Raw genomic sequence first — 72,089 nt, 5'->3', positions numbered from 1 at the left:
AAATCCCCATATAGCAATATATAGAACTGGTAACATTGTATCATACAAAGCTTGGTGCATCAGTAGTACCTAGCTATGCCCAGCCCCTGATATATGACAGAGAGGTATACAGCAATGCTCAGAATAAGGAAACTAATAAAACCTGTACTAAGCAAGGTCACTATATACAACACTAAATACAACACTGAGCTGCAGGGAAAATACCAATCACTGGATCACTTTTACAGTTCATGCCTGTGAAATAATACAGTCTATGTACAGCAGAGTCAGCATAATATACGAAATAACAATCAAAGTCACAATTTCTGTTGCCAATTCCTCTAAAACACAGGTGTCAAACTGTCCCCTTACAGCTGATGCACAAGCAGGTACATCGCTTTAAGATTTTTACATCAACAGACCGGCATCGATCCTTTCTTTGAACCACGACCCAGTTCCTGCGCACGGTGTTGGTCTATTCCTGGTCACCAGCCCGGCCTGAAGCACCAGAGGCACCCACTCGCTCCCTGTGTGACATTCTGCCCTCCTATCTAGGACGTGGCTCTATTAGAATCAATGGACTGCAGCACTGGCACCCCCATGTCAGCGCTGGTCTATTGATTTATCAATCTTAAAGTGATGTACCTATTGGTACATTTGCTTTAAAATTCTTATAAAGTAAAACTTCACGGTTCTCGTACTTTTATTAATTTGCATACTGTATACATGTGTTATGCAGCATCTGGTATCATCTCTGGAACAATTTGGATCATTGGTTCTAATTTGGTGATCCATAGATAATTAGCAGGATATTGCTTTCATTTGCTATTGCACTAATTGGCACATTGTGTACAATTATGCTTGTTACGATATATCTATATATTAAATCAAAGAAATGTAATCAATACATTGTTATATTGCCTTATACTGTATCTGCCACATAAGATTAAACCCCTTGCCTCTAAAGCCTATTTTGGCCTTAATGACCAGGCTCATTTTTCAAAATCTGACCTGTCTCACTTTATGCGCTCATAGCTCAGTGATGCTGTAACGTATGCTAGCGATTCTGAGATTGTTTTTTCGTCACATATGGCACTTTATATTAGTAGCAAAATTTGGTCACTACTTTGTGTATTTTTTGTGAAAAACATCAAAATATCATGAAAAATTTGAAAATTTTGCATTTTATGAAATTCTGAAATTCTCTGCTTCTAAAAAAGCAAGTCATAGCACATACATTAGTTGCTAAATCACATTACCAATATGTCCTCTTTATTCTGGCATAATTTTGGAAAAATATTTTACTTTTTTAGGGTGTTATGGGGCTTAGAAATTTATTAGCAAATTATCACATTTTGTGAAAATTTCCAAAACTGATTTTTTTTTAGGGACCAGTTCTTTTTTTAAATGGATTTAGAAGGCTTGTATACTGGAAACCCCCATAAGTGACCCCATTTTGGAAACTAGACACCTTAAAGAATTAATCTAGGGGTATAATGAGCATTTTAACCCTACAGGGGCTGGAGGAAAGTATTCACAATTAGGCCGTAAAAAAATCGAAAATTTAAATTTTCAAATAATATAAACGTTTAGATTAAAGTTTCTCATTTTCAAAAGGAACATGAGAAAAAAAGCATGCCAAAATTTGTAACGCAGGTTCTCCTGAATACAACGGTACCCCAGATGTGGGTGTAAACCACTGTATGGGCACACAGCCGGTCTCAGAAGGGAAGGAGGGCCAATTAGCTTTTTTAATGCAGATTTTGCTGAAGAAGTTTCTGAGCACCAGGTGCGTTTGCAGAGCCCCTGTAGTGTCCGCAGAATAGAATCCCCCCAAAAGTCACCCCATTTTCGAAAGTACACCCCTCAAAGAATTCATCTTTGGGTAGGATGAGCACTTTGACCCCACAGGTATTAGAGGAAAGTATTCAGAATTAGACAGTAAAAATGAAAAACACAAATTTTTCCAATAATATGTTTGTTTAGTTTGAAATTTCTCAATTTCACGAGGAACAAGAGAAAAAAAGTACCCCAAAATTTGTAACGCAGGTTCTCCTAAATACAACGGTACCCCATATGTGGGCGTAAACCACTGTATGGCCACACAGCCGGGCTCAGAAGGGAAGGAGCGCCAATTAGCTTTTTCAATGCAGATTTTTCTGAAGAAGTTTCTGAGCGCCAGGAGCGTTTGCAGCGCCCCTGTAGTGTCCGCTGACGAGAAACCCTCCAAAAGTCACCCCATTTTGGAAATTACACCCCTCAAGGAATTCATCTTTGGGTGTGGTGACCATTTTAAACCCACAGGTATTAGAGGAAAGTATTCAAAATAAGACAGTAAAATTGAAAAACTATAATTTTTCCAATAATATGTTCGTTTAGTTTGAAATTTCTCAATTTCACTAGGAACAGGGGAGAAGCTGCATGCCAAAATCTGTAACGCAGGTTCTCCTGAGTTCTCCAGTTCTCCTGGGCATAAACCACTGTATGGGCACCCAGCCGGGCTCAGAAGGGAAGGAGCGTCAATTAGCATTTTCAGTGCAGATTTTTCCGAAGAAGTTTCTGAGCGCCAGGTGCGTTTGCAGCGCCCCTGTAGTGTCAGCAGAATAGAACCCCCAAAACACCCTATTTAGGAAAGTACACCCCTTAAAGAATTCATCTTGGGGTGTGGTGACCATTTTGACCCCACAGGTATTAGAGGAAAGTATTTAAAAGTAGAGAGTAAAAAAGAAAAACTAAAATTTTTCCAAGAAATATGTTTGTTTAGTTTGAAATTTCTCAATTTCACGAGGAACAGGAGAGAAAATGTACCCAAAAATTTATAACGCAGGTTCTCGTGAGTAGAACGGTACCCCATATGTGGGCATAAACCACTCTATGGGCACACAGCCGGGCTCAGAAGGAAGGGAGCGCCAATTTGCTGGAGCAAAACCGCAGCTAGAAACAGTTATTAGAATAGCGCAGTTACTAAAATACAATAAAAAAATTAGATTACAGGTAATATGGGGTGGTTACAGGTAATCTGGAGGTGGTTACGGGTAATCTGCGGTGGTTACAGACAATCTGGGGTGGTTACAGTTAACCTGCTGTGGTTACGGCCAACGTGGGGTGGTTGCGGACAATCTGGGTTGGTTAAGGATAAACTGAAGTGCTTATATGTAATTTTGTTGGTTACGACAATCTGGAGGGGGTCTTTGGCAATTTGGGGTGGTTAGAGGCAAAGTGCGGCGGTAAGTGGCAACGTGCGGCCGTCAGTGGCAACGTGCGGCCGTCAGTAGCAACGTGCGGCCATCAGTGGCAACGTGCGGCCGTCAGTGGCAACGTGCGGTGGTTACGTGTAATCTGGCGTGATTACGGGCAACCTGGGGCGATTAGGGGCAACGTGCAGTGGTTACGGGTAATCTGGTGTGATTACAGGCAACCTGGGGCGGTTAGGGGCAATGTGCGGTGGTTACGTGCAATCTGGCGTGATTACGGGCAACGTGCGGTGGTTACGGGCAATGTGCGGTGGTTACGGGCAACGTGCGGTGGTTACGGGCAACGTGCGGTGGTTACGGGCAACGTGCGGTGGTTAAGTGTAATCTGGCATGATTACGGGCAACCTGGGGTGGTTACGGGTAATCTGTTGTGATTACATGCAACCTGGGGTGGTTAGAGGCAACGTGCGTCCGTCAGTCAGTGGCAACGTGCGGCCGTCAGTGGCAACGTGCGGCCGTCAGTGGCAACATGCGGCCGTCAGTGGCAACGTGCGGTGGTTACGTGTAATCTGGCGTGATTACGGGCAACCTGGGGCGATTAGGGGCAACGTGCAATGGTTACGGGTAATCTGGTGTGATTACAGGCAACCTGGGGCGGTTAGGGGCAACGTGCGGTGGTTACGTGCAATCTGGCGTGATTACGGGCAACGTGCGGTGGTTACGGGCAACGTGCGGTGGTTACGGGCAACGTGCGGTGATTACGGGCAACGTGCGGTGATTACGGGCAACGTGCGGTGGTTAAGTGTAATCTGGCGTGATTACGGGCAACCTGGGGTGGTTACGGGTAATCTGTTGTGATTACATGCAACCTGGAGTGGTTAGGGGCAACGTGCGGTGGTTAGGGGCAACGTGTGGTTGTTACGGGCAATCTAGCATGATTACGGGCAACGTGCGGTGGTTACGGGCAACGTGCGGTGGTTACGGGCAACGTGCGGTGGTTACGGGCAATGAGCGGTTGTTACGGGCAATGTGCGGTGGTTACGGGCAATGTGCGGTTGTTACGGGCAACGTGCGGTGGTTACGTGCAATCTGGCGTGATTTCGGCCAACCTGGGGCGGTTATGGGCAACGTGCGGTGGTTACGGGTAATCTGGGGGGGGTAGGGGTAATTTGGGAGTAAACTGCAATTATTACTATAATAAAAAGTGTGTGTTTTATTTTTTTGTCTGTTTTTCACTTTTTGTACTTTATCCATTCATTTTCACTGTAATACTATGATTACTGTGATATTTTCTATCACAGTAATCATAGTTTAGTGACAGAGACCAAATTGGTCTCTGTCACTTTAAATTTTCAGAGCTGGATGCTTCTGGCGCGCATGCGCACATCAGAAGCAGCCAGGACACCGAAGAGGAAGGAGCTCCAGGATCAGGTAACGTATAATGGGAAGGGGGGGGGTGACTGGGGGACGGGGGTGACTGGGGGGGTGGGGGGCAACTTGGGGGGCGACACTGTAACACTTTTTATCCCCTGTCACCAATGATTTATGGTGACAGGGGATAAAAAGTGCCGGCAGCACTGGGAACAGGCAATCGGCGGTATATAGTATATACCGCCGATCGCCTGCTCCGGGACCACACGGGGGGGTCCCCGATCACTGCCCCATGCTCTCCGCTACCTCCGGTGGCGGAGAGCATGGGGCTTTGATCATTCTTTCATTTCCATCCCTGCGAACAAACATCGTTGGATCTGATGGCCGCCCGGGGAGGGAGCGGGTTAGTGATCGGGGCACTAGGGGGGCTGATCTGGGGTCTGATTATTACATTTTCATCTCCCCCCACCATGGATTCACGGTGGGGGGAGATGAAAGCTGTCGGCGGCGCCGGTACCGGAGATTGCCGGTATAACGTTGACAACGGTGATCTCCGGTATTGGCGGCAGTGGAAGGGGGGCAGGGGGACACAGTGACAGTGGTGGCAGGAGGAGGCAACGTCCTGCAGCCTCCTCCCGCCGCCCGATTGGCGGCAAACACCACATCTCCCCCATAGACGCTGCGGTCGCATCGACCGCAGCGTTTATGGGGTTAACTGCCCGGGGGAGCGCGGCACCCCTCCGGGCAGAGGCAGCGGGAGGATGTGGTGTGATACTGCCTCCTCCCGCTGCCCGATCTCACGGGCTGCGGGGGGAGGCAGGAACAACATGACGTTTGGGGAACGTCATGTTGCATTAACTACCAACTTTACATGACGTTCCCCAAACGTCATTTTGCGGCAAGGGGTTAATACAGAGGAATGTTTTTTTTCCCCACTGAATATAAAACAAATTAGAGATAAAAAAAAAATGACAAAGCAACCTTTACAACCTTTTACCTTTTTTCCTGGAATACCCCCTTAAGTTATTGTAGTCCATATTCATTGATTAAATGTATTCCCTTTTTAATAGTTACATACTAGGAAATTGATGCTGGAAATTAAATACATTTTATGGTATAAATCAGAAATTTATCTTTTGCTGCTTATATCTAGATTTCCTCTTTAATCCTACAGATTTCACTGCTCTGCTTTGAACTTAAAACACAGATTGGAAAAGAAAAGAATCTAACCTGCTGTTATTTTTCCTTAAGCCCGGGGATGGTGAGAATGAAGGTTGTTTTCTTACCTTAATCCTCTGCACTGTTTTAATAAAGCCTTCATTTTTTTAATATGGTATTTAGGCAGTTTGGTGCACTGGGGGCAATATTACAGCCATTGGTACACCGTTGCATTGTCTGCCCTCTTCATAAATATCCAGAGAGCACTGTGCAGTAATGTCACTGTGCGGACGGATCAGTAAACCAAGGGCTGTAGAATCGCCACCAGTGTATCAAACCACCTAATGAACAGATTAATGAAACAGGATTTTATGAAAACAGTCCCGAAGATAAAGATAAGAAAACTGTCTTCATTCTCAGCATCCCCTGCTCTAAGGAAACAACATCAGGTTAAATTCTTCGGACCAGCTCTTAGATTCCCTTTAACTTCAAGTACACATAACTGCACAGATATGGCTTTCTAGCAGGTATATAAACTCAAGGAACAGTGATACTGTCTCTTCAGACAAACTGAGGCAGTAAAGTGACTTTAACAGAGCAATGGCTTTTAGTGTGCAGTCAAGGATACCAACTTTCACAAACAGCATTTTCAGTTATTTATTTTTTGGAAGCACAGTCTTGTGTAATAGAAATATCTACGAGTAGCAGCAACTGTGAAGGGTTAGGCTAGACACTCACTGCAGTCCCAGGGTACATTCACACTATATATATTTCAGTCAGTATATGTATATTTCAGTCAGTATATTTCAGTCAGTATTGCAACCAAAACCAGGAGTGGATTAAAAACACAGAAAGGATCTGTTCACAAATGGCCGCCATTTAATGGCAAATATTTGCTGTTATTTTAGAACAACGGCCGTTATATTGAAATAATGGCAGTTATTTACTGTTATATGGCGGCCATCCACTCAATTTCAACATTGTGTGAACAGATCCTTTCTGTGTTTTTAATCCACTCCTGGTTTTGGTTGCAATACTGACTAAAATATACGTAGTGTGAACACAGCCCAAAGCTGCAAAACGTCAGCGGAAAAAACGTTTCATTGTGAAGTTAATAGGGTTGCAAACAGCTGCATACAGATATAGCCAGTGCTAAAGATGCAGCTTGCCTGCAGTGACATTGCACTGGCTACAGTACATCCAGATCAGCCTATTCCTCTAGTGTTGATGCAGAAAATGGCAAAAAAACAAAACAACATAAGGTAGATTTTTTTGCCTTCATTTTAGAGAAAAAATGTCTGACTGAGGCCGGGTTCACACTACGTAAGACACCAGCGTTCTGTGACCCGGCCATGTCACCGAACGGCTGGTGTCAGTGAAGACATCCCGGCCGGTACTGCAGTATCAGCCGAATGAACTTCATTTATGTTGAATTGGGATGCGCCCACATCCCAATTCACCATTGCACACAATGGAAAGTGCACCCAGAGCTGTACTTTCCATTGTCTGAACTGACAGGTCTGTGCAGCTGCTATTTAATGTCCAAATTCTTCAGCTGTAAAGATGATCCGGCCGGTACTGCAGTATTGTGGCCGGTCTCTTACAACGTGTGAACATGGCCTAACCATCCACTACTATCATTCTTGTACACTTTTGCCCAAAACTGCACAATATTCTATGTGATGTCTAACTAATGATTTGTACAGTGGTAGAACTATTTCTTTGTTATGTGCATCGATGCCCCCTTTGATGCACTTCGTGATTATTTGCTTTGGCAGCAGCTGTCTGAAACAGTTACACTTACTGTCAACAATCTTTCCTCCCCATGTGCTAAACTTTACATTTATCACTGTTGAACTTCTTCTGCCACTTCTCAGCTCAACAATCCCACTCCTTTTGTAAAAGTGAATTGTCCTCTGTTTTATTAACCGCTTTACAGTTAAGTATTATCTGCAAAAAATTAGCACGTAATTGCAATCCCGCTACAAGGTCGTTATTAATTATATGAAAGAGATTAAGGCTCAAAATTGAGCCTTGAAGTACCCACTAGTAACAGTGTCCTACTAGGAGTATGTTATATTGGTAACCACCCTTTTCCTATTACTGAGCCTGTTACCCACTTACACATTCTAATAAATTAAACCAGTAAAGACCAGTACAGAACCTCTAAAATGCTATAATGTTTGGAAGAGGATGCCTATTAAAAGTCTTTTCGATGGGACTTACTCTTGCAAATAGTATGTTTGGGGAGCAGTTTCATAGATGATGATTTTTAAATTAGGTATATCAATGAGCGTAGAGTGGAAGCAATATGCTATTGTGATCGCAGTGAAACATACAGGAAATAATGGAAATCATCTTAAATTCTCTGCGTTTCCAACATTAAAACATATTGTCTGATATACAAATGTGGTGTGCCGAGAGCCAATAACATCAAGGTCTTAAAAAAAAAAACACAAAATCATTAATCATTTGAAAGCCTGAAGGTTTCTAAGCTTCAAAGATTGTGACATGCTGCAAAGTGTGGACAGGACCCCCACTCTATTTACTAGTAGTACCGCCAGGTGAGTATGTGTTTCTTTTGCTTTAGTTCTTTCAGTTACTGAGGTGGGAATGCTTATATGGGGGTGTGTGGGGTGTATGGTAAACAGGAGGGTGCCTACTTCATTGGAAATACTACCTATTGGTGGAGAGATAACTACCGATCTAGCAAAGGGGGATAACAAACGGGGAGGGTATTACCTACAGGGGAATACTGGTGGAGGGGGTATTACTACCAGGGGGATTACCTACAGGGAGATAACTACATGTGTAATTTTACATGCAGGGGTGGGCGCTAAATACCAGGAAAATTACTATGAAACTACTATGAAATTTGCATCTAAGGAAGGTGGTTAACAAACTACCCTTTTGAATCTAGAGAGTTGGGTATTGATTCTCATCCCTTCTTAACTCAATTTCTGAGTATATACCCCTCTTTTCATCACCCTATTGAGAAACCTATTTGGGCCCTTATAACCAGGATCACTTTATGTCATCTTTATCTAAAGGCTATTAGTTAAACAGAGCTGGTCGAAGCAAACAGGTTGTGGGGTAGTGATGAAGAGGACATGGAGTAGAAGTACCTGGACCCTTGTTGTGCTGAGAAATGCTTAATCCTGAGCACCTGAGAATCATTTGTAAGTTAACAAAAGGTCTATTGCTGCGTTTACACAGAACGATTATCGTGCGAATTTGCACTATAACGATTTAATTCGAACGATAATCGTAGGTGTAAATGCAGCGAACGATCAAGCGACGAGCGAGAAATTGTTCATTTTGATCTTACAACATGTTCTCAAATCGTAATTGGTCGTTGGCAAAAAATTTGCAGATTGTTCTGTGTAAACAGTGGTTCACTAATAGGCGAGATAGGCTTAAGCGATCGCAAAACGATCACAAAACGATTTTTCCGTACGATATATAGTTCCCTCTAAACGCTGATCGTTCTAAAAAAAAATTGTTGCTTTGAAATCGTTCATCGTACGATCGGGCGAAATAACGCTTCGTGTAATCCCAGCAAAGGTTTCGCCAATAGAGGGAACAATTGAAACAAAAGGTATGCCCAGTCATGATGACTAGCCATGGCTTATTTACAATCATGTTTACAATCACGCTAAACCCCATAAAGAATGGGGGTTGGAAAATGTAATTAACAGCAACCCTACTTTGGCCCCACGCTATAGCCTGCAGTTTAATTGCATTAAAAGCATTATTTTGAAATATTTGCCTGCACTTATAGATGATCTGGAGTTTAAACAAATTTTATCCAATGTTGTAAATATAGTGCCACGTAGGGCATACATGTTAGGCAATAAGCTTTCCCATCCTTACCACACATACAACATACTCTTGGAGTCATCTGGCTTAGTACCATAGGATTCCATAAATGGCCTCCTCACTTTATAGGTAGAAATGAGAAAACCTTTCAAAAGTTCGTTCCGGGGGTAGTGTATTTGGTTGAATTTAGGGCTCTAAATGTCAGTAACATCATTATCTTTTCGATATCTCAAAGTTTTTTTTAGAGTTTTATTCTACACACATGCACAAGGTATATTTGTGTCTTAGGATAACATGTATGTCATATACACTCTCACAAGGAGCCAACTATTGTACTTGGAATACCTGTAGAGACCTTTTTTTTAGAGTTTTATTCTCCAGAAATGCAGGAGGTATATTTGTGCCTCAGGATAACACCTATGTCATATACACTCTCACAAGGGAGATAGTATAGTACTTGTATATCTGTAGAGCACGTTTTTCTTCTGTGCACCCTTTTCTCTCATATGCCTAATCTATCTATCTTTCACCCTCTCTGTTTCTCTCTTTCAAACAGTATATGTTTTTCCTCTCCGCTTTCCTAATAATCTTGTGATCTTTGCTTTTGTAAACATCTTCTCAGTAGTCAGTACATCAGAGTACAGCAGCAGCAGCGTTTTTCCACTGACGAGCCGTGTGCAGTAACAGACTCCTTCTTTTCTCTCTCTCTCTCTGTGCAGACTGCGTTGTGCAGTCATTTGACCGCTCCTCTTAAAGCAATACCACGTCACACAGGGGGTGGGCTAGTGCAAAATCCCTGCTGATTGGATGTGTTCCGGGCATCATGGGAAAACACTTCCTGCTTTCTAAAATGGCGGCTGCCATTTTAGAAAGAAAGAAGGAAAAAAATCGGAGCGTACTTCCAAAAATCCGAATCCGACCGGATTCGGACTTTTGGAAAAATCCGAACCGGATCCCATACCGGCCGAACCAGTTCGCTCATCTCTATTTATAGGGAGTGTAGGCATTAGGGATCTACAGTCAATTTACAATTTTTTGCCATTGAAAAATTAATCACACCACCTAGAGGTGTAGATTTGAACCACAGACTACACAAAGGCATATTGTATGTTCTTATTGAACACATGCAACCCAAACAGGTTAAATCTAGGCAAGGAACTATTATATTTTTGAGGATTTGTGTTACGATTTGGTCATACTACTGTGGCATACAGTATGTATGTACCATAAGATATAACATAATTGATTTAACATATATGTATTGGGTTATGTTTATATGGAAGCTGCTGTGTTATTAACCCTTAGGGGACACAGCCAGTTTTCATTTTTGCATTTTCATTTTTCCCTCCTCTTGTATATAAGGCCTGCATTTTTCCACCTAGAGACACAAATGAGCCCTTATTTTTTGCGCAACTAATTGTACTTTGCTATGGCAGATGTAAGTTTTGCCTAAAATGTGCCGGGAAACCAGAAAAAAAATTATATGTGTGGTGAAATTGAAATAAAAAATGTTTTTTTTTTATTTGGGGGGGGGGGGGGGGGTTGTTTTTACTCCGTTCGCCCTAGGGTAAAACTGACTTGTTATATATATTCCTTAAGTTGTTACGATTACAACGATATGTAACATGTATAACTTTTATTTGATTTGATGGCTTGTAAAAAATTAAAACCTTTTAAAGAAAATATATGTTCCCTAAAATCGCTCCATTCCCAGGCTTATAGCGCTTTTATCCTTTGGTCTATGGGTCTGTGTGACATGTCATTTTTTGCGCCATGATGTGATCTTTCTATCGGTACCTTGATTGCGCATATACGACTTTTTGATCGCTTTTTATTACAATTATTCTGGATTTGATGCGACCAAAAATGCGCAATTTTGCACTTTGGGATTTTTTTGCACTGACGCAGTTTACCGTGTGGGATCAGGAATGTGATTAATTAATAGTTCTGGCGATTACGCACGCGGCGATAGCAAACACGTTTGTTTATTTATTTATTTATTTTTATTTTTAAAATGGGGAAAGGGGGGTGATTCAGACTTTTATTAGGGGAGGGGATTTTGTGTTATTAAAAATACATTTTTCTTTTACTTTACACATATACAAGAAGCCCCCCTGGGGGACTTCTAGTACATGCACTCTGATCTCTCATAGAGATCCATGCAGTATAGTTATACTGCATGAATCCATGAGATTGGTGTTCTATTGCTTTTGGCTGCTGCAGCCAAAAGCAATAGAATGCCGAGCCGGGATCAGCGCCATTACTGCGCAGACCCCGGCCCGGGATGGATGCGGAGATCGCCCCCCCGCAATCGCGCCGCGGGGGGGGGGCATCCCCCCCACTAGACCACCAGGGATAGACAGCTGCTTCTAAGTACTTAATTAGCAGGCACGGCGATCGGACCATGCCCGCTAATAGCCGCGATCCTGGGCTACATGCGGCACCCGGGATCGCGGCAGTTCAGTAACGTCCTGGTGCAGCTATGGGTTAAGGGGGACATTACCTTGTATCAATAAAGCCTTTTATATATACTTCCATATCCCCACCAATATACCAGTCCTGTTGATTATTATTATGGGTAAGCTGAAGATTTAACCTTATTTTTGCGCTCCTATCAATTTTAGATATGAAGTGCTCTTCATATAACGATTTGATTTTTGACCACAGCTACTTCTGTCAGCAAGATGTCAGCTGAGATGTGATCAAGGAAACAGTAAACCTCCACACACCCATAAACTTAGCAGGTCACAGATGCCCTTTACAGGCGGACACAAAGATTCACCACCTTTTGGAACTTTGTGAGGTCAACATACAGTATCACATCCCCCAAAAAACCAAGATTTTTGAACAGCACAAGCAATAAACTTTATCAAGAGTGACACAAGCTAGATAACTGTAAAAATAAAAAGGTATTTACGCATGATGACACACATGGCAGAAAAGGTTCTATTTATTTAGTCTACTTGATGTAATTATCATAACGTTTCACGCAGCTAACAGTAAGGAAGATATGGCACACCTAAAAAAAAAGTTACGTCATCTAAATAGTCATACAATGTCACAAAAATGTGTAAGGTGCAACTTACTTATTAATAATTGTTGGCATTTATTTGTCTGTATAAATGTTGTCTATATGAAAGTTGTAATACAGTAATTTTAGTAGAAGGGATAAAATGTGTTAAGTTCTACTTTTCTCACATTCTCAGTAGTAGCAACAACTTTTTTGTAGACTTTCCATTTTTTTTAAGAGCAAGTAAGTTTTCTTGGCAGAAGAGAGCTGTAGGGTGAGAATCAATAAAAAAAATAACAGCAATCAAAAGGAGTTCTGGAAATTGTGCTTTCATATGAAAGCTGCAGATAGCCCCTTTTTTAATCGTTTTTTTTCTAAGCTAAGGTCATATAACATTTAATTTGCTGTTGTTTTAGGGTAGTTTTGTACTTCTTTTTGTGACATGTATTCACACTCCACATTTCTTTATCATGTCTTTTAATCAAGAGCAGAAAAGGTACTTGTTGTATGGTTCTATTTTAAGATATGTTTTTACAGCGGGGAAAATAAACATTGATGCACTGAAGATTTTGTAAGTTTTCCCATCTAAAAAAATGGAGAGATCTGTATTTTTATCATAGGTACACTTTCTTTTTTTTATCGTAGGTATGTAGGTAAATTGTGAGAGTCACAACTTATAAGAAGGAAAAAAAACTGAAAATCACATTGTATAATTCTTAAATAATTAATTAGCATTTTATTGGAGTGTGCACTCACACTCACGATTTTTCTGGATTTGATGCGACCAAATACGTGCAATTTTGCACTTTGGAATTTTTTGCCCTTACACCGTTTACCGTGCAAGATCAGAAATTAGATAATTTAATAGATGAGGAGATTACACACGTGGCGATACCAAATAAGTTTGTTTATTTATTTATTTATAAAATGGGAAAAAGGGGGTGATTCAAACTTTTATTAGGGGAGGGAATTTTTTATTAATAAAAAAAAAACTTTTTTTAACATATATTAACCTGGAGGAGCGATCACCGTTAGTGCTGCCGGTCGGGGACCTCTCCAAGATGGCGCCGTCTCCGACTCGGCACTCGTTTGTTTTTGGCTGCAGCAGCCGAAAGCAAACGAGTGCCGATCTTATTGATCTTTGCTGTATAACTACACAGCAAAGATCTAAATGAGAGATCAAAGTGTATATACTAGAAGTCCCCCAGGGGGGCTTCTAGTATATGTGTAAAAAAAAAAAAAAAAGTGTTGTTTATAGTAAAAAGCCCCCTCCCCTAATAAAAGTCTGAATCAGCCCCCTTTTCCCAGGTTTTAAATAAAAGTGAATAAATAAATAAACATGTTTGCTATCGCCGCGTGCGTAATCGCCCCAATTATTAATTAATCACATTACTGATCTCGCACAGTAAATGGCGTAAGCGAAAAAAAATCCCAAAGTGCAAAATTGCGCATTTTTGGTAGCATCAAATCCAGAAAAAATGTAATAAAAAGCGATCAAAAAGTCGTATATTCGCAATCAAGGTACCGATAGAAATTTTACATCATGGCGCAAAAAATTACACCTCATACAGCCCCATAGACCAAAGGATAAAAGTGGTCTAAGCCTGGGAATAGAGCGATTTTAAGGAACATATATTTGTTAACAATGGTTTGAATTTTTTACAGGCCATGAGATAAAAGAAAAGTTTTACATGTTATATATCTTTTTAATCATATCGACTTGAGGAACATGCATAACAAGTCAGTTTTACCCCAGGGCGAATGGTGTAAAAACACAGTCCCCCCAAACAAAAGAAATGCGTTTTTGTTTTTTTTTGTTCAATTTCACCACACTTTGAATTTTTTTCTGGTTTTGCAGTATACTTTATGCTAAAATTCAGCATGTCATTGAAAAGTACAATTAGTGACGCAAAAAATAAGGGCTCATGTGGGTTTCTAGGTGGAAAAATGCAAGTGCTATGGCCTTTTAAACGCAAGGAGGAAAAACCGAAAACGCAAAAATGAAAATTGGCCCCGTCCTTAAAGGGTTAATTAGAAGTCCCCCGGGGGGACTTCTAATATAATTACACTGATCCCTGATAGGGATCAGTGTAGTATGCATTATACAACACTGATCAATGATGTCAGTACTCTATTGGTCTGGTCTGCTGCAGACCAGATTAATAGAATACCGAGCCAGGATCACCGTCATTCCAACACTGAGTCCTGGGCCAATGAGATAAACGGATCCCCCCTCTGCAATCGCATTGCGGGGGGGTGAGGGATCTAGCCACTAGACCCTAGGGAAAGGCCTAAAGAGGACTTTCAAATGCAGCTGTCATGTTTGACAGCTGCATTTAACTATCCTTATTAGCGGGCGCTGTGATCGCTAATAGCCGCGGCCGCCCTCAGAACCCCCCTAGCAGCGCCATTTGTTGTTAAGGGTTAAATGTTTGCTTATAGAAAGGCTGCAGTTTTATGCACATCTTTAGTTCTTATGTAATTTCTGCAGAAATAAAAATAACTAACTGAGGTAACACAATATTAAGTATAAGCAAAAAAATCACTACCAACTTCCTGGGGGACATTTACCCTTCACAAGTATATTTCAGCAGCATTGCTGCATTGACTTTTTGGTTTACATATTTATTGTGCATAAGTCATTACACACTGAAACTGCAAAGCCCCTATGGATTTGCTGTTCACAGTGTATCATACAAATGAAATAACAACTAATTCCGGTTTGACGTTATTAACATACTGAATGTGTAGTCAACTTTATTGATCTTTCTAAAATAGGTTTTGACGATTAATTAACTCATTTTTCATTACATATAATAGATTTTGCAGCTCACTTGAAATCTGCTGAAGATAAAACGTATCAGGATATCCATTATCCATTATAACTATGCTCTTGTGTACTGTCACATGGTAATTAAATTATTTTCAAAATGGAACAATTGCTATGTAAATGATTGAATTAAAAATCAAATGTAATGTTAGATTAGTGAAGTGTCTTCTCAGGAGGCCAAAATCAATTGTGTTAATAATGTTACTGTTTTCTGTATACTAAAAAAAAAGTGGACTGGAATATAAACATTTTATATACTTCACTGAATTGTAAATTGAGCTATCCATAAATACATGTTTGTATATCCCATTTGCCTTTGAAGGGAAGAATCCCAATAAAAGGTGCTATAGTTTGGAAAGAATTGCTTTATATGCACCAAAGGGGTTTGCTAACATGTTTCTATACCTAAGGGGATGATATGTGTTAATATTAGGGATGAGCAATCTTGAACCGCCTAGTTTGAGTTCATGCATGTACCTACATGTTTGAACACACAAACCGATACACGAACAGTAATGTGTCATTTAGAGTTTCATTTATTTGTTCCGTAATAAAGTTTGTTGAAAGGCTGCTGAGCTGATCATCAAACTTGTATGTGTCACTGTTGCAATCCTGTTGGGGCATGGCTGTGATTGGTAAGACAGGACATATGATCCTAGGGTATAATTATGCCGATCACATGTCCCATTGGCATTCTGCTGCTGGTTAGTGTAGGGAAAGGTTGGCGCTACAGGCAGGTAGTTAGGAAAACTTTACTAACTACCTTTTTTCAGGGCACAACAGTGGGGTTGTCTGTACTGAGGAGCTGGTGGCTTAGAACATCAGTAGGACACGAGGGGGGGGGAGACGACATCCGTGCATTTAGATGTCTGTTTTCACTAGGTAAAAGTTGTTTATTGCAGGCAGGGATAGAAAGGCCAGAAAAGTGTGTTAAAACAATGGGATTGTCTGTGCTAAAGAGTTGGCGGCTGTTAGAATGTCAGAAGAGAGGCCAAAATAATTTCCAAGTGTATTTAAAAAATAAAAAATAAAAAGTCTAAGCTGCATTAGAATAAAAACAACTAGGCTAATTATTAAAAAAAAAAAAAAAAACCTTCTTTAATTTGAACCACATCTGTGCTCATTGTTAATAGTCAGAACTTAATGGAGAAGTCCGGCATAAATTTTTATTAAAGTATTGTATTGCCCCCCAAAAGTTATACTAATCACCAATATACACTTATTACAGGAAATTCTTATAAAGTGTTTTTTTTCCCTGCAGTTATTACTGCATCAACGCTTCACTTCCTAGATAAAATGGTGATGTCACGACCCGACTCACACAGCTGTGCGGGCTGTGGCTGCTGGAGAGGATGATGGCAGAGGGATGCTCAGTGTCCCTCCAGTGCCCTGTGTCCCTCAGTGTCCCCCTACCATCATCCTCTCCAGCAACCACAGCCCACACAGCTCTGGGAGTCGGGTCATGACATTACCCTGTTATCCAGGAAGTGAAGCCTTGATGCAGTAGTAAGTGCAGGGAAAAAAGCACTTTATGTGCATTTCCCGTAATAAGTGTATATTGGTAAATTGTATAACTTTTGGGGGGCAATACAATACTTTAATAAAAATAGAGAAAAAGAAACAGTCTTTCTTTAATAACAGAAAGTGGAGCAGGCCTATGTGATCTAAGTTTGTGTTTACGAGTCTTTACTGAATAAAGAGTATGTTTAAAGTGGCCACTGACTACAAATTTTTATCAGTCATTATTTTTAACCATTTTTTCTGAGGGTCACAGCTAATAGCAAACAGTTTGTAGTGACAGACTCAATCTTAGCTTATTTCATTTAAAAAAAAAAAAAGTTTCCTGTATTGAGGGGTTAACAGTGTGGCTAATTGCTGCAGTTAGCCCTCTTACTATACTGTACATGAAATTTTGACCTACATAGCCCTTCACTGTGTGATCAGTATAGTCAAATCTTGAGCAAGATAGACCTTCACAGCGTTGCTGCCCCACCACCACCAGTCACCGATTGGCTGAGTGAGCAGTCCATCAGCGGGGTACAGATGGAGGAGCTGCAGGACACTGACAGCTGGCAGGAATCAGTAAGCCAGCACTGTGGGGTTGGGTAAGTATTAGAGATGTGACGAAGCAACTGAAAACTCGTTTTGCAAGGTTTTCAAATATTTGGTCAGAATTGATAACATTTGTGAATCTCATTAAAACAGCCAAACTATAGTAGCCACAATAGTGGGACTATTAAATAGTGGTGATTTGATTTTTTTCGACAGATGTTGCTGTTACAGTGTTAAAAAAAGGACAATGACAATTTAAAAAAAAAATGTCAATTAGCCAGTCAATCATTCAATTTCCACCATGTATAACAGTGGACCTTGGTGGATCAGCAACGTTATATTTATTTGCTCCCAGGATTGCTGTGGACATTGGTGTATCAGCAGCAGAAAATTAAAAAAAAAACTTTCTAATTAAACATTTCACATGTTCCTATCCCCTTTCAAGTACCCTTTCACCTCCCCTTGTGTGGTAAACTTTGTTAGTTTAAGTGCCATCAACATAAGTGTCAATTTTATTTTACTTTAAATAATTTCAATTTAATATATTTAGATTTTAATTCAATTATAATTTTTTTTTATTCAATTTGAATTTGATTTAAGTTGTTGTTTTTTTTTTGTTTTTTATTTTTATTTTCAACACCCACAGCATTGGTAAAGGAACAACATAAAATTACACTTTCTCCCAGGACAGCAGTGGACATTGGTGGATCAGTGGCATAATATTAATATTTTACCAGGACAGTAGTGGATATTGGTAAATCAGCGGTGTAAAATTACACTTTCTCCCAGGACAGCAGTGGACAAAGGCATCAAATCAGAGACTCTGGGGGAAGTGCTAGGCTCACCATGAGCTCTCTTTCTGACAGCCCTGGCAAGTGAAATTAAGTCTAAGACACCACAGGAGACAGGCTAAAGGAAACATCCTGATCTTGCCATGGAATGGTGGTGGCACTACTCCAGGATGACCCATCAATTAACTGTTGTGTCAAGGATTGGCTACTGCCTGCCATGAAGCTTATACAGCCCCCCGGTGGAGCCCCATATACTTACCCCTTCCATGAAGTCCAGCTCCTGGACCCTATACCGCCACCGAGAAATCGCCATCATAAGCCCTGCACGTGCATTATGTTTATTATCAGAGATGAGTCCGATGTCCATAGAAAATGACTGCTCAAGTTACTTGGTAAACTGGATACTGGCATGACAGCTCCCACAGAAAATCACCCACAATCTACCCACAATCAACCCTCAATCCACCCTCTTATGCTATTGTATCCTCTCCTCTTAGTCCCTATCTCTATGTTAGTTTCTCCCTACTCTGCTCTACCAGCCTGCTGCGATCTTGCTCTCCACTATACACACAGCCAACTGCCCACCTCTAGGAAGCAAATCACCCTATAAAGGGGGGAGGGGGTTGCTGACATCACAGCAAGGGATTATGGAAAATACCTTGCTCTCGTCTAAAGACAGTACTGTAAGCTAACGTGCGGACAGCATGTTTAACAAATTTGGTTAATGAATCGTTGTGAATTCGCTTTGCAGAACTTCACTCATCTCTACTAGAAATGCTTTTTTTATTATGTTCCCACACACCCCTGCCTGCCTGAGGTTTTTAACTTTAGTGGGACTTCTCCTTTAACTGTGTCCAAGAATTTTAAAGGAAAATTTTTTAAAGGCATGATCATGACTGGCTGCAATAAACAGCTGGAGTGTCTATGCTACATCTTAAAGTGGCTTGAAGTGATGACTGAAGTTTTTCACCACCTACAGCTTTTTTTCCTCAGCCACGTCATTATTAAGGGTACAAACCCACACACCATATACGCAGAAGATACGCAACAAATACGCAGCAGATTTGATGGTTTAGATTTGATGCTGTGTTCAGTTATTTAGATCTAATCTGCTGCATATTTGCTGCGTATTTGCTGCGTATCGCAGCAGTAAATACGCTGTGTATACGGTGTGTGGGTTTATATCCTTAAAGTTCATTAATTTATTTTATCACTTGTAGCGTAGCAAAACATCATCAAACAGGTAGAGACAGAGGCTGTGGGTAGATGAGGGCGCAAACCTTTTCACCCTTATGTGACAGTAAATTTGTATCTTGTTTTTTTTTAATCAGGCAGTGGTAAGGACCTGTTGGATTTCTGCTTGTTTATTTTTTATGGACATCAGCTTGTCGATGTTAGCTGTGGAAAAGCAGTTATGCTTACCAGTTATGAATATCTTTGACAACATATAGCAGGCCATCACCTTTCTAAGGCTAGGTTCACACTATGTATATTTGAGGCTGTATTTGTGAGGCTGTATAGCAACCAAAACCAGGAGTGGATTGAAAACACAGAAAGGCTCTGTTCACATAATGTTGTAATTGAGTGGATGGCCATCATTTAATGGCAAATATTTGCTGTTATTTTAAAACAACGGCTGTGGTATTGAAATAATGGCCGTTATTTACTGTTATATGGCGGCCATCCACTCAATTTCAACATTGTGTGAACAGATCCTTTCTGTGTTTTCAATCCACTCCTGGTTTTGGTTGCTATGAGGACCTGACATGAGGACCAAATACAGCCTCAAATATACATAGTGTGAACCCAGCCCCCGGGTACAAACACACACACCGTATACGCAGCAGATACGCAGCAAATACGCAGCAGATCTGCAGGTGCAGATTTGATGCTGTGTTCAGTTACTTAGATCTAATCTGCTGCGTATTTGTTGCGTATTTGCTGCGTATCGCAGCAGTAAATACGCTGCATATACGGTGTGTGTGTTTATACCCTAAGGGTACAAACCCACACACCGTATACACAGCAGATACGCAACAAATACGCAGCAAATACGCAGCAGATTTGTTGGTACAGATTTGATGCTGTGTTCAGTTATTTAGTTCTAATCTGCTGCGTATTTGCTGCGTGTTTGCTGCGTATCGCAGCAGTAAATACGCTGCGTATACGGTGTGTGGGTTTATACCATTAATGTATAAAGGGCAAAATGTTTTCAAATTTAGCTACCAAGAAGTTGAATGGGGAACACCCATTGCTCTTAACCTAGAGAGCTGTGTACAAATACTTGTCATGGGGCTGAAACTCATTTGTCTGCTGTTTCTCACACACTTGCGGCAGCAAGTCACATATGGTGGGTGGGAATGTCAAAGTTAGGCTGCAGTGCAGACAATCAAACAACAGCAGGGTTAAAATTTGTAGAATATGCTCACACAGCAGGCTCACTATGCAGCAACCATGTCAACTCTGTACCACAGATTCTGCAAATGTGCCAGGCTTGGCCCACTGTTGGTCTGAAGTTTCACACACCTTATTTTTTCCCCAACCTGTTGATGCCAGGCAGGGATGGCAGCTGGGAATCAACGAAAATAGTTAAGTCCTGTGGAACACATAGGCAATGCATGAGTAAAAATTATTAGTAGTATTACTAAGGGTCAGCCCCCAGTTTTTTTTTATTGTTTCAAAGAATTTTTATTGAACGTTTTCAAGATTTTTAGGTACAGAAAATAATACAGAGATCACACATAACAAGAATGCAACAAAGTTCGCAAAGTAACATATGCGGGTATTACAAGAAATTATACTACAACTTAGGTAAAGAGACAATGCTTGAATTACGAGTAGGAGAGCAAGTTCACAGAAATTATAATTTTGTGGATATAACCCTGAGCAGGAAACAGCAACGGATAGTAATGCTATAAGAAGGGAAATCCTCTAGGTAGCATAGGAGGATGTCAGGGGCAGCCTTGTAGTGTTAAGAGCACTAACGCATTGAAGGGCAAGCAGTAGAAGCAAATATGACAATGCAGGATCCAATTCAGGCAGATTAACATCATCGCTAATATTAACTCTCTTGGAGTGTATCGGTAAGAACAGAGACGTAGAATGTAATAGGTACGCTATAAAGACATGGCTGCCTCCAAGTCTGTAAGCAACTGCAACGGGAACTGTCACTCCACAGCAAAAATAGCAGTGGGAGTAGCGGAGCCACAAGCACCACTTAGAATGACATACACAACAGAAAAGACACAACAACACTAAAACCAGGACACAGACGCCATGGCTGCGCATCACAGACAAACACAGGGACCGAGGATGGTCAGGGCTGTTGAGCTCCAACATGCATCAACGGTCAAGAGATAGGGGGCACAGAGTTCAGTTTAACTGAAGAGGGCACATAACGTGTGAAGGGCAATTGTCCAGCAAGCAACAGTCCAATGGACACAGATGAACGGCAGAGTCCGCAAAGGAGAACGGAAGCTGCAGACCATTTCAAATCACGGAGGAGTGGGTAAAGTCCCTGCAAGATCTTGTGAAGGATGCAGAATATTCCAGGTCTGTAGTAACTGCAGACCAGTGTCGACATCTCTAATTGTCCCTTTAGTGATGATGAGGGATGAAGAATTGCCCCACTTATATGGGATACTTTTATCCCTTAGAGTGGCCATGACCGGAGCCAAGGACCTGCAAAACTACAACGGACAAGTCCGGAAAAACTGAGACTGATGTGTATGTCGCAGACGATGGCTGGTGTCATCTGGTGGCAGCTAGAAACGCAAATTTAATATGCAAATGTATGATTCGCACCAGAGCATCTCTAGGGGTATCCAGTGGCAAGTGTGCAGGGCGAGGCAGACGGCGTGCCCGGTCAATAATGATTTCATTGTGATCGCAAGCTGGTAGCAATTCCTTCATTAAACCTCGAGTGTAGGCGGAAAGGTCAGAAACAGGGAACGATTCAGGAACCCCTCTAAGCTTCAGATTATGCCTCGAGACTGGTCATCCACAGTAGCTAAAGTCTCTTTTAAATGGGTCATCTCTGCCTCTAGTCGCCAATGAAAAAACACAAAGGCGCCTAGTGCAGTAATTAAGGTCAGCTTAAAATAAGCAGAAGAGTTGAACAGAGTGTATGCTCACCTGTACAGGTTGTGCATATGTAGTCACAACACTATTAGTAGCTCAATATAACACCACAGTCGGCTACAGGTGCCTCACGGATAAACTGAGAGGTGAAGACAGTAGCAGTAGAGCGAATTCCCAGCAGCAACCAACTGGGACAGGAAAGAACCTTCCAAACGAGCCTGGCGCAGGTGTAGGGAAATTCACGTTTCGGCTCACAATTAAGATAGAGCCTTCCTCAGGCATGTGTATACAACAACACTGACACACTTAAATACTGAACCACCTTTAAGAAAACCGCGGGTCACGCTGAGCATAAACAAAGTCCTTCACAGTGTAATCTGGGTATCCTGCCCATCTCTCTATGGAATGTCCAGCAGTTCCAAACACAAGGGAAATAAAACAGAAGTCTCTGGTAAGTCCATCTAGTAAGTCCATTTTGCAGATCTTCAGAATGCCGGTATCCTTCCCAGAGGCCCCAATCATTTTTTTTATTTTTTTTTAATGTATATATATGTTTTTTTATGTTTGGGTACACTGGATTTTTTAGCAATTTTTTGTAGCAGGTGTATATATTTAAGATTATGGTAATAATTTATTGTATTAATATACGGCTTATAACTTATTGTATGTACTAATATGCTGGGTCTATGCATTTATGTACGGCTTACAATTTATTGTATGTGTCAATATGCCGGGTCTATGTATTTATGTATTATATATGGTAATCATGGGAACAGCTTTAGGGAATGATATTATTAATATACTGATATCCCAGTGTATAATAGATGTAGGATTGCTGGCTCTCTAACTACTACAATGAACTAAGAAGCACTGTGTCACTTTACGCCAGGATTAGAGATGAGCGAACCGGGTTCGGGTTTGAGTCGATCTGAACCCGAACGTTCGGTATTTGATTAGCTGGGGCTGCTGAACTTGGATAAAGCTCTAAGGTTGTCTGGAAAACATGGATACAGCCAATGACTAATGGCTTTATCCAAGTTCAGCAGCCACCACTAATCAAATGCCGAAAGTTCGGGTTCGGATGGACTCGAGCATGCTTCAGGTTCGCTCATCTCTAGTCAGGATGTTTCCTAACTCCCTTTGTGAATATGACTAGTGCAGACTTGAGGAGGGGGCGGGAATTAGTCCCTCCTGTTTGAGAACTTTCGAAGTAGTCACATGACCGGCACCTCTCATGTGATGCGTCATGTGATTGGAGCCAAGTGATCAGAGCCATGTGATACATCATGTGATCGGAGCCATGTGATCGGAACCATGTGATGCGTCACATGATTGGAGCCTCTGGGAAAGACACCGGCATTCTGAAGATCTGCAAAATGGACTTATAAGGTACCAGAGACTTCTGTTTTATTTCCCTTGTGTTTGGAACTGCAGGACATTCCAAACAGGGATGAGCAGGATGCCCAGATTACACTGTGAAGGACTTTGTTTATGCTCAGCGTGACCCGGAAGTGGGTTGCGGTTTTCTTAATGGTGGTTAAGTATTTAAGTGTGTCAGTGTTGTTGAATACACATGCCTGAGGAAGGCTCTATCTTATTTGTGAGCCGAAACGCGTTGCGTCTGTCAATAAATACCGTTTGTTATGATATTATACCTCTTGGAGGTTCTCCTTGGTGGTGTATGATATACTAAATTTCCCTACACCTGCGCCAGGCTCGTTTGGAAGGTTCTTTCCTGTCCCAGTTGGTTGCTGCTGAGAATTCGCTCTACTGCTCTAGTCGCCAATGTGAATCTAGTAAAACATTGTATTTGTGTATGATTTTGGAGATTTTCTCCTCTGCATCCTGCACTCTTAGTTCCACAGCAGAAATCTAATCTTTAATTACTGCAAGGGCATTGTCCAAGCAGAGCTGGATTGAGTCCCTGAGCGCCAACATCATCTTCTTAAGGAGCACAGTAGTAAGCTGGGTGTCCGAAATGGAAAGAGCATCAAACGGGTCAGTGTAAGCTTGTGAGGCAGAAACAGTGTCAGCTTGAACAGAGGCACAGATGGGATGCTGAGCAGGCAGACCGGAGTGTGCAGTCTCTGCATGGCATGGTGAGCAGAGCCGCTGATGTGCTGTGCTTGGCCGCTCGGAGAGAGGAGGGGCCAGAGGGGGATGAGGAGGAGAGGAGACTGCAGTCCTGTGCCAGAGCCTGCCCGGAGACCGGGGAAGCCGGCTGTGACATTCTTTCTCCTCCTGCTACTCCTCCTTGTAGGTTGCTTGGATGTGTGGGCTACAGCCGAGTGTGTGGCTGAGCCGGACCGCTGCTCTGCTGATGTGTTAAGAGCCGGAGTGGTCTGCCACACCACTCTGACGCTTACAGGGGAGGAGTCCAGGGAGAGAAGAGCAGGGAGGCCGGCGCCATCTTGCTTCGCAGTGGCAGTGGGGAGGGAGGCTTCAATTTTCCTCCGGAGCGCAGCTGTTGCTCTGTGGGATGTCAATTTCACACTGGGAGAGTGAAGAGATGTAATGGCAAGCCCGGGGTGTAGAACAAAGCTGTAGATCTGCTGTGGAGATGCTGGTTTCGGTCGCTGGTGCGGGAGCTTCTCAAACACATGTCCGCTCGCTTCAGTGGCAAACCACGTCTCCACCAGCTTGAATGGGAGCTTTTAAAAGGCCAGCAATTTTTAAATGCTCTCGTTCAGAACCAGAGCTCATGGGTGTGAATGGGGGTTCTGGGCTTGAGTCTGTCTGCAACTTGGTTATCACTGTTTTGGCACGTTTAACGTGCAAGATCAGGAATAAGATAATTTAATAGTTCGGGCTATTACACACGCGGCGATATCAAATATGTTGATTTATTTATTATTTATTTTTATTTATAAAATGGAAAAAGGATGGTGATTCAAACCTTTTATTAGGGGAAGGGATTTCTTATTAAAGGGAAATCCAGGCCAAATAATTTTAAGATATGTTATTGCCTAACAAAATTTATGAAAACTACTAATAGACACTTATCATGGAAAACACACCAACAGTATAGTGCATTTTTTTCCTGCACTTACTACAGCATGGACTGTTTCTTTCTCTGTATAGTTGGTGATGTCATGTCACATAAACTGCCGACTCCTGCAGCAGAGGTGGAACTGATTAAAGTAGCAGGAGTTGGCAGTTTATGTACCGTGATGTCGCCAACTTTAACAGAGATCACATGTGGTGGTGGGGGGGGGGGGAGATCCTATCATGTATCTTACATTTACACAAACATTTGCAAACTTTTTTTTCCATATTCTATATGTATAACTAGAAAATGTACCCGGCGCTGCCCGGGTTTAAAGTGTAAGTGTGTAAATTAGATTTGTTCTAAGGTGCCCAGGAGGCCAATCTATGTCTGTTTTTTTGTTTGTTTAAGGGGAATACGCCAGTAGCCCTTCATACCTGACAGTTCTGCACTGTTTATGTAAATTGTAGCTTATGCACATTAGAAATAAACTAAAAACTTTAAACATCCTGAATACCTAATAGCCAAACTGAGATGTCATGTGATCAGACTGTATACAGAGCTTGGTTTTATACAACATTGGCAGTGTTATATACAGAGCCTGGTTATATACAACATTGTCAGTGTTATTTACAGCCTGGTTATATACAACATTGTCAGTGTTATTTACAGCCTGGTTATACACAACTGTCACGATCCCCGTGACTTAGGTTCTGAATGATAGCCTACAGGGTCATGCTAGACCCCCCTCCGTCAGCTGCCAGCCAGAACCTCCTCAAATCTTGTCGCTGCCACCACACATCATATAAGGCTGATGTGACACCTCACCTTAAACACACCTAACACAATTACAACAGACTATACACTATAGCCTTAACAGATTAACAACTCACCCTCGGTAACGCTCTTCTTAGGGTCATAAGATTGTTAGAACACAAGAAGACTCTTATTAAAGGGAAATTTAATATCATTAAAAAAAGACAGTGCATACAACAAAGGGTTATTTAAGAAAAATACATGATAAAATACACAGACATTTACATATACAGTGAAATACAGTTCTTAAAATAAAAGGGAGAAAAAACAGAACTTAATACGTTACACAACGTTTTAGTCCAGTTGCCTGGGGAAGCAGAATATAGGCCAGTCCATCCAACAAGGGATCCCCAAAGAATGACCATTTCCTATCAGCCATATCTGTCTTAAAAGGACTGTGAGAGACCCTCTCCCCACCTTCCTTTCTCTGATGTCAGAGGAGGCCAGGGGATATGGTAATGGCCTTTTACAACCCTGGGTTTATGACACCCATGGTATTGTACCACTTGCCTCAAGATGTTTATATTCCAATATTTCTGCAGGTGTTTATCCTAGCAACGTCTCAGTTATACAATTCCCTCTGTCACCACCTGCCGCATGTGTACATACCAAACATGGCAACGGTTGGTGCAATACAGTGGGAGTTACCCAAATGCTTCCTGTTCCCTTAGGACGATAAGTTCAGTTTTCACACTGTCGGTTGGTAACAGTGTCCTGGGTATGTGTGCAAAAGCGTACCTCTAGAATGTGTGAGAATTCCATATTTCTGGAGGGGTCAGATCCCAGAATGGTGTTCTATGGGTGGCCTCCAGTGTCCCTTACCTAACCTCTCTGGGTCTCTGGTTTGTGACAGACCAGGATGTGGATTGTTTCTGTAAACAAGTTTTATGGGCCCTGGTGTTTATGACCCACTTAGTTCCTTGTCTCAGGTCTGGACACTAGATAGTCATCACCTTAGGCATCAGAAATGCTAGAGGGGTGGATGAGTGACCTCTGTTCATAATGTTGAGCTCGAAGGGGATATTGATCACCACAACAACATTGGCAGTGTTATATACAGCCTGGTTATAAACAATGTTGGCAGTGTTATATACATATCCTGGTTGTATGCAACATTTTCAGTGTTATTTACAGCCTGGTTATATACAACATTGGCAGTGTTATATAAAGAGCCTAGTTATATACAACATTGGCAGTGTTATATAAAGAGGCTGGTTATATACAACATTGGCAGTGTTATACAGAGCCTGGTTATATACAACATTGGCAGTGCTATTGCCAGGTGCATAGACATAAAGATTTTTACCTGATACAACTCTGGAGCAGCAACACACAATTGTCCATGCGGAAAACATGCAGAATCCAGATTTATGCGCCACCTGCAGTGATCGGCCTTGGGCCTTGTTTATTGTCATTGCAAATGGTGCTTAACAGGAAACTGCAATCTTTTAAAAGGTATTGTTTCATCTGAGTTAATCAGTGGAATTAGTGTATACCTGTAGTGCATAGTTGGAGGGGTTCTGTATACCTAAAGTATATAGGGGTCCGTATATCTGTAGTGTTTAGTTGGGGGGTGGGGGGGCTGTATACCTATAGTGTATAGTTGGAAGGGTCCTGTATACCTGTAGTGTGTAGTTGGGGGGGGGCTGTATACCTGTAGTGTATAGTTGAGGGGGGTCCTGTATACCAGTAGTGTATAGTTGGGGGGGCTGTATACCTGTACTGTATAGTTTGGGAAGTCCTGTATACCTGCAGTGTATAGTTGGTGAAGGTCTTGTATACCTGTACTGTATAGTTCCGGGGTCCTGTATACCTGTATTATATAGTTGGTGAAGGTGCTGTATACCTTTAATGTATAGTTGGTGGAGGTCTTGTATACCTGTAGTATATAGTTCGGGGGTCCTGTATACCTGTAGTGTATAGTTTGAGGGTCCTGTATACCTGTAGTATATAGGTGGTGGAGGTCCTGTGCACCAGTAGTGTATAGTTTTGGGGTCCTGTATACCTGTAGTGTCATGTATACCTGCAGGGTCGTATTTACCATTAGGCACCCATGGTCTGGTGCCTAGGGAAGCACCTTGCAGAGGGGCAGTACCAGGGAGCAGGGGGAAGGAAACAACTTTTTTTTATATTTCTAGTCTCCCACCTCCCCTTCAGACTTGCCAGAAAATCTGGTGTCTTTTCAAGGGGGGGTATGGCGGTATTGGTCAGGTCTGGTATAGCGGTGTTATCCAATCACAGTATGGCGGTATTGGTCAGGTCTGGTATAGCGGTGTTATCCAGTCAAAGTATGGCGGTATTGGTCAGGTCTGGTATGGCGGTGTTATCCAGTCACAGTATGGCGGTATTGGTCAGGTGTGATATGACAGTGTTATCCAGTCACAGTTTGGCGGTATTGTTCAGGTCTGGTATGACAGTGTTATCCAGTCATAGTATGGCGGTATTGGTCAGGTCTGGTATGGCGGTGTTATCCAGTCACAGTATGTCGGTATTGGTCAGGTCTTGTATGGCGGTGTTATCCAGTCACAGTGTGGCGGTATTGGTCAGGTCTGGTATGGTGGTGATATCCAGTCACAGTGTGGCGGTATTGGCCAGGTCTGGTATAGCGGTGTTATTCAGTCACAATATGGCGGTACTGGTCAGGTCTGGTATGACAGTGTTATCCGGTCATAGTATGGCGGTATTGGTCAGGTCTGGTATAGCAGTGTTATCCAGTCACAGTATGGTTGTATTGGTCAGGTGTGGTATGACAGTGTTATTCAGTCACAGTGTGTTGGTCAGGTCTGGTGTGGTGGTGTTATCCAGTCACAGTAAGGCGGTATTGGTCAGATCTGGTATGGCGGTATTGGTCAGGCCTGGTGTGGCAGTGTTAAATGTGACGTCTGGAGCTATTATCTACCAATCTACCTATCCTGATGCTAATTGGTGAGTGAGGATGGGGCATCTTCAGGTTTAGCACTTAGGGCAGCAGCAGCTGGTAGTACTGCCGTGTATACATGTACTGTATAGATGGAGTAGGGGGCCCTGTATACATGTACTGTATAGATGGAGTAGGGGTCTACCAGTTTTTCTGTGGATGTTGTGAGGCAGCTGCCCTAGCAACCACAGCTCCCTGTGAAAATGAAAGTAGTAATCCTATTGGTTGCTAAGGCTCCCAACTGCCGTTTCCCCTGGGCAGAGCTGCAGCTAATTATATCACCTGTGTGTGCAGTGTTGAGATTTTCCCACTCATTACTATGGGGCGCTCTTTCCCCTCCCCCTCCCCTCCTGTACATCTGGCAAGGACGGGACGTTTGCTCTAACCTGCCCAGGCACCCAATGTATCTGTGTGCCAAATTTGGGGTCAAACGGTTTAGGCGTTTGGAAGTCTATAGGGGACAGACGGACAGACAGACAGACAGACTTTCATTTTTATGATATAGATAACACCATTAAATACTTTTCATAATGAAGCAAGATATACACCTCTTAACAACCACTCATTTCTACAGTGAAGGACAGTGTTCAGCAAAACAGAACAAAAATTAGTCCCTACTAAAACTTAAGATCACTATGATTTACTCACAGAAACAGTACTGTCGGCTTACAAGATCTACGGCAAAGTGTAATAGCAGTAACACCAAAGGGCGTTGCTGTGCAATAAGGGCCCCTAATCTACATTAAAGTTATTTAATATGTTAACTACAGCATATTAAACTTTACAGAAAATACATGACATGAAAGGACCAACACATTCTAAAAAGGTTACATAGTCTGTACAAAGCATTCTTCTTTTTATATTTCCCTGTTTCTTGTGAGAACACTGAATCTCAGATTTAATTAGGCTTTCTGACATTGACCAAAGGAAGAGAAGTAAAAATGAAAACAAATATCTTAAAAAGGTCTATCTACATTTATTAGAATTGTTGCGCAATAACAAAGGTATGACTACATAATTCAAGCTTAGAAGACTATGGGGTCATATTGTACTTTTGTTTACAGAAGAAAATCAAATTTTTATGTGAACGTTTATATGAATCCATTAGATGCTGTATTTTCTGCCAGACGACCAAGAGGTCAATGAGGAGATGAAAATTATTTATACCTGACAGAAACATAGCAGGCTTACCACATGGAATAAAAGTTGAGGGGGTTGGGGTTAGAAATGAGCAAACTGAATCTTACAAACCAAAATTCCTTAAGAGCGGGCGCTCAATTTTATACATGTAAAAATAAGAAAGGGAGTATTCTCACCTGTCAATGCTCTCCCAATGTCCTCCTACGGGTCTCCAGTGTCTCCAGCTCCCTCCAGCCCATTCAGCTAATAACTGACTGAAATGGGACAGTGCTAAAGCCAGTGATTGGTTGAGTGGGCTTTCTAATCTCAGTTGTGACAGTCCACTCACCCAATCACTGGCCGTGGAGCTATTCTGTCTCAGTCAGTCAGTGATTGGCTAAGCAGGCTTCAACTTTCATCTCAAGAGTGACAGACCACTCAGCCAATCACTGACTGACTAATATAGGACAGTGCCATGGCCAGTGATTTGCTGAGTGGGCTCTGACTTCTGAGATGAGAATGACAGCCCGCTCAGCCAATCACTGGCTATGGGCGCTGTCTCAGCCAGTAATTGGCTGATTGGGCTGTGCCTCCCAAGAGAGCGACAGTCCACTCAGCCAATCCCTGACTGACTGAGATGGGACAGCGTCACAACCAGGAATTAGCTGGGCAGGCTATCGCTTTCTTTTCAGTCAGTAATTCACTGAGGGGGCTGAAGGAGGCTAAGGAGGTCACCGGAGACCTGAGAAGAGGGACACTGGGGAAACACAGACTGGTAAGCATTGATGAGCCAACTTGCTGAACTGCACTAAAATCGCTAAACACTTGAACTTGCTTGTTTAGATTTTTTTAGTATAGTTGATTTAAGGTTTCGTTCAGACGAACCCAAACATCAAAATTTGGTGAACCCGCCGAACGAAACTTTTGAAAAGTTCACTCATCTGTAGTTGGGGTTGGTAGATACACCTAGATAAATGTTTACAATGATCAACACCCACAAGCTCACACTGGCAACTAAGATAACATATATAACAAGTATGATGTATACAATGTACAATGTACAATGTACACAATGTATAATAACACACAAATCACACAACTGGTTTGTGTGATTGTGTACATGCCTACAAGCCTATATAAAGGTAGAATTCTGTTCACACTTGAAATTAGGACAACATGCTTAGATGTTAACCGCTTTATGTTCAGGTTTTTTTTGTTTTATGTTTTATTTTTCTATATACAGAGCCATATGAGGGCTTGTTTTTTGAGAGACTTATCATGCTTTCTCATGACTCCTTTTAATTTACTATAAAATGTACAGTCCAACTGAAACAAAAATAACAAGTTTTATCTGTATTCTGTGGATCAGTTCGAATACAGCAATACTCAATGTGTGTGTGGCTTCACAGGCCCACTAAGCCATTCAGGTGCCGCAGTGGTGTCCCGCCTCTGTCACTGATTGGCTGGAAGGGGAGTGCACACCAGGGACCCAAGCCCCGGAATGTGGGCAGCAGTGCTGGAGCAAGGTAGGTAAGTGGATTTAGTTGTTTTCACCTACCCCCTCCCTGGGCTTTGGCATAAAAGGGGTCCTGGATGGACAACTCCATTAAATAGGTTATCCAGTGTGGGGGCACTTTTTGGGGGGGACCAGCGGCGGGTCACTCATCGCGGCGCTCCAGTCCCCGGCCGCTTCCTGGTGTCTGACGCCGCCCGAGACGCTACGTCTCAGGGCCGCTCAGCCACTCAGTGAAGGAGGCGGGATCCGTTTGAAGTCCGCTCGGATCCTGCCTCCTTTACTGAGTGGCTGAGTGGCCCTGAGACGTAGCGTCTCGGGTGGTATCAGGCACCAGGAAGCGACTGGGAACTGGGGACCGGAGCGCCGCGATGAGTGACCCGCCGCTGGAACCGGGGAGGTGAGTGGACGTCTTTTATTTCAGCCACCTCTTCCCGGTCCCCCCCAGAAAGTGGCCCCATGCTGGAGCACCCCTTTAAAGGGAAACTATCAACAGGTTAGACAAATCTAACCTGCAGATATCCCTCTATAGAGCTGGAGATGGAACCTTCCCTCCACCTTCCTCCTCAGCGCTGGTTTCGCACTGTTAGTCGGAGTAAACTCTGCTCCGAAGCAACATTAGGAACACTGCTGCTTCATCCGGTCTGCTAATGATAATGGAGGGGGTGGGCCAGATCAAGCGGCAGTGCTCCAGAGCGGAGTTTACCCCGACAAACAGCACAGGGCCAGCGCAGAGGAGGAAGGTAAGACACATACCTTCCTACTCAGCATCCCCGACACTATAGGGGGCTATCAGTAGGTTAGATTCAGCTAACTTCCTGATAGTTCTCCTTTAGGTGTCAATTTCTATTAGCATTATCTTTAAGTTCTCTACTATTGACAAAACCTGTTCTTTCTGGGCTGATGTGTAAAAAAATAGGGCTTATTTAGTTGACAAGAAGTTTGGCCCAGAGCCTTACATACTGTATGTGATAAGGCCAATAATAAGTGCAAGGTTTGGTGTGTTTGAGCCTTCAGGAAAAGAATATATATATATATATATATATATATATATATATATATATATATATATTTTTTTTTTTTTTTTTTTTTTAAGTAATTAAACATAATTGCTATTAACGTTTCTTAATGTATAGAAAAAAATATTTTAGGAACCATGCAGGTCTATCAATTTGTGGTGCATTGAAAGGCAATTTGTCCTACTTGAGCTCACCAGGAAATTATATTAACAGGTTACACAAATGAGAAGCTACTGCTTAATTGTGTTTAAATCAGGTTTAATGACTTTAGGAAGAGTTATTGTGTTAATAAAGTATAACACAGTCTGAAATGACTTTGCCTCCTTCCCTTATTATGTGGAAATTATTTTATATAATGTTGCTTTCTATACTTCCATTAGCATTCTCAATTCATGGCATAATAATTTAAAAGCTTCATTTATAAACATTCATGGTGGTAATGTTAATTGCCCATATTATATTTCGAATTCTTGAAAGTATCATAACTGGAGAATCCTACTATAAAATATGCTTGTTATCTGGGGCAGATTTATTAATAGTGTCTTGTGAACTAATTGTGTCATATATAAAATATAATTCATTGGCAAATATTACTGGACTCATGATAAGTCAAAGTTGTTGGACATCCGAACATTTCCTATCATAGTACAGATTATAGACAGGTTATAGCTAGCTTTATGGACTTAGAAGTACTCTGACTTTAAAGGGGTAGTGCGGCGCTAAGCAATTATTCACAAAATAACACACATTACAAAGTTATACAACTTTGTAATGTGTATTATGTATGTGAATGGCCCCCTTCCCCCGTGTTCCCCCTACCCACGCTAAACCCGGAAGTGTGGTGCATTATACTCACCTGATTCGTGTCGATCCCAGGCCGCCATCTTGTGACAATGATGTAATCTTCGGGAGGCCGCTCAAACTGCTGCAGCCGGCCCTCATGCTGGCCCCCCTCTGCCACGTCATCAGCTGCTCAGCCGCGATTGGCTGAGCATAACTAAGCTCAGTCAATCGCGGCTGAGCAGTTGATAACGCGGCAGAGGGGGGCTGGCATGAGGGACGCATCATAAGCTGCTCAGCCGTGGTGAGGGGGACACGGGGAAGGGGGCCATTCACTAACATAACATACATTACAAAGTTGTATAACTTTGTAATGTGTGTTATTTAGTGAATAATTTTCTAACGCAGCGCTACCCCTTTAAATCCCCTGGGAAAGAAGATTTGCCAGGCATCTTCCAGAGACAACACAATTCTTGTTTCCATTTCAGGTGTGGTTTGCAATTAAGCTCTATTCATTTCAGTTTCGGTGGCGTTTAGTAACCCAGTTTCATTGAAGATGAGTTGTGCTAACATTGGATGACCACTTTAAGTTAATAATTTATTGTCAAACTCATGTATACGGTATACTAAAGCACAGTTCTAAAGACCTTGGACAATACACAGGAATATTTTTGCTCTTACCACAATTCAACAAATTATTTAACAAATTAAGATTTTGTTCCTAGATGACCGCTTGATACATTATATATTAATGGGTGATTGCTAGGGATGAGCGAACCGGCTGAGGTTCGGGTTCGTATGAACCTGAACTATCGGCTTCTGATTCTCGCTGTCCTCAGCTGGTTCGCTCATCCCTAGTGATTGTATTGAAAAGGGTCTAAGGCTGGGTTTACGCTGAGTGTTTGCTGTCCATTTAACAGATCCGTTTGATGGAAAAAAATAGGTGAAAAAAAAAAATTATAAAAAAGACCAGATAAGGATCCAGTGACGGATTTTTCATTGGGGTCTAATTGAAAAGTTTTAACCTCTTTAAAAGGCCAGTGTTGGCACCAGGTTTACCCAGGCAAGTGCTTGGGCCTCAGCTCCTCCAGGGGCCCAGAGAGGGAGAGATACACAGAGTTCTATTGTTCAGCTTGCTCACTGTATTGCAGAATGAGTGCTGAACATCAGAAGACAAAGAAAGAGCAGCCAGCATCTAGCAGAGAGAGGGGGATGAAGGACCTGATCACATGACCAGAAGGTCGGTAATACTACAGTGTGGAGATCGGCCCAGCAGAGAGGAAGAGGGAGAAGACTGAGCTGAAGGTGCTGTGTGTACATGTGTCACTCTGTAATGCGTGTGTCAGTCAGTAAGTGTACAAAATATACATAGGATATGCACAACCCTTTAAAATAGGAATAGGTGCACATTGCCAGCATATGAATACCAATAACCAAACAAAAGAAAAAGAATACTAAAAAGGCAAATTGGCACACCAAAAGAGTAATGAAATAAAAGTACTTTACTAGAACAGGTACAAATACACTACAAATAAATGGTCCTAATATTAAAAACAATTAAAACATAAACATGGAGATACCAGATGCCGTATAACCCAGAAAGTACAGCAAAAACTAGGAAAAGAACCTAGGAATAAATGGCTGCACCTCAAGGATAACTATAATTCGGTCAAATTTATTAAAGCATAACCATAGAAATACAAACATTTAAAAACACTAAAACCATGCATATAACATGCAAAGAGCCAAGTAAGGCTCAATGTGCTAACCATACAACCCACATGCAACCCACATGCAGACCTCGGAGCCCTAATCTAAAGGCTGCCATTAGCAGTAATACAAGGAAATATACAGGGCCGTTCTAGGACTGGACGGGGCGCCGACAGTTAAGGGGGCGCCCGACACCGCCCAGCTCCTGCCCTGACTACGTAATCGGCGCCCCCTCCACCTCCCCTCCCCTACAGACCCCAGTGATCTCCTCTGTGCTTACAGCAGCAGCCCCCTCTCCCCCTGCGCGGATCTGCATATCTCTCAAGACAGATCCTCCAGCAGGCCAGTGATGACGTCATTGCGCCTGCTGGAGGATTCGCGCAGCAGCTGACATGCTGGTGAGGAGAGGCCAGAAGAGAGGAAGACCGAGGCCAGGATTAGGTGAGTATATTGAGTTTTTGTGTTCAGACAATGCAGGGGGACTCTTACTATGGGTGTAATGCAGGGTGTCCCCTATACTGTGCTCCTGTCTCTGTATACTGTGCCCCTTTACCATATACTGTCTCTATACTATACTTAGAGATATCACTGTGTTATCTGTGCTGTTACATAGGACTGCAGGTGACAGCTACTACATTATCTGTACTCAGAGATATCACTGTGTTATCTGTGGTGTTACATAGGACTGCAGGTCACATCTACTACATTATCTGTACTCAGAGATATCACTGTGTTACCTGTGCTGTTACATAGGACTGCAGGTGACATCTACTACATTATCTGTACTCAGAGATATCACTGTGTTATCTGTGCTGTTACATAGGACTGCAGGTGACATCTACTACATTATCTGTACTCAGAGATAGGCCGGGCTGTTGGGGTAGTGTGTCTGTTAGGATGGCGGCCAAGTGGGGGTAGTGTGAGGGGGTGGGGTGGGGGGGGATCAGGTGGGATAGTGTGTGTAGGGGGGGTCAGGTGGGATAGTGTGTGTAGGGGGGTCAGGTGGGATAGTGTGTGAAGGGGGGTCAGGTGGGATAGTGTGTGTAGGGGGCTTTTATCAAGATTCGCCCTGTTACCAAAATGATCTAGAAACTGCCCTAGCAATATCACATCTGGACATCACGTTCAGTGGGTAAATATATTTGCACTGTGGACAGGCTACTGCTCTCAGTTATCATCACTAAACACGGCAGTTAGTCTGCCTCAATGGTTTTGTGTAGGACACAGCGGAGGGTCACGCAACTTGTTACTGGGTATTGCAGTGCTCTCTATTGATGACCATACAGAAAATAAATTTTGCCCCAACTTGTCATACTTGTGCTCAATCGTCATTGTGTGTCTGAAGGCAACCAAGCCACTGCCAGGCTGCTCTCTCTCCTCCTCCTCCTTCCCCAGGCTCCACTGATAGATAGATAGATAGATAGATAGATAGATAGATAGATAGATAGATAGATAGATAGGAGATAGATAGATAGATAGATAGATAGATAGATAGATAGATGATAGATAGATAGATAGATAGATAGATAGATAGATAGATAGATAGATAGGAGATAGATAGATAGAAGATAGATACATAGATAGGAGATAGATAGATAGATAGGAGATAGATAGATAGATAGATAGATAGATAGATAGATAGATAGATAGATAGATAGATAGATAAGTCAGGTATAGTCAGGACGGCACTCTGAATGTCCAATAATGGTAAGTGGGTGCCAGCAGCACACACAGGAGAACAACCTGTGTACGGCTGTATACTGAAGGTAAATCACCACGGCACTCCGGATTCAATCAAAATCGTGATTTATTGATCCCACAAATGTGACGTTTTGCTCTATCACTCAGAGCTTTTTCAAGCAGGGCCCTGCTTGAAAAAGCTCTGAGTGACAGAGCGAAACGTCGCATTTGTGGGATCAATAAATCACGATTTTGATTGAATCCGGAGTGCCGTGGTGATTTACCTTCAGTAGATAGATAGATAGATAGAAGGAAGAGAAGAAGCAGCACTGCATAATGTTGTATTGGTGGTTCCAGCGGATCTTGATCCAGACCAGAGATCATAATAAGTATATAGCCAGAGAATCCACAGCACTCCAGCGTAGTGAAAAAGCTCAACAAGTTGTGTTTATTCGGTCAATTCATAGTGCAACACTCCAAGCGCAACGTTTCAGTGACTCTGTCACCATTTTCAAGCGTGAATACATGGTACAAAACTCAGGTACCGTTTATATACAAAGCACAACAGTGCTGTAAATCCTCTGCATAGATAGACAGATAGATAGATAGATAGGAAATAGATAGATAGATAGATAGATAGATAGATAGATAGAGTGATAGGAGATAGATAGATAGGAGATAGATAATAGATAGACAGACAGACAGATAGGAGATAGATAGATAGACAGATATTTGAGCTTGAAAAAAGACCACTGTTGTGGTCAGAAACGTCGCTGTGTTCATTTTTGGGATGTGAATAAATTTTTCACGTTTTTCACTACTGGAGTGCCGCTGATTTTGTTTGGATTAGATAGATAGATAGATAGATAGATAGATAGATAGATAGATAGATAGATAGGAGATAGATAGACAGATAGGAGGTAGATAGATAGATAGATAGATAGATAGATAGATAGATAGATAGGAAATAGATAGATAGATAGATAGATAGATAGATAGATAGATAGATAGATAGGAAATAGATAGATGGATAGATAGGAGATAAATAGATAGATAGATAGATAATAGACAGACAGACAGATAGGAGATCCCAGCATCTCGGCGGCTGTGTAGGGGTGGGAAATTTCACTACATGCTTCCCCGTCTGCTCCTCTGTGACCCTCCATCTAGTGTGGCTCCTCAGATTGCACAGCTACAACTCCCAGTATGCCATGGTGACATTACATGATGGGAGTTGTAGTTATGCAACCAGGAGATCTAAAGGTGGCTGAACTGCAACTCCCATCTTGTAATGTCACCACAAGATGAGGATGGGGCTTTTAGTTATGCAACCAGGAGAGTTGTGAAACTACAATACCCATAGAGTATTGTCCCTACATCAGGATAATGGGAGCTGAAGTTTTGCAACTTGGATTTCTTCTGGTTGAATCACTACAATTCCTATCCTCATATTGTGGTGACGGTGCAAGATGGGAGTTGTAGTTCTTCAACCCGTGAGCACTCCAAGTTGAATAACTACTAGACCCATCATCATGTTGTGGTGACAGTACAAGATGGGAGTTGTAGTTGAGCAACTTGGAGCTCTCCTGGTTGCATACCTACAAGCCCCATCCTCATGTGGTGATGGTACATGATGGTAGCTGTACTAATGCACCCAGGAGAACTCCAGGTGGCAGAACTTCAACTCCCATCTTGTAGTGTCATCACAACATGAGGATGGGAGTTGTAGTTGTGCAACTTGGAGCTCTCCTGGTTTCATCCCTGCAAGCCCCATCCTCGTCTTGTGGTGATGGTATATGGTGGGAGTTGTAGTTCTGCCACCTGAAGTTGCATAACTACTACTCCCATCATGTAATGTCACCAGGTCATACTGGGATTTGTAGCTACGAAGCCAATAGTGAAATACCCCTCTCCATACTATAGAGTTGCCAAGACGCACTGGGGGGGGGGGGGGTTGAGGATTCGCGGGGGTGGGAATCTTGCTGATGTAGAATGGCAGTGGAGGTGAGCACAATTATTCCTGCATGGTAAAACTACAGATCTGTATTTACAACATGACCATGTCAGCAGGGTTTTTTCTGCTTTTCTGTGAGGACAATCTTTACACACAATATATGTTGCTTAGCAACAGGATTGGCAGTTGGTTATGAGGTAGGGTAGTGAGGAAAACAGAGGGGACCATAGAGAGGCCAGGGGACTCCTAGAGCGTCTTGACAGCCAGAGGGGAATATAGAGAGTCAGACTGGAGCGCATGCCTGGAGATGTTGATGAAACAGGAAGCAGATAAGTTTTTGATTGAATCAACGTAGGTACATGGGGGCTACAAAGGGGAGTTTAAAAAAAAAATAACACAACAAGACAATATAATGACACACCTTACAGATGTATGAATAAATTTGTTTTTTTTTCATGATCACCGGAGTACTCCTTTAAGACATTTGCACTAAGACCTCCTCAGCCAGTTTAGTTCACCCTTTCACCTCCTACACTTCTTTTCTCACCTTCCATGCCTAACTGCTATTTTTTTTCTCACAACCCAGCTTCTCACCATTTCCCTGCTGGTTCAGTAGATGTCACTGTGTTTAGCAATAATGTGTTATCTTCATAACAACTTACCTAGTAATTATTAGGAAGACAAGTGTGAATAAGTCGAGTCATTTGATGTTGGCAGTACCTGTAGTAATTACAGAGATGCTGGCAAAAACAGGTAGTGCATATATACAAAGCAAAATTATATGAGCATTCATATGCAGAAATAATTGCAGAAAAATGTTTATGGATGAGTTTTTTTTTTAAATTAACAATAGTCAAAAGAATGATAAATATATATTAATTGTGTGCTTGCAACCATATATTATGGTTTAATGCTTAAATGTGCTACAAGATGCTTACTACTACTATGTCTTACTAGTTCTGTATCCATCTGCCATGATCCCTACATCTCTACGCATTTCTGTTTGCATATGTATATATACTGTATATCCTATCTATCTATCTATCTATCTATCCCCCTTCTTCTTCTTTATTAGTTCTTTAATAAACTTCTAAAAACAAAGTTAGAACATATGTATAGCAATAAAACATTTGCCAATGGATTATCTGTTGCTGTGCCAAGATTTTCAGTAGAATAATACTTCCTCTCTAGATAGAGAGACATTATTAGTCAATGTTAAATTTCTGAACTTGACAGCTCATTTCACACAAAATTATTATCTTTTTGTGCAATATGATAGTGTTGCAATTTTTAGTATCCTTATTGAAGGATTATAGCTCATATTCAGGGCTACAAAAGCAGCAATTATGATTGGCGAGCCTTCTCTCTACCTGTCACCGATCTCATATATATTTTTTAGCATGTAAACTCTTTCACATTAAACGGAAAACCAATTCCCTTCAGTCCAGCTTTTAATATGCATTGTGGAGAAAAACTATGCCTAAAATCCAAGTTACTCTTGTGTGAGTGGTTTTTGTTACCTTCAACAACATAAAAGGTCTCTTACTTGTCAACTGATAAGACACAGTGCCCTTCATATTTGTCCATACTTTTGTCTAATGTGACTACAAACATGATTTAACAAGTAAGAAGAACAGTTTAGTGCTCAGCAAATGATTAAAAAAAAGCCATCAACTAAAGGTCAATGTATAGAGTAGACATCCCAGTGCTAGGAAGTCCATTAAGTCTTGATATAGGATCAATTACATCAGAGGCTCATAGACATAGCAAAGCCATGTGCATTCTTCCCCAGAATCAAAACTGCTTTGTAAAAAATGCAGTCACAGCGGAGTCTAATATACATAGTATAGCCTTACCAGCAGATTATAAGAGGAAGACCAAAGTTACAGGTGTGTGGCAAGGGGACAGGGAAGACCATCAGTGGTGAGACAAGTACAAGGTGACCAGTCGGGTGGGGTTCTGAGTGACCAGTCTGGGGAGAATGTATGGGGGTGGAAGGGGGGGGCAGAGAGGTACAGGGATCTGGAATATGTTGTGAATAGATTTTTCTGCGAGGGGTAGTATTTTGTTTTATACTTAACCCCTTGATGACTGCCCTCTCCAAATTATAAAAAAAAAGGTAAGAGAACACACTTTCAAAGAAAAAACCTTAACCACAGTAAAATGGAACATAATTGGTGTCGCCAAATGTGGAAATGTCTGAACTATCTATAGTGCACATATCTATGAAGATGGCTCAGGAAGCTCCATTTCCTAATTCACAGGAGCAAACAGCAGGGAGCGGAGACAATGACACTTCTGTTAAGGTATTTAGGTGCCAAGTTGAAAATGGAAGCACTTTTAAAAATTACATTTGCACACAGAGCTGTTTAATAATCATTTTTCATAAACGTTTACAGGTACACAGTAAATATGACATTATCTACCCAGTATTGTGAAAACCACTTTAATGCTGCCATAGTTACAGTAGGATGGGGGACCCAAGGTTAGTCAACTGCCTGGGGCCTATGGTTGAAGGAGAAGTCATTCAGGGAGCAGGGGGTGCGGTGGGGGAATAAGAAAACACTATGCTTACTGCTCCCAGTGCCCACACTGTGCCGCATCACGGAGCTCCCAGACCCCGCCTGCTATCATCATCTCCATCTTCCGGTCAATCAAAACCGAGGTTCCTCGTCACAGACTGATGAGATTTAGCCTGCTCAGCCACTCAATGACTGCAGCAATGTCCTACACCAGGTCATAACGTAGCCAGCGGGGAGCTCAAAAAAGCTGTCGGGGTCCAGGAGCAGGCTGCGGCCCTGCATGGGCACCAGGACAGGGGACTATATTTTTTTTTGTTATTTTTCCTCCACCCCTTGCTCGTAATGATTTTTTACTTCCCAGATGGACTTCTCGTTTAAGGCTTCTGTAAACAGTGTAGCGGTGTAAAAGATGTGAAGAACCTGGACAAAGGCTGGTTGGTTGGAGTGGAAAGAAAAGAGATTTTACTGCTAATAAGCCTCTTAGGTTCAAGCTGAGACAGCAGCATATAAATGGTTTAATAGCCAGTGAAGGTTCTGTGCCAACTATTTCCAGGTGTACTCGGTCTGAGCCTGGTCCATACCCTGTTAATGTAACCAGGACAAATATGCTTGTCCTGTGTCATCACCAGGCTTAAGAGGTATTCCCAACGTCAAAATTTAAACTCTATCAACAGGATAACAAGCTGATCAGTGACACCCCTATTCATTAAGTTCCGCTTATCCACAGGATAACAAGCTGATTGGTGGCACCCCCACAATTCCTGAGAATGGAGGACAAGTGTCCCCCAAATAGAGTGCAGTGCATGTGTATGGACAGTGTTACATTCATTCTCTTTGGAGCTTCTGAGCATTGTCAAGCACTGACCTTAATGCTCAGCAATGTTCAGGAGCACCTAGAGAATGAAAAGATCAATGATCACCCACATTGCTCTCCATTCATTGTGGACAGTGGGGGCAATATCCCTTCTTTTTTTGGGATCAGAGGAAAGTCTGATCACTGAAACCCCCACCAATTATTAAAATGGAGAACAATAGTCCTTCAGCTTGTAAACTAAACATTAAACACCTAAAAGGCTTAACAAATAATATGCAATAAAACAAAAATCTTTATTCAATATAAACAATGGATGAAAAATATCCTAAAAAAAGAAAGAATAAACAGGAATAAATATCAGGCAATACCACATTTACAAAAAAATCTTCCAGTATTATATAAGATTCCATGCACTTTATGCAACATATAAAATTCCTTACTATTTATAGCCAAGGTTGTAGACCAGTCTAGTAAAGTGCATTTTGTTTTACAGTATAGTAAAAAATACAGTAAAACTCAGGTGGAAGGGATTATCCCTAATCCCCTGCAGTTAGAGAAATGGCTGCGAACCACCCCCCATGCGACACCACACTTTCTCCTTGACCATACATATACATTATATATATGCACCAGCAGCCGGCCAATCAGCTTCTATACAGTGCACTGAACACATACATTTATACTAGCTAGAGAGAGATAGCTAGAGGCAGGGTTGGAGACGGTTACAAAAGGTTGATTAGGTATCAGGGACAAATAGAAGATAATGTCAGCGTAGTAGTGTAGGCTAGGTAGCTGTGCAATTGCTCCTGTGCTGTCACGTCCAGTGGCCATGTGTTAGTACACCTTATCCACTGCTCTCCTGGGTGAAATTAACGCTGTGAAGCACCTGTCAGGTTCCATCAGGTGGCCTGTCCTAAAATCAAGTCTGGCAGCAGAATAAGTGTTATTGTATGCCAGTGATCCACCAATGTCCACTGCTCTTCTGTGGGTACGTTACCCAGTAAAGCACCTTAAAGAGCAGCTTCTGCTACTGCTTACAATGTCAACTGGCTGTTCTAGGCCCCAGAGATTCCAAGAGAGTGCTGCTGGTGTTGCCACCTTCAGCTTTCTGTCCTAGACCCCATAGGGTCACTTACATTGAGGCTAATTTGGCCAAAATTTGGCCAAAAGTATGGTCTAAATAAATATTACGCCTGTCTGTCTTCAGCTCTGTCAAGTCTCTGAGACTGCTGCTACCACTACGTAGCCTGTTATTGCGCTGTTGGCATCATCTACTGTGTGTTTTCAGCTCTCTGGAGTCTCACTTAGACGGCTGCTTTAAAAGTTAATGCCCTGGTTGAGTATTGACATGTTTCACACAATTACCATGGAGAAAATGTATAGAAAAGTTCTATTTATGAACTAGTATTCGAGAGACGAATGTTTTTCAGATGCATCTTTTTTTTTTTAATCTGCCTGTTCTGAGTATTCATCCTAAAATCTGGGATTTAGACCAAATTTATTGTTTGCGACTTTAAAAAAAATGGTCCAGGCATAAATATTGTCAGCACTAGGCGAATTTGCGTTTTTTTTGTTTTTTTTTTAACCTTTTTACATTTTTATACCTGGAACAAGCAGAAATTATCCAAAGAATTGAAAAGTGCGGCTTTAAAACTTGATTTCATTGATTTCAATGGGAGAAGTGGCAAAAATGCAGCAAAAGTCCCACTATTGTAGCTGCAGTCATTTAGCTGTTTTAGTGAGGTACATTCAAGGTTCAGTTTGAATCAACACAAACTTTGTGCCAAAGTTTGGCGAACCTGCCAAATAAAACTTTTGAAAATGTAATCTGTAGTGATAACACTCTATTAGTATGTTATATATCTTGAGGAGATAGGTTCTATCTAAATACAATTTTCAGGATAACTGTAATTGTTATAGTCACTTTACCTCTAAGGTCCGATTTATGGTTTTAAATGACTTATATTAAAGCTTACTCAATAACAGTGCAGCACACTAACATAATAAAGCAATGTGTGGCCTCCATTTCCCCTGCCCCATTAGAATCTATGAGCAGGCTAAGACTGTCCCTTTATAGAAATAAAATTGTCACTTCTATATTCTCTTATGTTTGGTTCTTTTTTCTGGATATTTCTGTGGTGTGATCATTTATTATCAGGAACTGTTTACGATATAATACACATAACGCATTAAATACGATCAATCATTATTTTTCCCATTCCCATTCGAAGCAGTTCTGTGTGAATATTGGTTTGAGCATGTGGCAGTTTAATTACCCTCTTGAATATACGAAACACTTCTTTGTCATATCTACTTATTACTGAAGAGAGAGCTGTCTTACAACACTAATTAAAGGGAGTTGATGGCAATTTTTGCATATGCATATTGCATCCCATCTGCCCTTTCTCTTTGTGCTTATTCTTTGAATAATTATGTAGTAAACAACCTTATTTTACTCAATAACATTCAGTCAGATATTGCAGTTCAATTCCAATAATCAGCTATTCCAGGTTTATATTAGTACTGAAGGACAATTAATCAATACATTAATGCATTAGAAAGTAAAATGAATGGGACATTTGTTCCTTTGCTGTAGCTGAATTGCTGTATGATACTGTATTGTGTGTTCCAAAAATTAGTATTAGCTTTAATCACAAAAGAATTGACATTGTTCTTTATTAGAGGCTTATTATAGGCTCAATTGCACCTGTGCTCCAAGTTAATAAGCGAATGTACAAAAATTTTTTATGAAAGTTTGGTTACCTATAAAAAAAAAAGTAATTTTCTATAACATCATTTACATCTCCCAAAGTATTAATAACCAAAGTGAAAATTTTGTCAAATCATATTAAATCTAATATTGTGCATGTCCTTTAATAGTACGAAAAATTAAGATACCACAAATTTGCAAAAAAAAAAACTGAATCTAAAAGTGGCGGAAGACCTGAGAAATCACCTTACACCATTTCCAAATGATGTTCTCATATTTTGATTTATATGCATTTCCTAACTGTATACCAGGCTGATTGCCAATGGGTGCTGCTGAGTGGAAGCCATGTTGTAGATAAATAAGTGCTGTATTATAAAAGGTATCCTGCTGTACTAACTAAACATTAGCAGTTTCAAAGTTAGGCATGTAAGTAATGAAGCACTAATACTAGTATGAGGCTATGTTCACACACTGTACAAAAAATGGCTGTTGTTTTACGCTATTATGATCATTAATTCCGTCCGAAGGTAGGGTTAAACAGCAGCGGTTCACGCGGAATGGCCGTTGTTTGTACAGTGTGTGAACATAGCCTAAAGGAACTTAGAAAGGGGTGCTCCCCTGCTGTAGAGTCAATAAAATGATCTATTGGAGGTAATACTACTAATGAAGGCACACTGGGGTAGCATTTTTTACTATTAAGAATTAGGGGACATTGGCTGAAATGTTAGAGAACAATCATTGGTTGTTTGTGTTAAGGTGGGGGCAGGGTAATTGTCTGCATCTGATCAGTACTGTATTCTTCCGTTCAGTAGCAAAGAATTTAATTAAAAAAGTAATGCTCATCAAGGTGCAATGTCTTTTAAGACCTTAGGAATTACCTTGATGACGTTTGCATCATTTTCCCTATGGCCCTGTCACAACTAAGTACCAATTAGATCTTAGTACCCTCCCAAGTTACAAGAGTAATTCTGCAACATAAAGTTAGCCACATCTGCACTATACTAAATTTCAATGTAAAATGCAAATAAATATCTTGGGGGGAATTTATAAAAGGAGAAGTCTGGCCAAATTATTTATTTAAAGCATGTTATTGCCCAACAAAAATTATACACATTCTCAATATACACTAATTATGGGAAATTCACATATAGGGGGTGATATATCAAACATGGTGTTAAGTGAAACTGGCTCAGTTGCCCCTAACAACCAATCAGATTCCACCTTTCATTTTCCAAAGAATTTGTTGCTAGGGGCAACTGAGCCAGTTTCACTTAACACCATGTTTGATAAATCTCCCTCATGTTTCCCTCATCATTTATTCCTTGATTTACTACAGCTGGAAGTCTTCTATTCCTAGCAAAAACGGTGACATCATGACCCACTGTCTAACATACAGAGGTGCGGGCTGGCCTGTGCGGCGGCAGGAAAAGGAGCTTGAAGGAGGGTAACCTCCAGTAACAGCCCTGGTGCAAGACGGGAGAGACCACCAGGGTCATGTGACATAAGAATTATCATCATTCTGGTGGTCTCTCTCCTATCTCTGCACTGGAGCTGTCATTATCTTTATTGTGTGGGCAGTGTCATTATCTTTATTGTGTGGGATAGACGACTGCTGGGGGAACTGCTCTCACCACCTCTCCTCTGCTTCGTCACACCTGCCAGCCCCTACTCCTTCACTGCTGTCCATTTGAAAGACCCGCCATGTTGATCTTCCTTTACTTCTCTCCAAAGCCGTGTCACTTTGTGCTTGGAAAGAGAGCAGGCTGTGCCTTTCCTCCCTGTGCCCTACTCTCTCCAAGAACAGAATGACGCAGAAGGTTCGAACAGCGGAATGGCTACACAGCTACATGGGCAGCAGGGACGGAGCATGGGCTGACAAGTCTGACATAGAAGAGGAGAGCTGGTAAGAGCAACTAGTGCTGTTGTTTCCTGCAGCCACACAAAATAATGAACATGTCTATTTTCCACAGTCGTTGTTCGCAAACAACGGACAAAAAAATAGACATGGTCATCATTTTGTGTGACTGCAGTCAACAACGGCTGATGCACTGTGTGTGCAACAATGGCCTTTGTACTGTTGAAATCAATAGAAATCAATTAATTTTAAAAACTATGGCCATTGTGCTCAATGACCACAATGATCGTAGGTTTCTGAATTCATTACAGTGTAAGAACATAGCTTTATGGTAAACATAGCCTTAATGCACAGACATAATACCAGAACCAAGCTTAGTAAATAACTACAGCAACAGAACCAAATTCAATTGTAGCAAATCTTTGATCTGTATATAAATACAGTACAAGGACCAAGCTCACCATAACTATGATCAATTCATAAGTAAATATCCAGAACCAAAATCATTATTTCCAGAACTTCTAATTATTCTACAAAATGCAACGCTATGGCCTTGTAAACACAAGGAAGACAAAATGAAAGGGAAAAATTAAAATTGGCACGTTTCTAAGGGGTTAATGTTTTAGTTTGTACACAACACTCTTTGACATGGATATAATATCTATGGGTTCAGTTTCTGAAAATGTTGGAATGCCCCATTAGTAACAGTTGCCTTTTTATGAAGCACTACAGTGAAGTACGGGTTCATGAAACATCCATCAAAATGCATTTTTTTAAATTTATCCTAACAGAATAAAAGCTGTTGACATATTTATCACTGTAAGATATACTGTGCATATACTGGAATACAATTAAATCACAGGATCAGAATTTACAGCACAGTGTTTTAATAGCCAATAGATCATTTTAATTGCAAATAGATGACAGCAAAATACACTAATAAACATGAGAAAAAATCTTAAATGTCAAACTAAGGAAAAGCTGTATGGATGAATACCTGCATAACTGAAAGATTTCTTTATTGGACCGCTAGAGCTTAATACAAGCAAAAGAATAAAGCCCCAATATGGTCGTAGAGAGAATAATTGAAAAATGAACAAGGACATTTTCTTGTAATATTATGATATATTTGTTCACATATGAATCTTATTTATTTATTTTTCATTTTTTTCTTGGCTTGTAGCCTGCTTTACCTTGAGTGGAACCCTGTAATGCTACCATTCTGGTTTTAACTAAAATGTGAAGGGATCATCCTATTTTTTTACCCGAGACCCAGGGGCGTAACTAGAAATGGCTGAGCCCCATATCAAACTTTTGATTGCCCTCCCAGGAACAAAAATTTTACCAGCATAAAAGAGGCAACTTTTACCACCACACCATGACCACTAACATTAGCACCATACTGTTACTGACCAAATAGAGTATACTAAGATGAATAGTACAAACAATACCAGTTTAAAAGGGACAAATAAGACCCCCACATACTGACTAATGTCCCCATTGCTACGGAATAAAATCCACTGTACAAATAAAAATATTACGTAATCCAGTCACTGTATAGCAGCAAATATCGGCTCTACACAGGCTCTAAAGACCATAAGTGATTAAAGTACAATTATAGTCAATGACTCACAGGGGCAGTCTTCTTTAAGTAAATCACAGGAGGTTTCTTCTCCAATCGGAATTGCTCACTTTTTATCTTCTTCTCCATCCGGCCCGCCCATCATGAGGACTTCTCTCGCTACTGTACAATCTGCCAAACATTTAGGCTCCTCACTCATGCACCATCATCCTCCTCCACAGCTACATTACCCCAGCAGTGCCCTCATATAGTAGTTAATCCACTCTGTATTCATATAGTGGTTAGACTTCTGTGATCCCCATAGTAATTAGGTCCCTCTGTACCCCTATATAGGAGTAAGCCCCCCACATCTGTATAGTAGTTAGACCTTCTTCGGCAAGAAGCCCCCCAGTAGTTTATATTTTATCTATATTCCCCATAGGTAGTGTCACTGGTAGGTAGGTATGCCCCTTTAAGTAACACCCCCACCCCCAGTCCACCAGTATGTAGTATACACTGTGCAGACATTCCCCCTGTAGAACCCCATTGCCGCATGTAGATACCCCGATGGTAGATAGTCCCCTCCATGTAGACATTCCCCTGTAAATTAACCCCCTCCTCCCATGCAGGTATTCCTCATACAGGCAATGCTTATTTGTAAGTTAAACCCCTCCCCCCATGTAGGCAATTGCCTGTAAGTTAAGCCTATCCTCCTATGCAGGCAATCCTCTGTATATTAACCCCTTCCCCCTCATGTAGGCAATCCTCTGTATGTTAACCCCTTCCCCCTCAGTAAGTTAACTCCCTGTAACTAACATACCCCCTCCCTATGTAGGTATCCCTGTAAAAAGCAAAAAAAAAAAAAATACTCACCTAGCTGCAACCAGCAGAAGTCCTCCACCCCTTCCTCCACCCAACCTGCACACAAGTGACGTCACTTGTGCGCCAAAACGATGGGGCATGGAGCGGTTTCCTGTGGCCAGAGGCTCCAGATCTTGCCAATCATGCCCCTGCATTTAATTGTGAGTGATCATCAGGGGCACTAACGGTTAAAGGGCAGAGATAAGGACATTTGCAGGTGCTGTCAGCTCAGGGGGCCCGTCTAATTACAGTACTAGGCCGTCAGAGGCCCCCTTATGTGGCGTGCCACATAGCAGCCGCTATGGCTGCTACGGCAAAAGTTACACCCCTGCAGGGACCCCATCTAGGATGTTTGGGCTTAAGACCTTCTTTACACAGTATGGTGATAAGAGACAGAAATCCCCATACCTCAAAATATGCTTAGCGGACATTCACCTATCCCCAGTGTCGGACTGGGGTCCCTGAGCCCACCATGGAAACTGATTCTAGGGGCCCACCCTACATACATATACATGTCGGGCCAGAATAAGACCTCTTAAGGACCACCATGAAAGACATATCAGTGGTCATTAAAGCGTTTATGTCAATATGAAAAATAAATTTGACATGTCAGAAATAATAAAAAGTTTGATCGGTGAGTGTCTCAGTGCTGAAACCCCCAATAATGGCTCCATCACACTGCATGTGAGGGGCTCAGCATTCCTTTCTATTACAGTCTATGGAGCCCGCCACCTGCAACATAATTGATTGGGTGATGATCTAGCCAACAGAGAAGGTCTGAGCACTGACCTGTCTAAATGACATCTCTCTATCAAAATTTTTGTGAAAGGACAGGTGCACTTTAAATGAACTTTTTGACAAGTCAGCAGTTTAGATTGGTCGGGTGCAGAGACCCTCTTAGACAGTTAGTTACAGATTCTTTGCAAAATATGACTGATTACAGGCTATTGCCTCCATTATAGTCTATAGTCTGTAGCTTGTTTTCTTTAATCAGTCGCACTGTGTGCCAATTTGGGGTTTTGCTTCACCCAGCTGTAACTAACTACAGGTGACAGGAAAAAAGAAAAAAGACATGGAAAAAGATCGGATCAAAATGACCAAATATTGCATAAAACTAAAGTTATTTTTAAGGCTAAAAAATGTAGCCTAATTGGCATGTGTTATCTGTTGGAAATAGGTAAAGATATGACCCAAACTGACTTGGGGTTCTTTTAGATGGCCTGATATGAGACCGTCTATGGAAGCAAATAAGCACCGATTAACTAGATTGGCGTTGTTTGCAGTGCCTTACATGGCACAACTAATCAAGCGTCTAGGCGTTCGTGCAGCCATTTAAATAAATGATTTTTAATAAACATTGGGGACACATGGTGTACACACATGGTGTCACACATGGTGTAAAGTGAAACTGGCTCAGTTGCCCCTAGCAACCAATCACATTCCACCTTTCACTCATTACAGACTCTTTGGAAAATTAAAGGGGGGATCTGATTGGTTGCTAGGGGGCAACTGAGCCAGTTTCACTTTCCACCATGTTTGATAAATCTCCCCTATGATTTTTAGGCCTGCTCCAAAGAGGCAATCACTCGACAAGCGGGCATTTAAAGCGATTCTGTACCCACAATCTGCCGCCCCCAAACCACTTGTACCTTCAGATAGCTGCTTTTATTCCAAGATCTGTCCTGGGATCTGTTTGGCAGGTGATGCAGTTATTGTCCTAAAAAAATACTTTTAAACTTGAAGCCCGTGCCAAACGGGAGTATCTGTGCCCTAACTTTGCACCACCCCTCCGTTTCTCCTCATGATTAGGAAAACTTCAGGCAGATTGCCTCCTATTCCCCACCTGTGGCAGCTTGACACATGGGCTGGATCGTTAAGGACCTGTGCAATGTTTAGCATTGAGAAAATGTTTCAGTGGCATTCCTTATGATGAAGAGGGTGGGGAGGAGGGTCCGAGGGGTGGTGCAAAGTTAGGGCACAGATACTCCCGTTTGGCACGGGCTTCAAGTTTAAAAGTATTTTTTAGGACAATAACTGCATCACCTGCTGAACGGACCGCAGGACAGATCTTGAATTAACCCTAGAATGCATGACCATAAAAATCTACACTTTCACATACCTGGGGCCTTTTAGGCCCATGTGCAAATAACATGGAATAACTCAAATAAAAATACTTTTCAAAGTTTATTTGAAAATCGCAAAGTAAAGATGCATTCCCACTAGTGCTGCTGTCTGCCAGGAGGGGATCTGTAATGGATCTGACCTCCTGGTGACCCCAGCTAAGGCTGGTAGAATCTGGGCATTCCAGCAGCCTAAACTGGAGTTACCAAAAGATCAGATCCATTACGCATCACCTCCTGGCAGACACCAGCGCTAGTGGCAATGCATCCTAAGATGTGAATAAAACATTATTATGTGCAAAAAAACAACAAAAAAGTAACTGAACGCCCAATATACACATTCGATATAACTCTTTATAATAACGTTTTTTTGTCTAAAAGTTTTTTTTTATATAAAATTTGCAGTAAACATGCTGCAGGAATATCTTTCAAAGTTTCCATTTTGAATTTACTAATGAACGCAACATCTTTCACACGTTATCTGTTCGGAAGAATGATCCTTGCAGACATATTGTCCACAAGTAGTACAGACACGCTCCAATTTCCAGTCCTTCTTTGCTGTTCCTGAAAACATATACCACATCTGATCATAGCTTCTGTTTGCCTTGGCAAGCATTTTCTGCTGCTTCTCTCCATCATGGAAGGTTCATAGCAAAGTTCCGTCAAGTATAGACTCTTGTCCTTTCTGTTGGCATGGAATTCTGGATGAGTCTCACTATAAACAATATAGGTATTGAGGGCTGACACCTAGCATATTATAAAAAGAACTACAGGCCAACGTTTTGTCTGCTTCTTGCACGCATACCCTCCAATTATTTCGTCCATCTTGTCAACTGCTCCTTTGGTTTTATTATAATGCAAGATTATATCGGGTTTCAGTTTCCTGTTACTGGTGTCTATATGGTGTCTATACTTACATCGTGGTGCATTGTACTCAGTAATATCACAGATTTTTCTTTCTTAGCTTTATAAGACACCATTGTCGCTTGATTGCAGAAGCCAAATACACGATCATAAAGTTGTCAATGTTGATTGTGCTTCATGATTGGAGGAATTTCTCTGCAGTTTTGCTTCATTGTACTAACAAGTGTAATTTGTTTCTGAAGCAAAAAATTGGCCAGTTCTAGATGGCTGAAGTAGTTGGCCATTGTTATATTTTTTCCAGAATGGAAAATTGGTTTAGCAAGTGTTTTTACTACGTCAGAACATAGGTCCTTCTGGACTGGAGTGTCAACATCTTTGCCACAGTAAATCAGACCATTCATTCCATAATAGCTTGCAGCATCACACATCCAGAAAATTTTAATACCATATTTAGCAGATTTGCTGGGCATATACTGAATGAATTCGCAACGTCCCCTAAATGCAAGAAGTTGCTCATCCACTGTCACATTTTCACTAGAATGGTAATGCTTAGTACAGTTCTTGATAAAAAGATTCCATATGTAGCTAATGGGGGCAACATTAAAGACAAAAAGACCTAGGATCACATGTAAACCCAGTATGGGCCTAAAAGGCCCCAGGTATGTTAATATGGGGTATTCACAAAAAAGAGTTGTTATACCGAAATACCTGTAACATAAAAATATATGAACAACTGGAAATGACTAACAACTATATACCTGAGGAATACCTAGAGTTTCAGAATTCTAACTAAAATAATCTTGCAGTAAATAGAAAACAAGTAACAGAGCGGGCCTGCAAGGCCCCAGGTATGCATTATAGGGTTAAAAGCAGCTATCCAAAGGTACAAGTGGTTTAGGGGGGTTAGATTGTGGGTACAGAGTCGCTTTAACCTCAGCTGATCACTGACACTTCTAGTGACTCTCATTGCCAAGAACTGGCCCGTGTAAAAGACTCTCTTGTGGTAAGGGGAACTGGGGGGGACAGACAAGTCAGCATTGTGGGGCCCTAAAATTCCTGATGGCAGCCCTGCCCCTCAATATAAGAAAATACCCCTTAAAAGGTTTTTTTTACATATTTATTCCCTTAGGGCCAGTTCACACTGAGCAAGATCGGCGGAATTCCACGGCGGAATCCCGCCGTGCTCAGTGTGCTGCAGTAAGTGAATGAAGAGGGCGCTCGTCCGCTGCCGCCGCTCTCCGCTCGGGGAACTAACATGTTCATTCTTTGAGCGGAGAGCGTCGGCAGCAGACAGGCGCGCGCTCTCCTATTCACTCAAAGCAGGACACTGAGCACGGCGGGATTGCGCCATGTTTGCTCAGTGTGAACTGGCCCTTATAGAGAACATAATAAAAATCCTATTTTTACCTCACCAATCCCCCCAGGTCCTCCTGTGGCTTTTCCTGGTCCACCGCTGAAGGTTCCCGTCACCATTTCTCAGGCACTGACTGCTCACTGGCTGTGGCGCTGTCCTGTCTCAGTCAGTGTTTGGCTGAGCGCCTGTCCCAGAAGTGGCATCGGGATCATTCAGCAGGGGACAAGGAAAAACCAGAGCAATATACAGGGTGAGGTAAGAATAGGATCTTTATTATGTCCTCTTTAAGGGCAGCAATATATATAAAAAAAAACTTTTAAGTAGCTTTAGTGGTGCAGATAGTGTGATGGCATCACCACACTGCATGCACTGGGATGTGACATTGTTGGCTACAGCTGATCATTTGTAGGTCACAGGCCTAATTCATCTACAGTGGAGAGTGGGGAGCTGGTGGTGATCTCCTCTGTGTGACTGTCCGGGGACAGACACATGATGTACAAACACACACAGATGACAAGGATACACAAATATACAAACCCTCACACACATTGACTTACTTGATGCAGGAAGCTCCAGGGCCTCCATTAGTCTCCATCTTCCCTTTCTCTTCTCCTGTGCAGCCTGCATCCCTCCCCCTTCTCCTCGGCACCGACAGCACACAGAGCAACAGGAGAGGGGAGGCATCACTGCAGGGGGAGGGGGATGGAGGGGCCCTGCTGCTGCTTCTCTGTGCAGCTTTTCGCATATTCCTGCTGCCACACATGTGGGTTTGCTGTGTGGCCAGAGGGAGTTTCTGAGTGACAGGCAGGAAGAGCCACTCCGGAGCTGATTTGGACCGGACCGTTCCATTGACAGTGCAGGGGAGGGGGAAGCCATGACTCTACAGTAGTGGAGTGAAAGAACATGCCCTGCTGCGTTCTTTCATCACTAGAGCAGAGTGGATGGCAGCAGAGGGCTCCTTGATCTCCCGATCATACGAAGATGCTAAACAGGAGGCCCACCTGCAGCTCAGGGCCCTTCAAAAGGGGGACGGGCCCAACGGGGGATCGCCCGGCCCCCCGGTGGCCCAGTCCGAGCCTGTCTATCCTTTCACATTCCTGATCTTGCTCAAAACCAGTACAAGGGAATTGGAGTTGTAAAACCAAAAAGACAAAAAATTCTGATCCACTGAAATACAAATAAGTCCAGAGAGGTCATCAAAATGACCTAGGGTGTAAATAGCAAAGGCTCACAGCATGGGAACAGGGAGCAATCCACAAAGTCCAACTGTATTGCCATAATCATCATGTTTGATATGTAAGCATGCAGAATATTGGGACGGATTGGATGGAGATACTAAGACAGTGCTATGAGGAGATATGATATAATATATATGATATCTTAAGGCTGGTATGACAGGATCAATGACCTCATTAACCAGGGGCTGTAAGAGGCCATTGCCATATTCCCTGGCCTCTTTTGACATCAGAGGAAGGGGGGGGGGGTGTTGAAGGGATTTACAATTCTTCTTAACATGAGATGTGACTTATGGAAATTTGTCATTCTTTCGGTCTCTTTTTTCGACCAGCACAGGACCAAAGAGCTGCCTTCAGGAGACTGGACCTGGATTTCAATTAAGTATAGCTTTATTTTAACCCGTTGATGACCCAGGATGTAAGCTTATGTCCTGGTGCCAGAGAGGGGTCAGGCTATGGTAGCAGCCAGGGACTGCGGCTATTAGTGGGTGTCGGTAGATTTAAATCCTATTAAGGCCGCTGTCCATCTTTCTGGCCAGGCGACAAAAAACTGATGCATTTGTGTGCATCCATTTTGATCCAGTTTTCCACTGACTTAAATTATTTTAAAAAATAAACAAAAAACTGGATCAAAACACAACCTTTTTAGCGTACACAAAAAAGTGGTTGTCTAAATTTTAGCTGGCACTTGTGAATGAGTTTTCAGAACCTGACCATATGCATTATACTGCAAACTGCAATAAGGCTTCAGTGCAGATCCCACACTGCAAACCAGCAGCATCTGAATTCCTCCAAAACACAAATACATACACTCAGACATACTCTCTCGCACACATGCTCACACATACCTTGTCTCCTCTCCAACTTGTCTCCTCACTCCCTGAAGTTAGGCAGTGGAGGAGACTCTTTGCACAGGCAGCTCTGCAGAGGGAGCTTCCTGTTCATGATCTGTTGTGTTGCCTCTGCAGGTCCTCCCCTCCCCCACTTGCCCAGAGCAAACAGCCAAAGGAAGCTCCAGGATGGCAACAGAAAGCATAGCACACGGTGTTACTGTGTATTTTATAGTCAGGCATCTGGGACACGCTATCACTGAGCCCTGAGAGTAGTCACCTTCCTGAATGGGACCCACTGACCTTGCCTACAAACCCCGCTCCATCTTCCCTGCTCACTTGTAAGAAGATTTTTAGGGGTGCAAAAGTCGTCTGATATGCCAGAAAAGTCCTGTCTGACCGCAATCGGGCTTACCAGCTGCAGCCAGTCGCCCACTTCTAAATTATATTCTATACAGACTATAATTTAGAAGTGGGTGACTTGCTGCAGCTGGGGAGCCCTGCTGCAATAAGGCAAGGGTTAACCCGAACAGGAAGCGGTGGTGCTGGGGGTCCAGGAGTGTTGTTTAGCTGCCTCTCCCCACTGCCCAGGTCACCTCCACCCTCCTGTCCGACCACCTGGAACCCATCCATAGGCCACCGCCCGCCCTCTTCAAGCTATTGCTGGCCACCACTTGCTTGTCCGCCAACCGCCAGCGAGGAATTCAGCAGACGCTGCCACTGCCATTCCCTGCCACCCAGGTCACCTCCGCTATCCGAACGGACCACCCGGAGCATCCTTGGGCCACCTTCTACCCATCTGAAGCCTCAGCTTGCTGGTCCAGTAGCTGCAGAACTTCCAACGCAGCCAGTATCTGTCAGGAACGAGTGACAGGTGAGTTGATGGTTTGTGCTTTTTTGTTTCTTGCAGGAGAAGGAGGTTGCAGGGCAGGCATCTTAGTGGTCGCCGCATACAGTGGAGATACCGATGTTTTTGAGCTCCCCCATTGTATGCAGCAGTACCTAGCATATAACATGACCCTGACTTTTGAGCAGATTTTTGGGGGTTAAAAAGTCATCTTATATGACAGAAAATATGGTACTTATCAATTACATTGATAAGCTTGCTACAGATTGCTCGCACTTGTTTGCCATGGTTATCAATTGCTCTGAGAGATTGTGATCACTGCTGTTCTGTCATTGTACTGGTTGCTGGAACTTTAAAGTGTGCAGCGCTGCTTACACTAAAGACTAGACATAAGCAAAGCGTTCTGCAAAGCAAATCCATAGCGATTTGTTACCATGTTAGCTTGCATTATTGTTACTTTGGAGCATGGGATTATCCATAATACCTTGCGCCTGTTTAATCAATTGCAAGCCCCTCTGTGATGTCAGCACCTCTTCCTCACCCTCTATAAAGGATGATTTGCTTCCTTGAAATGGGAAGTCGGCTGTGTGTGTGGTGGAGAGTAAGAATGCAGCAGACAGAGCAGAGCATGGTGAGCAATAGCAATATATAGGGACATAGAGGAGAGGGTAGGAGTTTGGATTCTGATTTAAAGTCACTGTACCACCAGGTCCAGGCTGAAGCACTGGAGGCGAGCCAACCCACCCTTAGTCGGAGGAAACCCTAGCCCCTCTATGATAGGGTTCCATTGATTCTAATGGAGTCACGTCATAGAGGGGCTAGGGTTTCCTCCCACTAAGGGTGGGTGGCCCACCTCCAGTGCTTCAGCCTGGGCCTGGTGGTACAGTCACTATAAATGTGGGTTGTTTTCTGTGGAAGCCCTGCAGCTCCAGTATACAAAGTAATTGGGTGCAGGCTGTGCATTATAGCAAGTCACTAGGTGTGCATAACAAGTGACTGGGTTCTGTAAAGACAGTGTTTCACTTAAATATTCACTAGGAGCTGTGAATATATTTACATTACAATAAGAACATTTCTTTCATTCCCTTTAAAAATAAATTCACAATGCCCCAAAAGACTGGCCCTTATCAGGGTACGGCCAGTATCACACAAGGTGATCTCAGTCAAACACAGACTCGTGGGAGTGGTAATTGGGTGTCTGAGACCCAATTGCAATTGCCAGTGCCGCAGCAAAAAGCTCCTGCTGAGCCTAGCAGCTTCCCTAAACCCTGAAAAATTTAATTTGGAGAACCTTTTTGAGGAAACTCCTGAGAAACAATAAGTTGAGAAAAACATTGAGACTCCTAAGGTTAATGCGCCCGAGAGCAGTGAGCAGCAACCACAGCCCGCACAGCTCTGGGAGTAAGGTTGTAACATCACCATTTTATCCAGGAAGAGAAGCATTGATGCAGTAGTGAGTGCAGGGAAAAAAGCACTGTATGTGCATTTCCCGTAATAAGTGTATATTTGTGATTAGTATAACTTTTGGCCGGCAATACTTAATAATAAAAAATTTCGCCAGACTTCCCCTTTAAGCTAAGTGCAAAGGCAGAGTCTTTACTGCAAACACACTGGGTTCCTAAGGGGTACCTCTGATGGCTAGCTCTTCTAGGTGGGTCTGTAATAACTGACTGTGTGTCACTCCGTGGCCACGGGATAGCTAAGGTTGATGCTCATTCCCGTGGATACAGAAATATCTTCTAATAGTCCCAGCTGAGTACCTCATGTCTGAATAGGTCTGTAGCCTGCAGACTCTCTAAAGCTACAACTACTACATGCTAAAGCTATTCTCGTCCATCTACCTCTAAAATCTCTTATCTCTCCTTGTCTTCCAGCCAAGCCAGCTGTGTTCTATAAAACTGAAAGTAAAAACATTTATTGTATTACCAAGTTTCCTGATCTGTGAAAGTTGCCTATTGTGCAAGCAAGACTGTGTACAATCTATCTATCTATACTTATACTGCTCAACAAAGGTTTTCTTCAGTAAAAACTTTAACTGTTTAAATGCCTGGACTTAGTGCTCATAAGCATGCGACACTCTGCACAACACTACCCCACCTAAAATGAGAGGTACCGTGTCAGTGTATCCAGGGGTGGGCAAACCTACCACCCTTTGCCACCGTGACAAGTGCCTTAGTAGTACTTCAACTAGCACAGCAGCATAATGCCTGGCCCCCAGGTCGCTGCATATATACATTCCAACTGCATGGGGCATTGACAGATGAAATTTATTTAGCTGTGTAGCTGTCATGAAGGGGTTAACCTCTTAAATTTAAACTCACTATGTGTTAGATTGTAGTACAGACAGTATGAATATGGCAATATGAATTTTATATAGAAAGCTGTCCTCAGCATTAAACAGATCATGCTGACGCTATGGTTCATTGCTGTGACACGTCAATGCAATTTGTTTAAGGCAGGCAAGGGTGAGCTTGTGCTCATCATGTGCAGTCAGCCTTGAGAGGGAAAGTCTTGGGGAGTCTGCTGATGCTGTGTGAGATGTCAGCACAGAGGGGAGCCAAGTGGGTTAATGGAATTATATGTAGTCCAGAATAGGCTACAGAACCTTGGAGAGGGTTGTATGTGACATTAGCTGAAGGAGAACTGGTGATCATCGTGTAGCAGAAGGCTATATGCTCTGAGGCCTATAGTGCGACCTTGTTGGCTTACTCCTTTGACATTGTCGACTGAACATCAACATCTATATATTTCCCCCAAAGTGTCATTTTCTTATTTTTCTCTCCTTTCTGCTGTAAGAAAAAGTCTATTTCATATATATATATATATATATATATATATATATATATATATAATGTTAGCAGTATGCTTATCTTTAATTGTTTGTTCCAATTAAAATTGCCTTCTTAGCTCTTGTCGACTGAACTGGCAGCAATGACTTTCTTGAGCAATGACATTCTTGAGACCTGTAGTTGTAGCGCTGTAGTTGGTATATGTTAAAGTCTATTCAGGTTTAGCTTCATAAGGCTTAATCACTAGAGGTGACTATGCCCCAGAGTGAACTACAGCTACAATGTTGTGCCATATATGAGGTTTGCCATCTCTGTGTTAGGAAAAATAGAGCATAGTTACAGAATGTTTTGTTAAAGCAGAAATACTTTATTTGTTGCGTCGTTTAGGGCCAGTTCACACTGAGCAAGATCGTCGGAATTCAGTGGCGGAAATCTGCCGTGCTCAGTGTGCTGCTGTAAGTGAATGGAGAGGGCACACGCTTGTCCGCTCCCTCTCCTTTCCGCTCAAATAAGTAACATGTTCATTCTTTGGATCAAAGAAAAAGAAAAAGAAGGAGGTCTGCTACACCTGTTCCATAGAAATGGAAACCACCCTTATCGAGTGCACTACTGTCCCGGCGCTAACGGGATAAAAATAGAAATCAAATATGTAACAGTGTAGTAGGCTCTCAAGAAATGGGTGAAATAATATTATAAATGTAGCTGTAATGATTTCAACAAATATTTAATACTGCAATTCATAAACGACAATAATCTAGAAGCATAGAAAAATAAAAATACAATGAAATAAAGATACACGTATATATCTGATAAAACGTCCACATGGACAATAAAAATATCCAATAAATGGTGGAAATGTATATATATAAATATACTAAAAAGAGAGCCAAGTGGTGAGCACCGCGCCGGGCCCAGCGCGGTCACCCCACTTTAATAATGGCAGTCCCGAGTCACGGTTTTTAACCTAGGCTCGTATTGTTGTTGAGCCGGTGTACTTGTACTTTAGATAAATAATACTCCTTTTAGAATGAGATCATGCAAGGGAGAATTAAAAGACAAGTAAATGGTGGTGGGATATCCACCTCTCACCCTGCTGGTGATATCATCTGCAGTCAAATGCGGTATTGTGATGGTAATCCGTGAACCAGTCTCTGCAGTCAGCTTGGGAGCCGTGTGATCGCGGTCTAGTGCAACTATGCGTTGACTTGAGTTGTTTGTGGCGTCCGCGTGGATGGAAGCGCGCGCTCCTTCCGGCTGATGTTGTGTAGGGTGCCAGGAAAATGTGGCTCCGGTTCGGGATCTGCGTTTGTAAACTTAGGTATAGTTTCTAGAAGGCTCTGTTATCCTGAATTCCCAGGACGCGTTTCAGGAGATCTACTCGCTCCTTTCCTCAGCAAAAGGAATCTGGATAACTCATTCTTTGACCGGAGAGGAGAGGAAGCGGACAAGCGCGCACTCTCCTATTCGCTCAAAGCAGCACACTGAGCACGGCGGAATTGCGCTGTGTTTCCTCAGTGTGAACTGGCCCTTAAAGTAGAAAGCTTGACTACCCTCCTACAATTACCCCTTGTGTGTTGGGAAAGTAAAACTGAAAAAAAAAAATGAGTGGTTCATTCTCAATCGTTGCTATGGCTTATGATGTCACTTAACCCCTTAAGGTCAAAGCCTATTTTCGTTTTTGCGCTTTTGCTTATTCCATTTTAAGTTTAAAAGTCCATAGCGCTTGCATTTTTTCACCTAGAGATGTATATGAGCGCTTATTTTTTGCAAAACCAATTGTACTTTGCAATGACAGGCATTATTTTTCCATAACATATGCTGCGAAACCGGAAAAAAATCATTTGCGCTGTCAAATTGAAAAATAAACGAATTTGTTTTGATTTCGGGGAGTTTTGCATTTACGCCGTCCGTCCTATGGTAAAACTGACTTGTTATGCATGTTCCTCAAGTCGTTACAATTACTATGATATACAACATGTATAACTTATATTGTATCGGATGGCCTGTAAAAAATTCAAACCATTGTTAACAAATATACGTTCCTTAAAATCGCTCCATTCCCAGGCTTATAGCGCTTTGGTCTATGGGGCTGTGTGAGGTGTCAGTTTTTGCGCCATGATGTGTTCTTTCTATCGGTACCTTGATTGCGCATATATGACTTTTTGATCGTTTTTTATTACATTTTTTCTGGATTTGATGCGACCAAAAATGCGCAATTTTGCACTTTGGAATTTTTTTGCGCTGACGCCGTTTACCGTGCGAGATCAGGAATGTGATTAATTAATAGTTCGGGCAATTACGCGCGCGGCGATACTAAATATGTTTATTTATTTATTTATTAATTTATATTTATAAAATTGGAAAAGGGGGGTGATTTGGACTTTTATTAGGGGAGGGGATTTTTTATTAATAAAAACACTTTTTTACTTTTTTTTTTACTGTAACTAGAAGCCCCCCTGGGGGACTTGTATATAGACAGCACTGATCTCTCATAGAGATCAATGCTGTGTATATACACAGCAAAGATCGATTAGATCGGTCATAGATTACTATGGCCTGCTGCAGGCCATAGCAATCTATTGCCGAGCCGGGATCAGCGTCATTCCGACGCTGAGGCCCGGCACGGGCAGAAGAACGGATCTCCCCCCGCGATCGCATCGCGGGGGGGAGATCCGTCCCACTAGACACCAGGGACGTGAGGTCTGAAGCCTCTAAGTGCAGCTGTCAGGTTTGACAGCTGCACTTAGAGGCTTAATTAGCCGGCGCGGGTCCCGCGCCGGCTAATAGAGGCACTGCCCGGCTGCATGTGTCAGCCGGGATCAGCGCCGTTCAGAGCGGGGTCCCGGCGGGACCCCGCTCTGAACACCCCGAGCGGCACCATGACGTATCAGATACGTCATGGGTCGCTAAGGGGTTAAACACATAGTTCAGCATAGTTTTATTTATAGCACTTGAGGGACATACAGAAGGCCTTAACCTAGCATTTTCCAGTCTTTTGTTCACACAGAACACATTTTTCTTAGAAGATTCTTTAAGCTATAATTCAAATGATTGTTTCAGCTGAAAGTAAAATTGCATAACATACTGTCAATGTTAAACACAGCCTTGCTTGGCATATATAATGATTTTAGTTAATGGTGTCTTTATTCAAAGATGGTTTGTAGTAAGAAGATTCATGAAAATTCGTGAAAAATTTTAAAATGAGACTACCATTTTCACAATGTATGTATGTTCTATCTGTGAAAGAATACTAGATGTATATTAAAGGAAATCTGTCAGCACCCAGGCCCTACCTGAGGTGCTGACAGTGTGCTCTTAGCTGGCAGCTCCCTAGTGAGCATGGAACCTTTTGGAGTTAATTAAGCACAATCTTGCATCTCTTACTGTAATGAAAAGTCAAATAGGAGTTGTGGCTCAGCATCTGTGCCGCACTCTAGCATGCGTCACCACTCCTTCCTCCTCCCTCTTCTTAATAAATAATCAATGCTGCCGGGCCTCCTGCTCAGCTCTCAGCCAGTGTCTCTGATTGCAGCTTAGTCCTCTGTAGGCAGGTTATGTCTAAAAGAAATTCTGATATAGTTGAACCTCTGAGCTCAAATTTGTTGGAGCTGTGGGCTAGGGGGAAAAAAACACCTGTCTAGAGCCCAAGAGCAGTTCTTTCTCTGGTTCGAATCCACTTTTTTAAAAATAATTTCTCATTCTTGTATCATTGAAGCCGATGTGCAACAACGACCTTGATTAACACACAACTCATGTGCACTGAAGTTAGAGGGAATCCTATCCGGAGTGTATACACATAGTATACACTCCGGACGATGTTGCTAGCGGCCATACAAAAACTGACATGTCAATTTTGTGCACCAGCTATTCAATGAATACCGTCCCCACAACACTGACAGCTCACACAATGGAGAGTGTGGCTTTGGCCGCAGTCTCCATTGTGTGCAATGGTGAATAGAGATGCAGGCGCACACGGATGCGCCAGCTTCCCAATTAAGCACAAATGAAGATCATCTGGTCAGTACTGCAGTACCAGCCGGGATGATCTTTGATGACCCCGACCTTTCTGTGACACAGCCAGGTCACAGAACAGCCGGTGTCAAAACACGTGTGAACATGGCTTAAAAGTGAAAAGAATTCCCAATCAGGTCCAAATTTGTTTTTTAATATAAAGATGAACATTTTTAAAAAAAATTAAAAATATACAGTATTTTCCTGCGTTTAAGACTACTTTTTAACCCAGGAAAATCTTCATAAAAGTCAGGGGTCGTCTTATACACCGGGTGTTGTCTTATAGGGCGGGTGCTTAAAAACTTCAGAACTAGACTGAAAAATCTGTGGTCGCTGCATACGTTGGGGGAGCTCAAAAACGTCCGCATCCCTGCCATATGCGGCAGCCGTATGAAGGGCGGGGCAAGCTAAAGGTGTCCGTGGTGTGGAAAAAAGATACAGTAGAGTGGCGCTGTGCCCAGAAAAACACACCTCTTTCATTGTCCGGCCACCTTTGTATCCTACCGGTATTAATGTACCTCCTTCTCTGCCGCTCAGATCTTGCTGCTGTCTGATGTTTTTTTATTAACTTTTATTTAGTGTGCCTTGGAAGAGGGGTAGTTTGATATGGTTATTATATACCAAACTCTATATTTTAACAGGAAAAATTGGGGGTCGTCTTATACGCCTAGTCATCTTATACGCCGGAAAATACAATATATATATTATATATATTGTTGGTTTTTTCTCAACTTTGTATTAAAAAGACTGAACTGTAATTTACTGTAATGTGGACCTCCACTGACAAATTGTCAAAAGGCACCATGCTCACAAGGGGACTGCTAACTACAGCACACTGTCAGCACCTTGGGTAGGGCCCGGGTGCTTACAGATTCCCTTTTAAGGGACATTGTGATCTGAACATGTTATCTCATATTCAAAGGATAAGGGTTTTTTATGGGGGGGGGGTGCAGACAAATAATTTGTTAGTGCTTCAGCTGTTGGACCTCCACCAATTACTATGCTACCCCTATGGTTAGTGATACACCTCCATACACCCCCCCCCCCCCCTTTATACCTGACCCTGCTTAGGACTTAGCTTCCAGGTGTAAATTAAGCAGGGGGGATAAAAAAATGAAAGCATTCCAGCTTGCAGTTATTTAAGAGCTTGAAAAAGCCTCTTTGATACCTTGTACTAGATAATAAAAACATTTCTCCACATCCTGGAAGCACAGTTGGATATATAAAAAGGCACAATGTGTCTCCTTGTCCTAACTACTATATAACAGTGGAAGCAGTTTGGAACATGAAAGATTCCCTAACTAAATGTCAGAGTACAGTTTACAGAGTCAGTTCTGTTCTATTCCAAAAAAAAAAAAAAAAACTACGTACAAAGATTTTCATTTATTACAGATCTGTAGACACTGTTGTGCAACCATATTCCCCTCAAAATTGCAACAATATGAAATCTGTAAGAAAAAAAACCTTCTTAAACAACAAGAAGGTACAGTACAGCATTGACCAAGAACAGGCTATTGGAATTTAGAAGGGCATGTTTCCTTGTACCCTTTACCTTGCTTTTGACCATTATACGAATTATGGCATATGAATGAAATTTGAAAGGAGAACTTATTGATGCCGTATTACTTTTAGGCTATGTTCACACTGCGTATGAATCCGTCCGTAGATCGTACGCCGCCGTACATGTGCGGCTGAAACTACGGGCGTGGGAAAAATAGACATGCGTCTGGATGCGTACGAACCGTGAACATACGCCCGTAGTACAGTTATGCTTCCCTAGCTTGTTTTGAAGCGATCTGAGGCAGGTCATTTACTTGGAAATCTTCGCCCAGCCCCGTAAACCACACAGAACCTTTTGGATCGAAAAATCAAGTTCCATTTGGCTGAAATAAGTACTTCGTACGGGACCGCATGGAAATCCACGGCCATGAGTTTCAACATTTCCGTCCTCAATGGTCTTGTTAATTTTTCACGGCGCCGTATATGATCCGGCCGTAAGCTCATACGTGGTGTGCACTGTGCGGGCGTATATCGTATACTTTCAAGCGAACGCATCAACCTCAAAACTACGTGCGTACAGTATATTCGCGGTTCGCACTACGGACGGATTCATACGCAGTGTGAACATAGCTTTAAACATATTTTTACATTGTGGGGAAAAAAAAACTAAAAAGTAAAGCACTTAACCAAATCCAGGGTTACATATTCAATAAAAATAACAAAAGTTTATTTACACGCATTTAAAAAAAAATACATGTATGATTTGTGGCTCCCTACAACATTTAGACATAGATTCATTGAGAAGCCGTTCCCAATGCAGTAGTGCACTGTCAAATGAAAGCTTGATTAAATATGAGTAGTTTATTTCCTTCAGCTGTCTTCACCTGAGCTGTCATTGTTTTGAATCATTTTGTAAAAAATGTTCTTTTAGTGTACTTTGGGAAAGCAGTAATTCATGCATAACGCAACAAGCTTCCCATACAACATCATGGTAAAGTATGCAATTCTCCATAGTCATAATGTCAACCTCACAAGATTTCTTTGTTGTCAGAACACATTTTCTGGATGACATGGTATATAATGCATTCTTTTGACCTCTGGTTAGAGTAATGTACTTCATTGAAGTGTTATAGTGTTTCAGAAGTTGCCAAGCAACTGTCCTTATGTTATATTACTTTACATTATTATCTACAACAGTAAATATAAGCAAAACTATTTTGGTCATCATTCTAAGGTTATGAACTGTTTTATGTTTCAGTGTCCAATAGACAAATATGAACTGTATGGCAGGGGTGTTGCAGGGATTTTAATTAATATGAAATGAATTTGCATAAATAGTCATTATATTTACAAACATACATTTCTATTACATTTACAAATTGCATATGTTATGAATTACTATTAGATTTATATTTAATGCCTATGTTTACACAACGTCCTTTTTTTGGGCCGCTTCACAGCTGATTGGTTGAAACTGTTACGTTTTGGCACCAAATGTAAGTGGGTTCAAAATAATGGTAGTGAAACAGCCATAAAAGACCTGTGTAAACATAGCCAATGGATACATTAATGAAAGACTGATGTCTATTAAGATGAATTTTAATAATGAATTTTTTATTCTGAATAACATGTGAAACAAATGAATCAAACAGTTAGAAACAGCTGAATATGTCACATTATAAGTTACTGTACAGTAATGGAGAGGATGGGAAACACAAGGGCTGACTGACAGAGACTTCAGGGAGCATGAAGGAATGAGAAGGGCAGATGTGGGCACATACATGTAGCACTCTCTGTCCGGGGAGAGAGGGGTTACAGCTATGAGGAAATTACCTCCACAGTTCTGTCCCCTAATGCAAGCCCCAGCCTGAAGTGGATCTGCCATGATTTGGAAGGTAAGGGAGACTTCCTGGGTCAGAATACAGTGCTGTAGACCACACTATGCAGACCATACTGCTTCCCCACTCGCTCTCCCACCCAGCACAGGGAGCTTTTAAACCAAAGTGAAGCTCTTAAACCAAGTCACAATTTTGAAAAACTGTGAGCTCTTCTTGCAAAACGCTCTCAATCCAAGTTACTCTTAAAGCAACTCTGTACCCACAACCTGTCCCCCCCCCCCCCCAAACCGCTTGTACCTTTGGATAGCTGCTTTTTATTCAAGATCTGTCCTAGGGTCTATTCGGCAGGTGAAGCAGTTATTGTCCTAAGAAAACAACTTTTAAACTTGCAGCCCTGTGCCAAAGTGCCGTGCCCTAGAGTGTCTGTGCATTAGGCTGGCACAACCTCTCCATCCCTCTTCCCCGCCCTCTTTATCATTAGGAATGCCCCAGGCAGGTTGTCTCCTATTGGTCGGCTGTGAGAACACGGCAAATGGGGTGGATCGTTAAGGCACCTGTGCAGTGTTCACTGCAGAGGAATAGGAAAAATCCTGCCAGTGGCATTCCTAATGATGAAGAGGGCGGGAAGGAGGGACGGAGGGGTGGTGTAAAGTTAAGGCACAGACACTCTAGGCTACGCCAGTTTGACAAAGGGCTGCAAGTTTAAAAGTTGTTTTTTAGGACAATAACTGCATCACCTGCCGAACGGACCCAGGACAGATCATGGATTAAAAGCAGCTTTCCGAAGATACAAGCGGTTTCAGGTGGGCAGATTGTGAGTAGAGAGTCACTTTAAACCAAGGTACCACTGCGTGTGTGTGTGTATATTTATATATATTTTTTTTTATACCAATAGCTTAACCTGTGTTTTTTATTTGTTTACTAAACTGGAAAATCTTGGTAAGTGGTCACTTTGTAACAGATTTGCTTTAATTTTGACCACATTTTGATCTGTTCATTGTTACATTTGCTGGAGTTCTAATCTGTCTTACAAAAACCTATTAATTTTTTTTATTTTATTTTTTTATACTTTATTTAGACATCCCTTTGAGGGACAAAATATACAAAAATGAATAGGTTAACCAGGCACCCTCTGCTCTGCTAAGCAGGGAGCACCTGGTTAAATGCTTGAATCTCCCATTGACTTCAATGGGGTTCTTTACTTGAGTCGAGCACCTAAGCATTGAAAAATGCTCGGCTCGAGGAATGAGCACTCAAGCATTTGAGTGCTTGTTTAACACTAATACCTCACATAACTATAAACCTCAGTCTGAATCATCCTTTTATCATCTATAATTAAAACTTTTCAAATACATGTTAGCCCTAAGAGTTGCATTAGACAACTCAAAGATCTATGGGAAATGTCCAACTCTTTCGAAGCTCTCTTTAGAATTTTTGGGGCTTTCAGTAAATTACAGGGACACTCACAGGTCGGCCAAATTTTGGTGAATTACAAATGGATCCAGTTCCCCTGTATACCAACTTATGCATCCCCCTGTATAATATGTTTTTTTTATACAGTGTATTGTTTTTTTTTTTTGTAACAGAGTTGTACTGCACATCACTTCAAATATATTCTATATCATTGCAATTCTATTTACCAAAAAAGTTCCCTTTGTTGTTTTTCTGCATAAATAAGAATATCACTTCAACTTTGTCACTGCTATAGTTTTAAATCATGATTGAAGCCACAAAAGTGACTTGTGACTTGTACATAGGTAGCATAAAAGTAATATAAATCTAAATTCTATTGCAGTACAGTACTCTTTTGTAATATTTGAGTAAGTTCTAAAACATTGCATTTGAAATTGATTTGGTATATAAATTATTTAGCTTAAAGCAGTTCTACAATGTGCAATTTCTTTTTATAATGAAATTGCAAGTAGTTCAGTTTAAAAAAATTGTTATAATAATTTAAAATATTTTTAACAATTAACACAATTAGGGAGGCATTATAAATAGCATTGTGGGAGGTATGACATTACTAATGAATAATGATGAGCAAGCACTACTTGATTGAGTAGCTATTCGATCGAGTAGTGTGCAATTCGATAAATTTGTTTTCCAATCAAAAATGCAGGAAAAATTTGATTCTCCTCCCACCAAGGTTGCTGCTTTTTTCTAGCCAATAACCATGCAGGGAGGCTGTGACAGGCCCTAGGAGCATGCAGGCATCGCAAGAACAGCGTCTACATTGATTGGATGGCTTACTCATGTGACCTTGAACTATAAAAACTGCCATTTTGAACCTAGTAAGGAAGAGATCTTGGAGTAGGTACAGTTAGGATTTAGGTGATTTTAGGCAGGCAAGACCCTAAAAGCCCTTCTTAGGGTTAATACACTTCATAGCACAGCATATACTGTAGCTTTATCTATACAGTTAATAGGCTGTCTATCAGCACATCAACTACCTATTCTCACAGACAGACAGCTGCTAATTGTTCAGAATAGGCTGCAGTAGGACTATTTGCTCCTACATTGCAAGTGTTGCAGGACAAGTTAAGGGACAGATCTTGGAGTAGGGACAGTTAGGATTTTAGGTGATTGTAGGCAGCCAAGACCCCAACAGCCCGTATTAAGGCTGCTACACAGGACAGTATATAGCTCCATTCATATAGTGAATAGGCTGCCTACCAGCACATCATTTGCCTAAACAGACAGGCAAGCAGACAGGCAAGCAATTCTTCATGCCTATTTGTTGTTACATTTTAATTGTAGCAAGTTTTAGTGCTCTGCGCTAAGGATAAAAATGTGTCATGTCCAGGCTGCTGCCATACCTGAAAGCTGATAGTTGTACAGAATACACCTTTTTTACCTGTTTGCTGTTACATTCTATTTGTAGAGAGGCAAGTTTTGGTGCTCTGTGCTACTTATTACAAAAATTGTCATGTCCAGGCCTCTGCTGCCATATGCCAGGGTAACTATGTGGTGTTGTGGCTGCCAAGTGGATGTTGGGTCACTTGCGGTGGCCATGAGTGGTATTGGAACCAACCACACTTGAAGGAGAGGATAACCCAAGTGTAGGTGTAGGTGTAGGTGCAGGTGCTACAAAACAGGACAGTGTCCAGCACTTAAACAGATGAACTGTATACCGTTAAGAGCAGGTGCAGGTGAGTAGTTAGGAGTAGAGGTACAGAGCAGAGATTAGGGATGCATCTTAAGGGCCTTGTCTAGGTAGTTGCATGCTCTGCCGGGATAGTGTGTAGAAGAAGTGTAGAGAAAAATACTCATACTCATGTTTAGTGTGCTATCTGACCGCATTCTGCTCTAACCAGTTCACTGGCTGTCAGATTGGGTAGTCCGAGCCCCGGGCCTTTACAACTGGGCGTAGCAGACTTTCCAAGAATTCCCAGAAGAGCCGTGCAGACAGTAGTAAACATGAGCTTTCCCGTTATTTGTCCTCTTGGGATCAGTACCTAACTGTGGTGGTTACTGCCTTTGACTTGTGTAGAGATCCCATACATGGACAAGGTTTTCCTCACAGGACGGGTACCTCTCCCAATGGTTTAGCAGTGCATGTTATTGCAGGTTACTTGCATAGAAGAAAACCTTTATCTGTGGTCCCTGACAAGGGTCCTGGCCTAGGCCAGGCCCGGCTTCACTGCAGCATGGTCTCAGAGTCTGTGTCTCTGTCCCTCCACACGTCTTCTGACAATAAGACCTCCCACTAGGAACTAACCTCCCCTTTATAGGGGTAAACTAAGCTATGTGGTGATTGGTGGGCTATGGACAGAGGAGAGGGAAGAAGTGTAGTAGGTGGGAAAAGTAATGGAATGCACCTGTAATTGGACAGAACAGAACATGTGACAAATACCAATTAACCCATTGAATCTTCAGCTGTGCTTCACACATAGGTCAGGAAAGAAAGCGACACCTAGTGGGGGAAAATACATAACAACATCTCTTTACTCCTCTTTGTTACCTGACAGAGATTCTATGAACAGGTGTAATAAAACTTAGTGGAACCACCTGTACTTGGACACTACACTGTCATACATGAAAGCTAATAAATTTACAGAATACCCCTTTTTTACCTATTTGCTGTTACATTCTCATTTTAGCGGGGCAAGTTTTGGCACTCTGTGCTACTTAACAAAGAAATAACAAAAAAGGGTCCCCACCAGGCTCTCATGAACAATTAATAGGAAGGTCAGGGTGTGGGGCAAAATAGGATCTTGTTGCTGTTCTACCAGAATCACAGCATTGTCCATTTGAAATTCAATTTTAAACTCAATAACAATATTTGCCAGACTTTTTTTTTATCACTGCTCCACCCGGTCGGAAGTGATAATTTTATGCCTTCTGCCTTTCGTGGAAGTAGTACCTGTTTTTCAGGCGGGATCAGTCAGGTCGGTAGAAGTCACTCTATCGGGTGGTTCTTTAATCTTTAATTTCAAATTCAATCAAATTCAATTAAAATGTTAATGTTAATTGTTGTGTTTTTTTATTTTTTTATTAAAAGCATCTCAAACATGGGTATATGTTGGAGTGTTGTGTCCCTGTTCTGCAGCACTGCCACCGCCCACCCCCCCTCCATCTCAAACTTCAACACATGTCATGGTTGGGCCCTATTTTAAACTTCAAAGTTTTCTTAAATATACCATGTTTTGCTAGAGCTAACACACTTGCCCTTAGATAGATTAGGATTGAAAGTGTGCATATTAGAGATGAGTGAACCAGGTTCGGGTTCGAGTCGATCCGAACCCGAACTTTTGGCATTTGATTAGCGGGGGCTGCTGAACTTGGATAAAGCTCTAAGGTTGTCTGGAAAACGTGGATACAGCCAATGACTATATCCATGTTTTCCACATAGCCTTAGGGCTCTATCCAACTTCAGCAGCCACCGCTAATCAAATGCCGAAAGTTTGGGTTCGGATCGACTCGAGCATGCTCGAGGTTCGCTCATCTCTAGTGCATATTCAAGTTCCAGGGCCTTTTAGGACTCTATTGTTATTAATTGGTCACTACTTCCAAGAATTTAAAGGCTCTCGACCACCTTGGATCCATCAGAATTGTCCATCATGCTTGGCATGGATATTATCTTTAAGTTCCATGTCTTCAATGCAGACTTTTTTGTTGGGGGGGGGGGGGGAGTCAATTTATTTAAATCTCAATTTTATATTCAAATTCCTTGTGGTTCAGCAGTTTATGAAATTGTTTTCTATTTCTATTTTTATTTAAAGTTTTATTATGAGGATCAAAAACAGGCTCTTGATTTCCATTATGAGAAATGTCACCACTAGGGTTTTGTGTGAAATTTTTCAGGGGGTCACCACCAGGCTCTCATTTTTAGAGTGTGTGCATTATATGTAATGTAGGGTGTATGGGATTCCCTCTTTCCTTTATATTGTCGGCTGCCCTTGTAGTGGCTGCATTGGTTTGATGAATCTACGAGTTCATTCTTCAAAATTTAAACAAGATGGGTCTAACCAGGTCACACATATGCACTGACAGTCACTGGTTGCTTGTCCTTTGATTTCCCCCTCTTCTACAGCATCTATGGTTTTCATTGATGACTGAAAGTAAGGTGAGAGATGTAAGCAGGAGGGACAAGTATCAGC

The sequence above is a fragment of the Dendropsophus ebraccatus genome, chromosome 3, assembly GCF_027789765.1.
Source record: "Dendropsophus ebraccatus isolate aDenEbr1 chromosome 3, aDenEbr1.pat, whole genome shotgun sequence".
NCBI classification, from domain to species: Eukaryota; Metazoa; Chordata; class Amphibia; order Anura; family Hylidae; genus Dendropsophus; species Dendropsophus ebraccatus.
The sequence above is the reverse complement of the archived record's forward strand: the minus strand, read 5'-3'. Positions refer to the sequence as shown.